The sequence below is a fragment of the Impatiens glandulifera genome, chromosome 1 (genome assembly GCF_907164915.1).
Source record: "Impatiens glandulifera chromosome 1, dImpGla2.1, whole genome shotgun sequence".
NCBI classification, from domain to species: Eukaryota; Viridiplantae; Streptophyta; class Magnoliopsida; order Ericales; family Balsaminaceae; genus Impatiens; species Impatiens glandulifera.
The window spans coordinates 39285120-39356689 of NC_061862.1; the positions used below are offsets into that span (position 1 = coordinate 39285120).

The following is a 71570-nucleotide window of genomic DNA, read 5'->3' on the forward strand; positions in this document are numbered from 1 at the left end:
TTATCAATTTATTTTGAAATCATTTGAGTTTTATAAATAAATTATTTCCAGGTTAAAAGTGGTTTTTTTTGTTGTTGTTATTTTAGTTATTTAAAAGACTAAATTGTATAATTAAATCAAATAATTCATATTAATTAAGATATTATCTGCATGATTTTGAAAAATAAACATTGTAAAAAACTTTATAATAAAGTTTAAAATCATAATTATAATTCAAAAATCAAAGTTTTGTAGGAGTTGGTGGTCTTATTTATGGATTACAATGCTATGGAGAATGCTATGGAGAATGCGTTTACTTGCTGCCCATCTTATTTTAGGAATTTATTTTTATTACCATTTTTGTCTCGTTTTCGGAAAATTTCGAAGCACATTTATATCATTTTATAAAATAAAAATAATAAAATTATATAAAATAATATTTTAATATTATAAATATGTAATATATTAAATATTTATAAATAAACTTAGAATTCTTATAAAATATAAATAATAAATAAATATATTTGTGAAGTTATATATTTAATTGTGTTTATAATGTTCGAAACTAAATTAAGGTGAGATCGTGACGAGGACATAAATATCATCAATATCTCATTCACGATTAACTACCGATCAAACCACCCATAACAGGACAATTTGGGTAAAAAACCGCTAAAAGATTTATAATTGTCCTCCTATTAATGTTAGTATAGGGATTCCATTTTAGAAAAATATAAATAATAACAAAAAAATTTAGTAAGATATTGATTTTTTTATAAAATATTTATTTAAATAAAAAAATATAAAAAAGTTAATTTATAAATAACACAAAATAAAATAAAAAAAATAGCTGAAAAAATCTAAATTTAAAATATATATAAAATAAAATAACAATCATATCATTATTTGTAAAGTGATTAAGTGATAATAATAATAATAATAATAATAATAATAATAATAATAATAATAATAATAATAATAATAATAATATAAATTAACAAATTATTATAGCAATATAGAAAAAAAATTCTACCAAATATTTTGTGCGACATTAAAAATTGTTATTATTAAAAAAATGTGTAAAAGATCATGTCAAATAATAACTAGTCATTTATATATTTATATATATATATATATATATATATATATATTAATGCTTAATTTTTAAAGTGTCCGGATTGCCGGGTCGAGAGATGTGGTTAATTTGGATATATGTGAGAGTAAATGGATACTTTGGTCGGATTGTGGGTTGACTTGCCCATAAACTTAAAACGGTTAAAAATAAAATTAAAAATGCTATAGGTATGATTCGAACTTGCAACCTAACAAAACAAGTATAACCTTTTAACCAACTAAGTTAATAACACTTTATATTTTAAATTCAACCCAAAATTTGATAAATGCGTGATATTTTAACACTATAAGTTCAACTTTTTAACTAACTAATCTATATATATATAATGATGCTTAATTTTTAAAGTGTCCGGATTGTCGGGTCGAGAACTGTGGTTAATTTGAATATATGTGAGAGTAAATGGATACTTGGGTTGGATTGTGGGTTGACTCGCTCATAAAATTTTTACCGTAATATTTTTTTCACGGTTTTTATATTATTACTCGTGCAAATGCACGGGATACATGTTAGTGAGATATAAGAGGGTATAACTCTATTATCTATATATATAATGATGCTTAATTTTTAAAATGTCCGGATTGTCGGATCGAGAGTTGTGGTTAATTTGGATACTTGGGTCGGATTGTGGGTTGACCCGGCAATAAACTTAAAACGGTTAAAAATAAAATTAGAAATGCTAGAGGTATGTCTCGAACTTGCAACCTAACAAAACAAGTACAACTCTTTAACCAACTAAACTACTAAAACTTTATATTTTAAATTCAACACCAAATTTGATGAACGGAGGACGTTTTAACATTAATATAAGTTCAACTTTTTAACTAACTAATATATATATATATAATGATGCTTAATTTTTAAAGTGTCCGGATTGCCGGGTCGAGAGCTGTGGTTAATTTGGATACTTGGGTCGGATTGTGGGTTAACTCGACCATAAATTTAAAACAGTTAAAAATAAAATTAAAAATGTTAGACGTATGTTTCGAACTTGCAACCTAACAAATCAAGTACAATCTTTTAACTAACTAGGCTAATAAGACTTTATATTTTAAATTCAACACCAAATTTGATTAACGCGAGACGTTTTAACATTAATATAAGTTCAAATTTTTAACTAACTAATCTATATATATATATATAATGATGTTGAGTAAATGGATACTTGGGTCGGATTGTGGGTTGGGTTGACCAACCCATAAATTTAAAACGGTTAAAAATAAAATTAAAAATATTATCCGTAATTGTTTTTCACGGTTTTTTATATTATTACTCGTGCAAATGCACAGGTTAAATGCTAGTTTACATAAATACAATATTTTTACTAAAAAAAATTAAAATAAATAACAACTCAGGATTCAACAACATTATTTTATTTGTTGTTAAGAAAAAGATGAATACATGTATCGAGAAAACATAATCAATCTAATCGAAATCGAAAGATATGAATAATAAACTATCCAACTTGTTTGATGAATGAGTGATTGGGATAAAACTCAGTTTTTATCTTAAAACTCAACCATCACATTATTAATCTAATCAATCTAATTATCTCTTAAAATATCAAAATTATTCCGTAATTTTTTTTAATATAAATTAATTATTAAATAAAAATCTAGAGAAATAAAAAATAATAAATAAATCTACTTTTACTCCGATGATAATTTTTTCAAAAAACCTCAAATAAAACAAAAAAAAAAAAAACATTTCTATAAACAAACTCTTAAACCTTCTCCAACCAACCTTAATGCATACTCAACCCAAACTACAATTAGAAACTCCAACTCATCATCATTTGCAAACATATTATGCATTCTTCCCCCATTTCTCTCTCATTAAACTATTCATAAACTCAAATCTCTCATTAAACTATTCATAAACTCAAATGTTTTATAAAACTTTAATTTGGTCCTTTAATTTTGAATGTAGGCCTTATTCGGTTATGATTTTTTTTTTAAAAAAAAAAAAGAATGAATAATGAGAGATGATTTTGAGAAAGTAATGATTATTTTTAATAAAAAAACTTAAATGTATTGATATATATGAATAAAATATAAAATAATAATTTAAATTAGAGAGTGTTATAGTATTTTGATTAATGAAATGAGTGATGTGATTGGTAAAAAATTATTGATCGAAAAATTGATTTGATAAAGATTAAAAAAAACAGTAGAAAACAATGCTTTAGTCAATTTTATATATTTAGTTTCTTATATAATTTATTTATATGTTTAATTTTTTACTTTTATCTTATATATTTTATTAATATGTTTTAAATATCATACAGTTAAGAATTATCAAAAACTAATTTTATTAAAATAAAACACAAAATAAAAAAAAACAATAATATGTTACAAACTACAAAATTGAAAAAAAAAATATTGAGATTTCTAAAACAATAATGTTTAATTTGTTTTTTTATGTATATAAATTATTGATTTATAATTAATTTATCATAATTTTATCTAAGAGGCGTGTGTTTGAAAAAATATTGGGGTCCATTTTGTAAAGTTATAAATATATATATATATATATATATATATATATATATATATATATATATATATATATATATATATATATATATATATATATATATATATATATATATATATATATATATATATATATATATATATAATATTGAAAAAGTTAAAAAGTTTGTGTAAAAAGAAATATTTTGATAATATTCTTTTGAATTACGGTTTGACGTGTCACTTACCCAGTATTTTGAGTTTGAGAATTAATTGGAGATGACATTAGAGTTTTATTTGAGATATAAAAATTTGAGACAACAAAATTAAATTCAACTAAACCAATTGTTATATCAAATAAAATTCAATTAGAAGAAATTTTAATATTATTGATGGAAAGAGAACCCTACAAAAAAATTCTTTGAAAATGACTTTTCATCTTACATGTTTTAAAAGATTGAAATTGAAAGTATATATAAAAAGATCACTTTATGTTTGAATAAAAAAAAACATATCATAAATCAAAAACTAATTAGTCCTAAATATAATCTTATACAAGATAAAGAAAAAAAACTTCAATTATTGTTATAACATCTTTCATTGCAATAGTAATTATGCCAAAAAATAAAGATAAAATATCAATGCAAATGAAATGGATGATTTATCTTTGTAATTTAAAGATATTTTTTAATGATGCAACACTTATTGATATTGTAGGTTTGGAATTTATTATTATTATTAATTTAAAAAGTAATAATAAAATGGTGTCAGCAATCATTCAATAGCCAGGTTATACTGAGGTAAATTTTATTATTATCCCTTGGTCTTGCACTTTCCAAGGGAGGCAACAACTACTGTATACGAGACAAATTCAACTAGAATAAATAAATCCTAGTAGTAGTAGTAGTATGAATTTAGAGCAACTCTACAAAACTCATTGTCCACCATAATGTGAAATTATATTGTTATATAACCGGAGGCACCCGATGTTCGACTCTCTATGGACCAACATTGAGAATTTTGACCATAAAATAAACCGACAATCTTCATTCTCGAGTCTATTTGGCTGACTGCAGAGCACTTCTGGCTCTTGTAAGAAAAGAAGCACCCATACCTAACTGGCGACTAAATAAAGAAGGTGTAGTAGTAGTAGAAGTAGAAGCAGTAGGTGTAGTAGTTGAACTATTATTGGTGGAAATTTCTGGGCTGGAAATGACCTCAACTGAAACTTGAGAAGAACTGCTTGAAGTTTCGGAAATCCCATACAGCTCCTGCAAGAAAAGTGGCCAGCGGCTTATTAGCTTACTTTAGAATATTCGATTATTTATGGAGGAAGTACGATTAATAACCTTAAGACCCGAGTCTGAGACTGCACTTTGGAGAGGTCGTCGGACCTGAAAAGTATTAGGATTTAAGAATAATATAATTGATCAAACTGAAAACCAATTGTTGAATACCCAATACTGAATTATGTCTTAGGGTAACAATGCTCATCATCAAGTATAGAACAGGAAACAGAAAAAACTTAAAAACAAGCCATGTCTGGTCTGAGGTTGAACCAAAAGGTTTCGACAATCTTTTTATTTCAATAACCCAAAGATGATACGAGAAAGAAAACAAAAACAGTCAATGAATGCAATAAAGACCTATTTACTTTTAATTATACTCTGAAGAAAAGTAAAACAAACCTTGCCAAATCCACTGGAGCTGGTTGGGGACAGTGATTCTGATGCTGGAAGGGGAGGCAATGATCCAACCTGAGAAACATAGATGGGAATTAAAAAAATTAAAAACAGACCTAATAATATAAATATAAAAGAAAAAAAGGGTAAAAATAGACAGAGCAGAACAAACCCTGGATGGGGGTGTTAATGGTGCCATTTCAAGAGCAGGTCTTGATAAATTTGATCCCTAGAACACAATAGAAGCATAAGGCAAGTTCAGATATAAGGAATGAATAAGAAGAAGAATATTATAATGCCAGATAAGTACAGGATAAGACTCCAAAATAAACTTTGGTCACAAAAAAAGAAGTAAAGACTCCAAAAATTTTCGGATACCTCAATGCGCTCTGCAGCTTTCACATTCTCCAAGTTCCGGGCATAAACAACCAACCTTCTAACTCCATCATTTGTAGAATCCTACAGAGAAGACAATCCATGGTAAAATACATTTGCAAACAAGAGTCGATATTAACACTCACTGGAAGTGAGTCAACAACATTACAATACCTGTTTCGCTTCTATTCTGTGAATCTTGGTCTCCTGAATACCCAAAGAACAATGAAGTGATGATATTTAAAACTAAGAACAACTGTTCTGAACATTGACCAAAGAGAACATGAAAATACAACTAACCAGGGTTCGGACTAGCCCGTGAACAGATTGAACATCATCACCAATCGACTTCATCTCTCCACTTAATTCTGAAACCTACACCATATAAATTATCCTGTTAATTATGAACAAGGAAAAATATAATCAAGTCCAATGGAAGTCAGTCATTTGCTTGCAAACCTCATTTTTGGTGGTAGACAAATGACCTGCACATTCATCTAAATTAATATCAACCCTGTCAATCCTTTCGGATAAATGTTGCTTTGTGGCCTGCATACATATATACAACTTGTATTTAGTTTTTTTTTTTTTGCTATCAAACTTTTGTTCAGATTTAGGAGAACATTTGAAAGCATTTAAATATTTTGGTGTAACTAATGAGCAGTGCATTTAGAAGTCATCACTCAAATTAAGTCCATCTATGTGCCTTCTTTGTCATTGCATCTGAATGCAAACTACCTAAGGATTCAATTAGGAAAAAGGTCGCATAAGAAAAATAGGATTGGGATGATTTCATGTGCACATCAAATAATGTACTATTAACATTGACTCATTTATTTTGTATCATTTTGCTATTCCAAGTAAAATCTTCACCGCCTAGATATTGCCAGAAGGAAGAATTCATTCTCCAGTTAGGAGATATTTACATCCTTTACCTTAATTAGTATGCTCAAGGATAACCAAGGTTTTATTCACTAACAGCATAGCAGAAAACTAAATCTCGTCAATAAAACCAAACACTTTATGCAAACTAAGTATTAGAAGTTAATTCCAGAATCCAAAACTCTCTTTCTTTCTCTTTCATGAAAGTATCATTCACATAGATGTGTTTGTCATCATGTTATTAGACAATCAAATAGTCTTCAATTATTGATTTCTAACCCACATTCACAGACATGCCATTATTATGACTGCAACACTTAGTAAGATGCCTAGGGATACATATCATTCACAGCCTGATTAGGGTCTCAGGAATGTAGGTGATAGCACAATCATATTTTACCCAAGTTTAGGTTTATTAAGCAGTTGGCAATATTTACAAGGACAAGAGGCACCAAATATGAGGTCAAAATTCCTACCATTATCTTCAAATATGAGTTTAGAATTATCGGAGGAAGGATAGACTATTAATAAGTTTAAAGCAATAACTTCAATACTAAAAACTGAAGAATTTATTACCAATTAAGGAGTCTTAGAATTATCGGGGCATTGATTTTACATGCGAGGAAGGATAGACTATTAATAAGTTAAAGCAATAACTTCAATACTAAAAACTGAACAATTTATTACCAAATAAGGAGGCTTAGAGAAAACCTTAGCTTTTGAAAAAATTAAGAAATTTCATTTTCTTATACCAATTGTCAATAAGGCCTAATAATGTGTTTATACAAGTGATTAGCATGTTGTATCGAAGGCTAGTCTAGCTCAGTGGTAGAGCGCAAGGCTTATGACCATAAGATCGTGAGTTCAAGCCTTCACGGTCATTTTCAAAAAAAGAAAATGCAATATTAAACTCTAAATTCAAGGATACAATTTGCAAAGCAATCATAAACACAAACTAAAAATCCCAAAAAATCTACCATTTAGCGGGTTAACTAGAACATGTAATTACAATTTTCGGGAGGTATCATGATCATACTAGGATGTGATCTGTTCATTTTCCATTCAATCTAGCACATAAAAAAACATAGAGAAGAGAAATTTTACCGAAATTGAGGTGTACACATTCTCAAGTTGTTTGGCTACAGTATTGCATGCATCAGACAAGCCACGCTTAGTTGCAAACATCATATCTGGAAGTTTCCATCCCTGAGGATAATGAAATTCATCTGAGCCACACATAGCAATTTAGCCATAAACAGAGAGATTATTGGGGATGTGAAAAATGAGGCATCAAAATGATCAACATATGAACAATCAAGTGTAGTGGAGAAAGATAAAAAGGCACACAATTGACTGCATGTGAGGGGGTAATAATAACCCTAATATCAGACTACCAATGCACCCCGTGCAGTATGAATGCAAGTCCACATTGTTACTATACCATGCAATTATGTTTAGCCCAACACCAAATGAACAATCAAGTGTAGTGGAGAAAGATAAAAAGGAGCACAATTGACTGCATGTGAGGGGGTAATAATAACCAAATGAGGCATCAAAATGATCAACATATGAACAATCAAGTGTAGTTGGAGAAAGATAAAAAGGCGCACAATTGACTGCATGTGAGGGGGTAATAATAACCCTAATCTCAGACTACCAATGCACCCCGTGCAGTATGAATGCAAGTCCACATTGTTACTATACCATGCAATTATGTTTAGCCCAACACCAAATGACATGTAATTTTCCTTATCAGTATCATGATCAGCAAGTCAGCTTCTTGCCTATTGTAAATTAAGCCATGAAAAAGGAATTGTCTGATATGTCTTTAAAAACATCCTATGGCGATAGCATTGAACTTTAGCACCTAAAACCATCACCCTGGAGCTGCTGACGATAGGGGTTACATTGCTTATTGGCCAGTGAAAAAATAGCTAATAGCACATTTGTTTCTGTCTATCTTGTATAGTTAGTTTTTGTTTAATTTCCATGTAAATCATTTTAGCCAAGGACAATGCCACATCACACACCTTCAGTCTAATGTAAGTTTCAAAGGACACTAGAATATGAACCTCCTAAATTATATGGACAAACAAACCTTTTCACTGATTAGGATCTTGGTCAGAGCTCTCCAAAAGAACAAGAAACATTTTTCTGAATATATTAGTGTTTATTGTGGGTTCTATATAGGTGATGCTTACCTTCCACCGGATATAACCATATCCAACAACAATAATAACGATGACAACCCCATATCTTCTGGGACCTGCACATGGAAATATGATTAGAACATTCTAAGATACTAGAAAACTTATATTGCATCAATGATACAAGTAATGAAACTCGGCGATCTCACGTATCTAAATTAGTGTAAGGATCCTCATAGGTGTTAGATGGAGTAGAAATTGATAAAAACAAGAAGACTTCTGTAGAATTACACAATCAAAATCATAAACAACCTGAACCACTTGAAGTGATAATTGTGACTGGTCTGCCTGATGCCAAAAGTTGCAGCTCCTGCCTCAGACTATTTACCTACGAAATCAAAATTTCCATCACCAGATCATCCCATGAATGTGTTACGAGAAACAGGCTCAATATTTGATGCTAGCAGTAATTAGCACTCATGAATTTATCGTTTAAATGTTAAATGAAAGGATACCCTTAAAGGTACCAATTCAAGAGCATAATGAATGAGGAAAAAAGAAGATCAAAGAGAAGACACAAGAAAAGAGAAGGGGTAACTATGAGGAAGCTAATATGTACAAAGGGGCAAGTAGGAAAATTGCTGGGCCAACATTAAATTTCTGAAGAATCCAAAGCAGAGTCAGGAAATATAATGACAAAAACAACAAACACATATTCAATGTTAACAGGTAAAGCAAAGTTAACATTTTTCTTTTCTTTTAAATATGTTGAAGCAAATTACCGTATATTAAATCACGGTGGAACTTTCAACTACCTACAACTGAAAAATAAATTCCATCCTCATAATCAAGATAAATATTGAGGCCCCTGCTAGTTCATATCGAAGAAGAAGCAAAAACCACACTATGGCTTTTGGTTACTTGGATCTTTATATGATTCCAAGAAGAAGCCAAGTTAATGAAACTGCAAAACATTTGACCAGTCATAAAGTACTACATATGTTCTACGATATCTATTTCAAATCTCGTGTTTAATTCTAAGTTTCCCATTTACTCATGATCTCATTATTCAATCCGCAAGTGCATGCTATAGTACCAATATCAATTTCCTTTTTTCAGCGAACAAGAGGAGTAGTTTGGAAGAGATTAGCAATCTGGCATGATTCCACTTGACCTGAACTTTTAGATCATTTGGGATTATCTGGGGTTGTTTATTTGTTTAAGGTTATTTAGTTTGTTTGTTTCAAGTTTATTTGGAGTTATTTGCTTTTAAAAGAGTTTTGAGATGATTTGGAGAACCCCAAAACAAAATTCCTCCCAAACAAGCTCTTAAATGTATGAATAATCATTGGAAAGTAACAAAATATCACAAATCCATTCTCATTAAATAATTTCACAATCATAATCGTCTGATTCCAACAACAGACCAAATAGTACAAATAAAAGGAAAAATAAGGTTGAAACCTGTGCCATTAAAGCATCATTCTTGGGCTTGCTTTTAGATGGTTTAGCATCCCCATTCGCAATTTGCTTAATAAGAATCTGTAGAAGATGATTTGTTATTTATGGAACATTCTCAGTGATATATTAATCAATTCATTAGATATCAAGGAGACAAAATATAGGGAAAAAACCATAAAACTAACTAAAAAATTAATACATAATTTGATCACAGCATAGCTAATACATACCTTGCAAGCCCCAGAGAGAAAATCAGAGACGAATGAGATATGACCTTCCTGTGCGAGGACCGTTGTAGCAATACCTGAAAAACAATTGCAGGTAAGTATTATTCCAAGGTCAGATAGCTTCTCTGTTCAAGCTCATAATACACTTGTTTACTGCATGAAACTGCAGATATGAAATTACATAATACGCAGTTATCAAATAATTACTTCCATAAGATCCCAAACACTATGTCTTAGGTACCCTACATATGAAAACACACATCAACTTCCTAGCAAATAGGTTTTGGACTTTCCCTATCCAATCCTGACCTTATGACCAAAGAAATCACTCAAAATCGCAAATAAATTGGATTAATGAAGTAATTGAGAGTTTTACTTCTTCGGAAACTCATTAATATACAGAAACAAAGAGATGTAAGCATACATTCACGTAATATGTGTATCTAACATACCTGCACCAACGATGATCGTGATTTTCCCTAAAGAAAGAGCCATGGAAGATTGGTAAGTGCAACTATTGGAGACGATTGAGCATCACGTTCCTTCGAAGAATCGATGTCGTCGCTGTAGAAGACCTTCTGATGCAGATGAATTCTTGACTATACAGAAACTGCTCTTGCGCAAACAGTAATCATAAAAATAATAATAATACTGTAACCCTATTTTTCTAACCTAAGCTAAATATATATTTTTTCTTTTTTTTCTCGGAAAAATTATTAGAGCTTTTTTTAAATTAAGTTGCAATATCTTTTTCACTTGTTATTTTAGTGAGTTACGGTTTATACGTAATAATTAGATTATTTAAAAATAATCCTATTTATAGAAAGTGGATTATTTTGGTCAAGTTATCAAATATATATTCTTATGATTTATATTTAAAAATATTATAAAAAATCAAAGATATTAATAATTAATAGTTTAATATTTTAACTGAATATTATGTTTATCTTTAAAATCATGTCCTAATTATTAGATATGATCTCATATGTAAAATAGAAAGAGATCAAAGTTTAATGAGAATATAAAAAATTTATTTGGCTCATATGAATTGTGTCACTAATGTTTTTAAAAGAAAATAATAATGACATCTTTTAACTTGGCCAATAAATAAAAAAAGTGATCAGACAAAAAAAAGTGCAACTTTATCTAAATTTTTATTAAAATCTAAAAATTTTAAAAAAATGCAAATATGTTACCTACAAAATTTTAACTAATTTAATCATATTTTTATTTCAGATATAATTAAAAATAAGTTTTATTATTTATTTTAATAATTTTTAAATGATTTTAATTAGAAGACAATTACATTTTAAAAATATTCAATCACTGACTTGACTAATAAATGCATCCTAATTGTAATACGAGATCAGGGTGCTCAAGATTCTATGATTTTAAATTTAATTAGACATCTTTTTTATATTATTTTTAAATATTTTGACAGCACGTAGACACTTTTAAAATTAATTATTTAAAAATAATTAATTTTATTTAAATTTTAATAATACGAAAATTTGTTATAACATTTTAAATCCGGTTTATATTAATAAACATAATTAATTTAAAAATATATATTTATTTAAAAATAAAATCGCCAAATAATTTTAGAAAAATTAGTAAAATGTACGTAAACGTATTTTATACCAGAGTTTTCATAAGGAGTTCGTTATTTAGTTACGCTCGGGAACGGGCTTGCGCGCTATGTCATTCGCGCCCATTGAAAACGGTTTTATTTTTTAAAAGTCTGGCTATCGAAAAAATTATTTATAACATTTGTTTTCTTTAATTAGTACTCTGGGGCCTAAACGGTGATAAGTTTAGATTATGTAAATAATGGTACAAAATTATTTAGAAGTGCGTACCTACGAAGCGATTGCAGTTATAAAAGATTGAGTACAAGACTTGAAGAAAATGTATGTTATAATTTAAAAAATAAAATCCAAACGGAGTCTTAGTCAAAATATCTGTTTGAGAAATATCCCGAAAATATTTTGAAATCATTTTCCGACCTCTCGAGATTATTTGAAAATAGATTGGGTTCCAAAATTGCAAAAATAATTTTGGGTTTTAAAAAGTGGACCAAACAGGCCTAAGGACCGGATAACCTAAGGGTCGGGTCAGTTTTTGTCGGCCTGGGACTGGAGAGACTCGATCTAGACTAAGAAAGCTCTCGATCAGGGTCCGGGATACTCGGTTAGAGGATCAGAGTCCCTAGGTCAAGGTGCCAAGGACTCCCGGTCCTTGGCTAAAATTACTAGTTTAGATGTAAAAGTTTATCGGTCTTGGACTAGCCTGGGCCTAGGTTTCTCAGTCGAGGTGTAGAAACCTCTCGGTCTGAGGCTAGCTTTGGGCTAAGATTCTCGGTCTTGGGTTGGGGAGGCTCGGTCCCAAGGTTGGATTTTTCGGTCCTAAGACCTAAGAGTCTCAGTCTTAAGTCAGATTTCTCGGTCTTAGGTTAAAACCCTCTGTCATATTTCTCGGTCCTAGCTCAAAAACTCCGATCATAGGACTCGATCCTAACTCAAGAACATCAATCATTGGTCTCGGTCCTTGGTCTTGGTCATGACCGAGAATTCTCAGTCTCCGGTCCTACAGGACTCGGTCCAAGAACATTGAATGTTTTTCATTTGTTTCAAAAATTGCAAGTTTGTAACTTTTGATACAGATCATGAAAACGTGATCTGTAAGTTGTTGCTAACTCAGCTGGATGTATGGATCATAATCCCTAATCCTAAAACCTACCAATCAAGCCTTAAGACGATCGATTTTCCAATGTAATTTATAGGGAAAAAATTGTGAACTTTTGAATTAGGTCATCTCATGGCCTAATTCTTGTTCCAACAGCTTTCAAATGATGTTTAAAATCGAACAAGACCAAAACAAGAATATCAAACAATCTATGTAACAAATTTTAAAACTAAAATTTAAACCTTTATTTTTAAAATTTTCAATTCGATCAAACATGATTGGGATGTATGTAATATGACTTAAACTTATCCTAACATGTTTACAAAACATGTTATGCAACTATTTGAATCAAAATCCAAACTCAAATGCTCAAGAACACGAAATTCAAAATTTCTAGATTTTCAAATCAAATTTGGTTTTTTTTTATTGGGGTTGAATTGATAAAATTTCTTTCGACAAAAAGCTTGGAGCCTTGGACATCATCCAATGATCGATTTCAACTATCAAAAGTACAAAATTGATCAAGAAATAAGTTCAACCGGATCGAACTTGAAAAAAAATCAATTTTGAATCACAACTTGAATTACAGATGGTCTGAAAGCATACTTTTGATTGGAGAACACTCCTATGATCTTAAGAAAACTTTCTAAAGCTCTAGATCGAAGCATAGATCACAAGAACAATTTCTTCAAATAAAAGTCATCGGAGCATCTTTGAAAATCTTCAAGTAGGCCATGATTCTCGAATTATGTTCGATGGATTGAAAAAAGAAGACCTAGGGAGTATTTATACCCAAGCTAAGTCGATTTCGAAGTCGAATTCATATTTAATTTCGCTTCTGAAGTTCATCTTCTTCAATTTTGTTTTGTCTTCGTAGGCCTAGTTCTATGATAGGTTTTGACTTCAATCCTTAGGGGAAATGATGGCGAGGGAGAGACGTGCACATGAGTGAATTTTGGAGGGATAAGGATGAAAAATGGCGAAGATATAGTTTCTGGAAGGATCGTCGGCGTCGAACACGATTCTCCGGCCTTCCCTCAGTCTCATCGAAAAAGGTGATCAAAACGACGTCGTTTCATTTAATATGAAACGCATTGTTGCGATCCTTTGGCAGTCCGTCAGGCATTCGAACGTCTAGGCTAATGGGGTTGGCATCCCGTTAGTTGATCATGTGTGGACTCGGGCGCGTGTTGCTTTGTTACAACCGACTACGCGACGTGTTCGTGGATGCTGGATGAAAATTTAGCGCTGATCTAATGGATAAAAACCATGTTGTAGCCAATTTTTTTTATTTCGGTCACATTAGATTATTAGTTTTTATTTTTAATAAAAATGTTATTTGAAATCGAATTTTTAACAGTTTCTTTTATTTTTCTTCACCAAATTAATACACAAAAATATTTTTAAAACATAATAACAATTATATTCATTTATTTTATTTTTCAGTATTTTAAGATATTTATATAATTATTTCAGGCTACAAATTAGGCATAATTTATGTTTAAAATAATAATTAAATTATTTCAATCATTTTTTTTAATTTGAGTAAAATAAATACAATATTTTAATCACAAATTATTTTTTGTTTTTTAATTAAGATTTCATTATCATAATAATTAATCCTAAATTACTTTTAACCTTTTTTTTATTATTATTTTGAATTACAAAATTTAAAATTATAAATATTATTATAAATTTGAAGTAGGTCAAATTTTGATGCTTATACTTAATATAACAGATTACATAGTCAATAATATTTTTTTAATTTAAAATTTAAGTAATAATGGAACTTAAAATATTTAATTTTTTAAATAATAACTAACTTATATAAATATTGTCCTATGACATTTTTTTATTATTAAAATTGCTCATATATCAAATCATATAATCATGTGTCAATTCTCTAATGCTACGTACATTCCAATGTAGGTCAACCAATAATTAACACATAAGACTATTTCTCAATTTTAGATATTTTAAAGTGATATGAATTATAATATTGACACAAATGTAAAATAAATTTAAAATATTATAATTGAAACAAGTATTTAATATAATATTGATGGGTCTTCCTTGATAAGTCCAATCCTTAAGTATTATTTATTAGAAATATGTTTCCTAATTAACTTTTCAATTTATAAAGGGGTTTTGGCTTTGTTTAGATAAGTTATTGTGGCAAGAAGTTTCATGGACTAATGATATTAAGCTAATTTTTTTATATCATTTTTTATTTTTATAGGTATGATTTCTTTTTTGTTAGCATCATTCTACGCAGTAAATGTTAAAAATATTTTTTTTAGTGAAAATTACTACATTTAACATTTTAAATATACTCTCTTTCATAGTGGATTAAGTAAATTATGTAGATGATAAAAATAAATTTTACTGACCACCCTAAAATTAAAATTTTGAGTAAAAAAAAGAGAGTAAATTATGTAACTCTACTAAAAGTAAGAATTGAATATTTGATATTTAAACATTAATTTTTATTTTAATAATTCTATACTCTTAATTTATCTTTTATCATGTTAAAATACTTGTATTGGAGTTTGATATCATAAGACAGATCCCTTGAACCCTTTATGTCTAATATGCCATAAAATCTTTCAAAATTGGAAGAACTCTTAAAATAGTTTTAAATTTTATATGAAACTTAACAAATATTCAAAGAGAAATTTAATTAAAAAGAAGATTAAATAAATTTATAAGGGTTTAATACTATACTGTATTTTAGGCATAGTAGTTAAATTATAATTTAATATTAAAATTCTGAATCTCTGTTCAAATCAAACATAGAGCTAAAATAATATTGTAAATCCATAATTAACCTCATGAGATAAAATATATAATTCTATTAAAAAAAAAGGTAACTGAAGATCTTGTTAAAAATAATTAGATTGATAAAAACTATATATGAATAACTTTTCATTTTAAGTAAGGCAGAATATATTAAGATGAAAATGAGTCAACTTATTTGTGAGTCGCTCGGTAAAAGTTTGACTTGAACTTGACTTTGGTCAAACTCGAGCCGACTCATTTAATATTCGAGTCGAGCTTGAGCTCATATAATATTTGTTCGATGGTTTATCGAATATTTTCAAACTTAAAATTTGTTATCAGCCCACATTATTATATTATATTATATTGTCCCAAAAATTCAAAATTAAAAACCTTAATTCTCTAGTTCGTGTCATCGTTTATAATATCATATATTCGTAGATATATTTCATAAATATAAATACTGATTATATTATAATATAATAATAATAATATATTATAACAATCGTATTATATATTTTTATCGAATCATTTTATTTTTTATAATTTCACAATTTATCTCACTTGTTCACAAATATTTTTTCATTTTTACGATTCATCTCACTTATTCATAAATACTTTTTCATTTTTCGTCATTTCATTCTTTCATATTATTTCATTCGAGAATTAGTAAACTCAAATTATTCAACTAATTTTTTCATTGAATATGTGTGTAAATTTGATATTTTCGTTTTGAAAATAAATTTTGGTTTGAATTCGAGCTCGAATTTGAAAATTTAATTTTAATCAAGTTTTTCGAGCCGAATTAAACTTGTAGGTAAATAGTCGAGTCGAGCTACACTCAAATTTATAAACTCGTTTAAGCTTAAGTCGAACCAAACTAATAAATATTTAATCGAGTTGTAATTCTCAAGTTCAAGTTGATATGAGCGATTCGACTAGGATATATTATCATTATTAGTTAGCTGTTTAATCAAATAAAAGCATAATAATAAATAATAAAAAACATTTTTCTAAAATATAAAATAAAAATTCTATTAATTATATTTTTCAACCCATTAATCATGTTGATTCGACTTTGATCACTACAAAGTGTAGTTTATTGAATCCCTGCGCATTTTAGTTTCTTTGTGCTTTAGCGGCCATTAGTGTAGATGAAGAACAATAGTATGCATTATCAACGGTGTTATTCAAGGTGATTGATCTAAGCTGTACAGTTAACATATACTAGACGGAAGGAAAACCGACATTGATGAAGGTATAATCATCTCTCATATCAGCTATCAATTCTCGTTCGTTGTCTGTGTTTTATATTATCATTTCTTTGTCTAATTCTGCCGCTAACTGTTGAATTTAATCACTTACAAATACAATACTCTCTTTGTGAAACTTCAAGCATGTTCCATTAGCTTTATCTTCCATGTTTTCTGATTTCGTTTCATTTAAACCGAAAAGAACTTGCACCTTTTTCATTGAAGAGAAAAAACTACAAGATCTTTGGTTCAGGTTAGATGTTCAAGATCAGATGATTTATTGGAAAGGGAAGGATTACAAGGAAATAATTGTAAGGGAGATTAACTGTACACAAGTTTAGATATGTCAATATGTCATCAGCTCTTGATAGATGACTCATCCCTTAAAACTAAGTATAGGAAGCAAGCCTTATGTTGTGATATGTTAAGTAGTCGGGATTTAAAAGGAGCAAACACATTTATTGAAATCGTAACTGATTGCACAATACCAAATAACTTAATCACTTCTTACAAAAGTATTGATATATTTCAAATGTTGGCACAACATACATACATTACGGTAAACAAGAGGAAGAGGCATGCCTCTTTTATTCTTAACTGGCTTTCAAGGTCCATAGGAACTGGACATCCACACTCGTTCTTCACAATCAACTGATTCTTCTGTCTTCTACAGCTCTAGAACCAAATCTGTAACACAATCAACAGTTTAACTAATTAATCAGAAAGAAGAAAAAGTTATTTGTCAATAAGGTGAACACTCTAACCATTTAAGGCTCAATGTTGGTGTACAAAATTATAATGTAAGAACTGAATAATGTGGATTAACCATGTCCTCAAATGTGAAATTATTATAATAAAAAATCTGATAAATGAAGGATTTGATTTTTTGGTAATATATATTTGAGTACTTACAGTCTGCATCTGTCTTGATCCAGCACTCCCTGTTTCCATTTGAATCACTTGCACACATTGTCACATGGGTTGAGTTGGAATGGTTCTTGAAACATTGGACGCACTCTTTCGATAGGGCTCTTGTAGGAAATATCGTAATGTCGTCATCTGGGAACATTCCATCTCTTTTTTTATAGTTTCTCTCGCAGATTATGCTCTTTATCTCATTTTTGACAGGCTTGTCAACTGTCGGAATTGCAGTGGAGCTTTCAGGATGTACTTTCTTGTTGAACATATGCATGATCTGCATGCAAAAAGTCTATAAATTAAAAAACTTAAATCTAAACATCCATAATCGAGTAGACAACTCAAATTCATTTATCTTTTCTGTCTCCCAAGAAAGGAGTTCAGTAGGTCTAAAAGGAAGGGTGTAATTCAAATCTTCAGTCATGGCAATAGAGATTCATTCTTTTGCTCTTAATAATTATACGTAATCATTTTTTCCAAAAAGTTTCAAATGAACTTCAACTTGTCAACAGCCTATAACATAGTCATCTTTTCAATATATTTTTTAAAATAATGAACTTGTTCTTAGTGAAGAAGAAAAAGAATGAACTCGTCAATAGTCAACAGTATTGAATGCAATTATTTTTGATAATTTATTTTGGGGTTACCTTTTGTAGTTTTGTCTCCTTAGCAGTGAGGTCAACGTTTCCTCCCGTTATGCCAGAGTTCCGAGAGGAAGCATGGGCTATTCCTTTCTTCAGCATCCTTTTCATGATATCTTTTGCAGATTTATCTGCTTCTTTATCGGTTTGTTTCTCTTCCCTCTCGCATTTTATCCCAGAGGTTTCCTCAGCAATCTTTGCCTTTTGAAATAGCTCCCCTAGTGATGTTCTATTTACCTTCTTAATTATTGTTGGTTCTGGCAACTCAAATGTGGACCCAAACAGGTAGCCTTGGAGTGGGCAGACTGCTGTTCCATTGGTCTCTGGACCGTCCATCAGTTTAGCATTGAGGGTGATGGTGCTACCATGACTGCTCCTCCCATTGCTGGCATGGCTGCTCCTCCCATTGCTGGCATGACTGCTCCTCCCATTGCTGGCGTGGCTGTTCCTTCCAGATGAGTCTGTGTAGCCATCTTCTGCCCCCAGTTCCTTTTCCAGCTCGTCATTGATTAACTTCAACTCATTCTCGGTTACTTCTGTTTCCTTTTGAGTTATGTTTTCAACAGAGATTGTGAATGTTGGTGTTGATGGATCAGTTGTGACTTGGTCTGACCCAAGGGTTCCAATGGTCAGAAAGCCATGAAAGATATCTGAAAATTGAGATGACGTTTCTTCTTCAAATTCATCTTCTTCAACTCTTGCAGCCTGCAGGCTGGCAAATGATCTCCGGAGGTAGTTATCTCTTTGGGACTTTCCGGAAGGCTTATTTCCGTAGTTTGATTTGGAGAAGAGATGTTGGTCGTCTAGTGAAGGTTGCCCTGAAAGACAAGAACAATAATTCTATGACAGAAAAATATGAAGTAATGTTTTATAGTTTATCAGAAGTGTCATATAAGCTAATATGTTTTTATTTCTCTTGAAAAAGTATAGAGAACAGTCCTGCTGTCATTTCTCTATGGGTACTAAATTTCGTTTCACAGGATTAAAAATACCACTTGTTTGTTCTGGCAAGTTAGTTCTTGCAGAAATTTGCATATTCATTTAGAATTTTCACAGTTGTGTTTATGAATATTATCATCTTTCATAAAACAGCTGCAGTTTCCTTCTTCTGTATGTAATGTTATTTCAAGTGCAAGATGTGATACGTCATACTCCCAGTTTCCTATGGAAAAATGAAAGAAGAAACATGTTCAACAATATGACTTACCAATAGAAAAGTCTTTGAGTGGTTCAATAGACCGGTTCTTACGATGCATCCAACCAAGTAACTGCAATCAAGATTACACCGTGTTACAACGGAATATTTGGAGCAACATTATAGTTATCCTGTGTTCGACAGGAGCTTACCTTCATTTTCTTGATCCTTCTGTGAAATGCTCAGACTTCGATCAGTTTGGTGATTGCTGAAGTGGGAAAGGTGTGCTTTTCATAAGGAGGTTTCAGTGTTGACTATTTCATGGATATGACATGAGCTACTCTGTGCACACATTTAAGGTCCAATTTGAAGCAGGTAGAGAAAAACAGCTAGAAAGTTACAGGATGTGGGCTGGGTGTTTGGTGTCTGGTTTCAATCATGCGAAAAAGTGGTGATTTTTCTCAGGGTCTGGTGAAGTTATTTGGCTATGCATATGAGTTTATGTCAACTAGTGAGGTATGTAATTATGTTATCTCCTAATAATTGTCCTAGTTTATATTATTGCTTTTTCATTTTTGCTACAAATCCGACCAGGCTTGTTCAATTCATAAGATTTTACTAATAGTTATGATATCAGAATGTTATTCACTTACATAATAAGATCATCTATATAAGTATAGAATACTATACCTCTAATATAAGGTAATAATATCATAATCAAATCAAATCAAATTATCCTCAGTCAATCTTATATAATATTTTTTAATATCATATTTGAAAATATCTTGTGTCTTTAATGCAGAAAAGAAGAGTTTACTTTTTGATTATTCATTCCCTCTTTCTTTATGGAAGATAATTATGAATGTATTACTCTTATATGGCCGAGAGTGCGTAGTAGTTCAAGAATGGATCATTGCGGAAGTTAAATGCAAGAGTTTACTCTCTAGCCTCCTAAAATGCTCATTTGCTGCAACATATTATGAGATTTGGGCTGAAAGAAATGCAAGAGTGTTTGGAAGGTCAAGAAAATAGAAAGAGATAATATGGTAAGTGTTAGTGACATGTTGCAATACGCATAATAGAAGCTGGATCAAATTTACAAATAATCAGATTAATTGAGTGCAAAAAATGAGTATGAATACCAACTCTTGATTCTTTGTCCTTACATAACTCTCAAGTGTTGCCCGTGAGACTCTTAGAGAGGATGATTTGGTGTTTAATTTATTATTCTTTTTATTTCATTTGATTGTTTCTCTTTTATTGAGATAGGTTAGGTGTTTACTTTTTATTGCAATACTTAGTTTGTTGTGTATCTTTACTTTTTGTTTCTTTGTTTTGTAATGACATTGTGTTTTATTTATTAAAATTAGGTTCTAGCCTTTCCCAATATATATATATATATATATATATAATGTTTCAACACCTTAAAAAAGGGCGAGAATCACAAGAGAGGAGAGACAGATCTTATCTGGGCTATAATCAACACTGATTTCAATGCCTACGACTTGTTATGATATTCTACACTTTTCTGCTTGTTGAGTTTTTGTTGTTGTCTTATTTCTTATGTAGTTTCATTATGCTGAACTTGTGACAACTCATATCATGACTTGGTTTGTAATGGTTTATCTGTGTTGGCCCACATAACATGCGATATTCACAGGACTGTAACTTAATGAAAAAGAGTCTCACTAAAAAAAACACTTTCTCCCAAATCCAAGTTAGTAACTTCTATGTCTACCTTGGATTTGCAATAGTCTTAGGTTTTAACATTAGTTACACATTCGTTTCATGTGTTTGTATCTGGTTTCTCGTTCTCTAGCTTCATCTCCCATTCTCCAGACTTCTTCTTCGACTCTGGTCTGTATAGGAAATATTAATTTTGGAATATGTAAATAGGTCTATTAAAGCATTCCACCAATTGTTACTCTGGTCATTCACAGAGGCAACAAAAGGAACTCTAATATCTTGTTAAAAATTAAAGAAGTTATATTATTGAGAATGTTATTCACTTACATAATATAGATCATCTAGTTATATTTATAGATGCAATGAAGTTTTTTCATTTCCAAATTTGAATTTGGATTTTGTTGTAAAATTTGTGATGCCCGTGATTTACTTGGCTGTAATCATTTATAATGTCCTTGTGATATTTTCCTTTTTTGTAGCTTTAATTAAGATTTCCACTAAAAATAATTTTTCTTTTGGTACAACATCACTAACATAAGGTATAATAATGAAATCTAATTATTCTCAATTATATGTTGATCAGGTTGTCTTCGTGGAGGTGTTTTCACCATACATAAACTGTTTTTAATTAATTTTCTATCAGATGGCCCACATCACTTACCTCCACATTTTAATGGAAAAATCAAACCCACATCTCCCAAAGGAAAAGAGTTTCAGATTCACGTAATGTTGTTTCCTTGGTAAATTTATATGCAAGTGCTCTTTGTCATTAAATCCTAATTCTGTAGAGAAGGTGGGTAACAACTAACATGAGCATCTCAATAAATCTTGCTTACGCGTCTTCATTTGTTCACCACTTGCAATATATTGGAGTTTGTTATTGCAGCTTATTTGTGAATAATCACTGTCAGCTCAGCATTGTTCTTGTAATCAAGCCTTTGGCCTATGGGATTTAACACTCTTCTGCACATGCACAATTTTTATCCTGATAGTCCGTTCCTATATAATAGTAGTATTTGAGCAACAATGCCAAATTCCGACAAATGTTTGGTCGGGCTCCAATAAAGCAAGAAAAAGATGATAAAATAATAGATCATTCTTCTTTCATGGCCTGTCTCCCGGAATAGAAGGATGGGGAGTTCATATTAGTCCACATTTTGTGGGCAATTTCAAGCCAAACATCTCGTTTGTTTGTTTGTTTGTTTTGTAATTTTTTATTTTATTTTTGCTTTAAGGCTCGAGTCAGATTCTGTGATAATTTAGCCCGATTTATATTGTTTTATTTACCTTATATTTCCTCAATTGGATTGTTCATGTCAATTTTCTGATCCAATTGCTCTCTGTTTGTTTTTCAGACATATATGAGACTTGGTATGCTGCTGTATGTATCTGATTTCCGCTCAGAAGCACAAGAAAACAGGTAAAACTGATAGTTTGAAAACTATTTTATCTAAGTTGATCTATAACGATTAAGATGGCAATGAAGTTGACAATTCATGATCATAACTTCTGTACCTTTTTATACTATTCAATTATTGATAACCTGCTGCAATTTCTACATCCACACAATTCTGAGGTGAATATTAGCTGATGTTGAGCGCACATGTTTGTTCAAAGGTGTTCAAAATCAGTGCCAGTTCTCTAGAATTAACTTTTGTTGTCCCTTACTAGCTGAATGCTTTGTTAGGTTCACTTTGGTAAACTGCAGTTTGATTTAATTCAGGATCCTTGTCTAGCTTTACGTCAATTGAAAGGTAGGTTTTCACAATAATAGAAATAGAATCCATTCACAACCATGTTATTGGTTTCTAATGTACTTTGATTTTCCCCTAACAAAAAAGAAGAAAATGTATCTACCCTAATAAGTGTATCAGTCAATATGAAAAGGTTTTGAGTCTTTTGACCGGTCTGGGTGTGATTTAATAAATGGACAAAAAATGAGAGGATAAAGAGAAGTTAGTAGTCTGCACATCATCACTTGTGCTGTCTGTTGAGTTGAGTAGGGAAGTTACTCGATGTTGAGCTTATGGATGGACTCTTCTACTTGTCTATAGTCTATCTCTTTGTTGGTTCATCTTGCCCATTCGCATGTTGATATTTTTACCCAAGACTATCGATTCTCTCCCTCGTGATCTAAAGGCTTTTTGCATGATTACATCTGCCATGTCGAAGTGTCAAGTTTTGCTTGGCATTTTTCTCATCTGCTCCAGTGATTTTTGAATTATTGGTTGAGAAAGCTAATGTGTAGGTAAATTCCAATTGGAATGACTGGCTAGCTGTCTGGCTACATTCTATATGGACTGAATCAATGTTTCTTCTTTTCATTAACTTGATGGGACATTTGTTGTGTTGTGCTTGATTTCGTACCTCATTTTCCTAATTTGTTTATTTCTTCTTGTTTTCCTCTATAGATAGTTCCCATAATTTCCACCTCTTATTTCTTCATTTTCTTTGCATAGCCTATAAGATAAGTGGTCTTTTAGCACAATATTTCACATCATTATCTCTAATTTCAATTAAGATACTTTCCTTGAAAATCAAAGATATAGCGTGGATAAAAAAGATATTGCATGAACAAAGTGCAACGTGGGTTGTTTGTCACTTTTAGGGTTTAACTTTGAAATTGTAAAATCCCATGTCAAAACTCACAAATAGCATAGATCAAGTTAATGGGCTATCCAATTCCATCCTCTTAGGTCCAAAAGATGGGACTATTATCTGCATGGACCTTGGATTTTGTTGTCTGATGATGTACAATTACATAACCTATAATCTTATGCAGTCATTACATGGACTAATATACAAATTATGACCATTCATTTTCTTGTTACAATCAGGAGTATGAGTCATCGAAAATCTTTCCAATATGAGTAAACTTATGTGTAAGCCCAGTTCTCACTATAAAACTTTAAAATACATCTTTTATCCTATTTACTTTCTAAGTAATCAAAAGGAGGACGAATCCAAGCCATCTCTCCAGCAACTAGCTAGTATCAGATTATTGAGGATGGATGGATTGATTAGTGGATAATTGAAAAAAGAAAAGAAAAGAAAAAAAAAGATCTTTGCTTGGTTTCAGTCAGCTTTCTTGTCGGAATCTAGTGACAGTGATGATGATGCTTGCCGCTCCTCAGCCTTCTTCAAAACAAGCTCATCATCATCATCTCTTTCCTTGAAATAGCTCTCGAATGCCCTTGGAAGAAATAGAGGGATCAAAAAACATAGCAGATTCACAGAAAAATACACCATGTTCGCCACCGCTAGACTCCTCCCAAACCAAAACCACGACACATCCTGCACCCACATCCTAATATTAATTTGTTATTATCAATTACTTACTAACTATGATCATTGTTTGTTATTATTGCTAATTACTCATACCCTTTGTTGAGCATTAGCAGGCAATGTCTTACTAATCCAAACATCATGCAACCAGTCAAGAATCACAAATATTCTCCTCACCGTATACAGCAACGGCACCATGGCTCTAACCGGCTGTGAGAACAATGACAAACCACTTACTATGTTCTCCGTCAGTATTTGGAATGCCAGCAAGAACAGATGAGGTGTGGCTGATCGAACGGCGTAGTCATCTCCCCTGGCGAATCCTCCCAAAACGTAAGCAAGTGGAAGGAACAACCCCACAGTCGTCCCCACAACAACGTATAGCTTGAACAGTGTGCTTCCATCGAAAATCTCCTGCCTTGAAGCTGCTGCAGATGAATTCCTCGACGGGAAAGCGTATCGAGATAATATGAGGAGGTAAAAGGATGCCATGGCCGGGAAGATCATGTCCAGAATGGGTACTAGACCAGTTATGGAGAACACCATTATGAAGGCTACTAGTTGAAGCTCAATAACCCGGACTGACCCCATGGCGGTTACTGCTTCTTGTTGGTCGGTCGGCCGGCCGGCTGTCTGGTTCGTTTTTTTCCGGTGGATCAAATTGGACCGGCGCCGGCGATTGAAAATGCAGATGGGTCCGATCTTTATCTTCAAAATCAATCATATACGAATGCTTTCTCTCACCTACCAAGGATATTCCACGTGTCCTAGACACGTGGAACGTGTGTGACACGTGGCACTACAATCCACACCTGGATTTTTGGGAAAGGTTTGAGTTTATCTTCACTCTTCAGGTACCTAATATTACGAAAATATAGTTAATGGTCAAAAGACGTAAATTATGACAGTTGAAGGGCGAAAATGAAGTTTATTCTTTTAAACGAGGAATATTCTTTTTTTTAATTTTTTCGTATGGACCTAAGCTCCTTGAACGGTCAAAACCCAAGATGTCCCCACGTGTGATCTGCCACCATCTATCCGTTAACCCTAATCTCTCTCTCTCTTTCTTTCTCTCTCTCTCTCTCTCTCTCTCTGGAACTCTCCGTAGGACAAGGGGAGGAGAAGAAACTCAACAAATTTTTCCCAAGAAAGATCAAATATCTATACAAGAAATGGGAAAGCTTATATGTGATTCAACTGCTTCTTCTCCGACAATTTCTTGGAGGGATCCAACCTCAGCTCCATCTATCGATACAATCGAATCCGATGTTTCATTGATAGATCACGCAATAACAGTTTCATGGGAGGATGTTTCCGGCCTCGAAGAACAACAAAGACGCCATTTGAAGAGACTTTACACCAAAGGTGTCCTCTGGAAGCATCCAGGTGGAGATTCTTCTTCGTCTCAGATCAGATCGGCAATTTTTAGGCTAACGCACGGAGGAGATGTAGAGGCGGACGGTAACTGTCTCTTCACGGCGTCTCAGAAATCGATGAGATCTTTGGAAAACGGAAGAGAACTCCGGCGTAGGACCGTGAGGAGGTTCTTGGAAGATCTTAAATCTGTTAGCGGGGATGAGAGAAAGGCGATAGATGCGGCTATAAAGCATCTGTATTCACCGGATCTGAAGTTTGGTTGGGGGATTCACGTTGTTCAGGAGGTTAAGTTGTTGGCCAAGAAGGAAGATCGTGAATCCTTGGATGCAGCCATTGACGAACTTGTTCAGCTGGGATTGCAGAGGTAAAGAAGTTCTTGATTGTTTTATAATATTCATTTATGTTGCATCTTGAGACATTTGCTGGATTTATCTGTTATTGAGAAATTCGAACAAATCATGATATTGTTTGTTTGATTATATGAAGAGAAATGGCTGCTGAGTCTATTTACAAAGAGAGATGTGATGCTGTTGATGATGGTCCTAGTTGGGCAAAGTACATGTCCATCTCAGGTTGTCCAGACGACGAATTCGACATCATCACTCTGCAATATACAGAGGAGGGTTTATTAACTGTAGACGAGAACCGAGCTGGTCATGCTGCTGCATTTGGGGATGATATAGCTATTGAGTGCCTTGCAACTGAATTCAAAAGAGAGATTTATGTGGTAATAAGAATGAATATCTTCTTCTTCTTCTTTTATGTCTATTAAAACAATAGATGGATAGAACGATGAGTGACAATTGTGTATGTACATACAGGTGCAAGCCCATGGATCAGATGCAATGGTTGATGAAGAAAATTGTGTCTTCTTTCTCCCACATCGTCCAAGGAGTGAAATTTCACAACACCCTTTTTTCCTCTTCATGAAAGGAACTGGTAAGTATTATAGCCCCTTTTTTTTGTTTTTCTGAAAATTGAACTAGGAGGGACTTACAGGTACAATGAACAAACCTTTTAAGTATTTGCAAGATCTGTCATGATTGTATGAAAAACTTTCCTTGATGAAATATTAATCCATGAAAATTACAAATGATATATTTTCAAATAAACTCTACAGGTTGGTGTGGTGCTGGAGCGGATCATTATGAACCTCTGGTAGCTCATCCTTCTTCCTCTCTAATCTGCCAAGAGAAAGCAGCAGCTCTTGTGCTATAAAAAGTGAGAGAATGAATATGAATGGAGTTTGTTATGATGATGTGGAGTATTAAATTTTTTCTTTCTATTTTACTTGAGCCTCCAAAGTTTGGGGAAGCCGATTATGCTTGGTTCTTGAGAGACCCGATAGAAGGATGGCTAGAGAATTAATGTCTTTTTTCTTTTCTTTTCCATAATACTTACTATTCGTTGCGACAGAGATGAGGATGGATGTTGTATTTGGGGTATTTGCCCTAAAAAGTTTTCGCGTCTAACTTCCGAATTTTGCAAATCATCCGGGATTAGTGCAGTTGTGTCATGTTAGGTGTGGTAGTAGTAGGGGATCGAGTTTGTTGTTATAGCAGTAGTAGTTATAGGTGTTGAGGGATATTGTTGAGGCTGCTTCATTATTTTTCTCTTTTTTTTATTTTCTGGGATATGTTCTTTGATTTAGTATGAATATGAATTAGGTTTGTTTTTCAACTTTCTTTGTTTCTGTGGGGATTAATATTACTACCAGATGATCTTTTTTCAGGTTGTTCCTAGTCTATATATTACCTTAATAAAGAAAGAGTATATATAATTTAAGTATAAAATTAATCTAAAATGAAGATAATATTAAAAGAAGTTAGAGTTTTATAATTGAGTATAAATTTTTATTTATTTGAATAAGTAATGTATGTTTATTAAAAGATTTAAATATAAATTATTTATTTTTTATAAAATTGTAAATTTAATCAAATTTTAAGAGTTTATTTAAATCAAAATAATTTTACAAATTAAATTAATAAGATTTAAGGAATTAATACTCTCTTTACAATCATCCACATCATTGTAATTTTAAATTTTTTAATTTATTTATTTTTAATATATATTTTCTCTTATAATATATATATTTTTCTCTCATCATTTCATTTTTTTAATAAACTATTTATTTCACATAAAATGTAAAGTTAATAAATTTATAAATACAATTTTAATTATAATATATTAAAATAATAAAAATTTATTATATATTTTACAAATATAAGTACATATATTTAAAAGAGGAGTGATAAAGAGAGAGAATTTGGGGAGTGATAAAGAGAGAGAATTTGGTGAGGGAATGACTTCGCATAATGTGAGAGGAAAGAGAGAAAAAAGAAAAATTATTTAATTTTTTCAGAAATGCCAAGTCATTCCCTCACCAAATTCTTTTACCTAATCATTTCTCTATTTAAAATATATAATAATATAAAAAATTATATTCAATCTTAATAAAAAATAATTTTAATTATATGAACTTTTAATATATATATATATATATATATATATATATATATATATATATATAATATCTCTTAATTTAAAATAGTGGAGGTGTAGAACATGCACTCTCTACAATTATCCATATCATTATATAATTTCTCTTTTCCTAATTTATTTATCATAATTATTTTTTTCTCTCCTTATATATGTATATATATTTATATTAATTTTTCTTTTTTAATTAACATTTTTTCTCATACAAATGTAAGAATTAATATTTTTATAAATACAATTTTTCATTATATTGTATTAAAATAATAAATATTTATTATATATTTAAAAAATATAAATACATATATTTAAATAATTAATAATATAAAAAGTTATATTCAACTGTAACTATAATGGTACAAAAATTAATAAATTTTAAATTTTTTTTTTTTTTTAATTATATTAACTATTAATCTATTGAATAAATAAGGATTAAATTTTATATTTAAAAATGTGTTATTTTATTTTTACCAAAAAATATTTAACTAAACTATTTATAATAGTTCAAATATTAAGAGCAGGGTTAAAATATTAATTAATAATTTTTATTAAAAATATCTTAAATTGAAATATATTATGATTATGAATATTTTGTTAACATTCTAAATAAAAAAAAAAATATGTGAAAAATTATTTTTAATTTATGTCATATTTATCTTTATATTTTATACAGTGCCGTTTTTATAGTTCTGCATATTTATTTTGTGCTTATGAAAGTCTAGTTAATGTATTTAAATGTTATAACATATAGGGGAGAATAAGAATGAATTCATCTCAATCCCAATATAATATAATAAAATAAAATAAAGATCTTACTTTTGATGATCTCTCTAAAATAGCTAGGTTTTGAGATGAAAAATTAAAGAAAACAAGAAGATAAAATAAAAAATAAAATAAAAAATGATGAGGTAGATGAATCATCTCTGTTTTATTGATTAATGAATAAAGTCAATAATAATCCATATTCTTTATTTATCTATCCATCTAAGTATTTTAACAATACTTATATATTAAGTTTAGATTAAAGTTATGTCTAAATTTTTTTTAATACATCTATTAATATAATTTATAAAATACAACTCTCTATATATATGGGCATTCCATATTTACATACTCAATCGACATGGACATTCCCATGTTTACATACATTATACACTTATTTTAACATTCCTTTCTCAAGGTGAACATCTTTGAAGTTCAACTTGGACAACAAGTTCTGAAATTGTTTTATCTCCAAAGCTTTTGTAAAAAAATCTGCAATTTGTAAGTGAGTATAAATGTGCTTAGGGACAATGAAACCTTCTTTGAACTTGCCCTTAACAATATGACAATCTATTTCTAGATGTTTTGTCCTCTCGTGAAAGACTGTATTTTTGGTTATATGTATTGTTGCTTGATTATCACACTATATAGTAATAGGCAACTGCACAAATTCTTTTAAATCAGGTAGAATATATGAAATCCAAAAAGTTCACATACCGAGGATGCAAGACTGCAATATTTTGCTTCAGCACTTGATTTCGAAACAGTTGTTTGTTTCTTTGTTTTCGAAGATATAATTGAATCTCCCAATTTAATACAGAAACCTGTTAAAGACCTACGACTGTTTGAGCAATTTGCCCAATCTGCATCTATATAACACTAGATGATTTTGTTAGTTTTGTAGAGATAAAAAAGACCAAGTGATAAATTACCTTTAAGGTACCGCAGAACTCTTAGAGCTGATTGTCAATGAAGTACATTTGGTTGATGCAGGTACTGACTAAACTGTTGAACAGAAAAAAGCAATATCTAATCTTGTGAAATTTAGATAAATAAGCCTACCAATAAGTCTTATGTATTTTTCAGGATCTTTTAAAAGATCATAACCAGTTTTTTCTAATTTCAGTCCTTTAGACATAGGAGTTTTTTCTGGCTTGGAACTAAGTAAACCTGTCTTAGTTAATATATCAATAATGTATTTATGTTGATTAACACAAATACCTGTTTTATTTCTACTAATTTCCAGGCCAAGAAAATATTTTGCTTCATCTAAGTCCTTAATAGAAAAACAGTCATCCAAAATTTTTTTAATTCTAGAAATTTCAACCAGATCATTTTCTAAAATGAGCATATCATCAACATATTCAACTAAAACAATGATTTTATCTTCTTTATGATAAACAAAAAGACAATTATCATGTGAAGACTATTTAAAACCAAAAGAAATTAGTTTGTTTGTAAATTTAGTATTCCATTATCTAAATAATTGTTTAAGACCATTCAAACTTTTTAAAAGTTTACACACTTTTCCATTTTCAGACTTAGAGTAACCTTCAGGTATTGTTATATAAATATTTTCATCAATTGTACCATGAATAAATGAATTATTGACATCTACTTGATGTAGATGTCAATTATTTGCAGCAGTAAGAGTTAAAATAAGTCTGATAGTAACAGTTTTAGCTACAGGAGAAAAACTATTTATATAATCTATTCCTTCCCTTTAATTATATCCCTTTGCAACAAGTCTTGCTTTTAATTTTTCAATTGTACTATCAAAATTAATTTTAGTTTTGAATATCCATCTACAACTTATGATTTTTTCTCCTTTTAGAAGATCAACCATTTTCCAGGTTTGATTATCTTCTAAGGTTTTTAATTCTTGTTCCATGACATTTTTCCAACCATCATTCATACAAGCTTCTTTGTATGAATGAGGTTCATTTATTTTTGTAATTTTTATTAAGAATGACTACTTATTTGAATCATTTAAGTGATTTTGGAAAGGAAAGATTTTTGGAACATAATGACTTTTATTAATGTTCATAATATAGTCCTTTGTCCATGCTGGTTTTCTTTTAATTCTATCTTTTTTTCTTAATGGTTTTTGAAAATTATCTAAAGTAATATCATCAAAATTTAATGATTCTTCTTCAGTTTGATCTAAGTTAAAATTGTCTTGTTGTTGTTCATTTTGTGTCAAGTTATCTTGTGAAAAAATTTCAGTTAAAATTTTAGTTTTTGTACTATTTTGATTAGGACAACATTCTTCAAAATCATCACAAAAGTTATTTTTAACTTCAACAGAAACATTACGTTGAATATCTTTCAATTGATATTTCTTTCTATCAAATGGTCATAAAATTTTACACCTCTAGATGTAAATTTTTTATTATTTTCAAGGTCATACAATTTATATGTCTTTTGACCAATTTGATATCCTAAGAAAATTGATTTTATTCCCTTAATATCAATCTTGGTTTTGTTTGATTTGTTATTTGAGCTATAACAAAGACATTCAAATGTCTTTAAGTCTTCTAAAACTGGTTTTATGTTTTTTTAAAATTTAAATGGATATTTCCAACCTAAATTTTGAGATGGCACTCTATTAATAAGATGCGTGGCCATAAGAATGGAAAATGTCCAAAATTTTATTGGTAAAAAGGATTGAAACATTAAAGACCTTGCAACTTGTAGCAAGTGTCTATGTATTCTTTCTACAACCCCATTTTGTTGTGGGGTGTAGACACAAGTCGTTTGATGCAAAATTCCTTTTGATTTGAAAAAAAATTTACACTTTGAATTAACAAATTCTGTACCATTATCTGTTCGGATTATTTTGATATTTGCATCATATTGAGTTTTAACCATTTCATAAAACTCAATAATCATATAAAAAATAAGTTCTTTAATTTCAATTAGAAATATCCAAGTGCATTTACTAAAATCATCAACTATAGTAAGCATAAACGGACAATTAATGAAAGATTATTCTCTATAAGGACCCCAAATATCAACATGAATCAATTCAAAATATTTTGAGCTATTGATTTTACTAATTGAAAAAGGCAGTCTATGCATTTTAGATTTGTTACACACTTCACAGTGTTTTGTTTTTGAAATGTAATTAGGATAAATTTGTTTCAATACACAATTAGAAGGATGTCGAAATTTAAAATATAAGAAATCATAATCAACAACATTTGTACAAATTGAACTGCCCGTCTTATTCAAAACAACATTGTTCTTACTACAAAAAGATGAATTTCTAGTATCCAAAACATATAGTGAATTCGAAATATAACCAATAGCTAAGATATCACCAGAACCATGGTCCTGCATTTTGCAATATGAAGAATAAAAAAATATTTTATTTTGTTTGGTTTTAACAAATTTAAAACAGAAATCAAATTATACTCAAATTCAGGAATTAGGAAAATATTTTCAAGAATATTTTTGTTTGTCAATTTTACTCTACCCATGAAATTAACATATACTTTTGTTTTGTTTGGAAGGTATATACAGGCTGGTTCAACCAATGCTTTAACCTCAAACATATTTTGTTTTTCAAAACACACATAATTACTAGCACCAGTATCAATAATCCATAATTGTTCTTTGAATTTTAAATCATTGTATTTGTTTGATTTTGAACAATTATGGATTTCACAAAAAATATTAGAACAAAACTGACCTACGACATTTTTGCTAGTTGATGTTTCAGAAGAAAAAGAGTTATTTTGCTTCATTTGTTTCAGTAGAGCACTCAGCATAGAGATAGCTTCTTGAGTATTTTCCCCCTGAAAGTTATACTATCATCATCGAAATAGTTGAGGAGAGTGGACGCCATGTTAATGTGGTTTTTCATCTTCTTTCCATCTTTCTTCCCTTTCCACAAGTTAGGGTACCCAATAATTTTGAAAAATACCTCTTGTAGATTTCCATTTCCTCGACAAAATTTGCAGTAGAGGTTTCCTTTTGAGCTTCCCCTTTAGTGTTTTTTTCTTTACCGATCTTTCCTCCTCCTGAATTGAATGCCATTGCAGAATGTTCTATAATCTCCTCTCCAACATGATTGATTTCCCTTTGCTTTTGGACCGATAGAATAGATGCATATGCTCTATCAAGATCTGGCTCTAATTCAGACATAAGAATCTGACTCTTATAAAGTCATAAAAATCATTTAAACCCGTTAAGAATTCATCGAACTTAACATAATCGATTCATTTTGGAATAATAAGGTTCAATTATTCTTGGTCCCTGTTTCATCGAACTAATCTCTTTCTGAATTTGGAAGGATGATTGCTCGTTCTTGACTTGATAACGTTTCTTGATTCCTTCTCATAGATCCATTGTAGTCTTAGTGTGTATAAAATTTTATTTCTCTTCAACAATCAATGAATTCAAAATCCAAGATCTAACGAGTGAATCCGCTTTAACCCAACGAATTTGAGCATCAATATTTTCTGGGTAAGGAATTGATCCCTTTATAAACCCTTGTTTGGACATAGCAGTGAGTGCGATATGCACACTTCGACTCCAACTGATATAGTTATTTCCATTGAATATAGTAGTAACAATGGACATACCAGGATTGTCGTGTGCATATACATATAGAGGATTGTCCTCTAGTTGTGTCATTCTTTCTCTGTCTTCAATCTGATACCCTTTGAATTCCTTTTTTGTCTCTAGTAGATTATTCACCTGGTTCTTGAACCTTGCTCTGATACCATATTAAGAAAACAGAATAGCTAGGTTTTGAAATGAAAAGCTAGAAAAACAAGAAGATAGAATTATCAGAAAAAAGTGATGACGCAGAGGAGGTCATCTCCCGTTTTATTGATTAACGAATAAAGTCAATAATAGTCCATATATTTTTTTATCTATCTATCTATCAATTTAAATATCTTAACAATACTTATATATTAAGTTTAGACTAAAGTTATGTCTAAACTTATTTTAATACATCTATTAATATAATTTATAAAATACAACTCCATATATGGGCATTCCCATATTTACATACTCAATCAACATGGAAATTCCCATGTTTACCTACATTATACACTTCTCTTAACAACTTTATATACTCTGTATTGCACCCTCACCTAGAATATGTACATTCCCAAATTGGACCCCATGCATGGCCATATATACTCAATATATATATATAGTCATGTTTCAAATTAAATTAATAAGAATATTCTTTGTGAGACCAAATTAAAAGGTGAATAAAATTGTTTTGAAGGCTTGTTCGAATTTTTTGAAAGTAATTTGATGAAATGTAGAAGAGACTTAGAAGAATCTCGGCTAAAAGAAAGGAATGAAAAATCTAAGGAAAAAAGAGGAAATAAAATATACACACTAATTTCTTAGAGAGTTAACCGGACAACAAAGTTATAAGAAAAGTAAGGTCACAAAGACATCGTCGCGTCGCGGAAAGGAACTCCAAAGAACAAATCTTCTGTTGAACCCGAAAAGTATTATTTATTCTGTTATTATACTTTACACGATTAAGAAGTTTGTTCCATATTGTTTCATGGGTTTAGAGATGCAATGTCATACCTTCTTCTTCTTCTCCCTTCTTCAATTGCTCCAGCGGTTTCCACATTTAGGGTTGCAGCAGACGTAGACCAATGCCATACCATCTTCTTCCCTAGCATTCGACTACACCCAAAATATGTTTGATTATTCATTTCCACATGATTTGCATACAAAGTGAAGCCAAAAACAACTACAATAAACACCATCATGACCATCAGGCATGAAGTTGGCTAAGATATCCTTTTTCTCACTGGCTAATAAATAGTAACTTAGAAATACTACTAAGTTAAAAAAAGCTCGTCTGATAGACATACCACCTGTGTATTACCTAGCGATCATATAAACAAAATGTGATTCAACACAGGTATTACTTCATAATATATAGATAGGAACTAAGGCTACCTATTATATGTACCCATTTGGAAACACCTTTAATTTTTTTTTTCAAAGTATTTCATTCATTCGGATATAGATCTAAATTGAGATAACGGGTTTTGAAACAAAACTTAGTTAGACATAAATTTAATGAAGTTTTCTCATCCAAACCCAGATCCAAAAAGTGTTTCCAAATGAGCCAATTAATATCTAAAGCAATTAAGAAAGCATTAATAGTAAATAGGAGAGAGCTATGTCAAAATTGGATATGGATACAAAAAACAACAAAATTTATACCCGGTAGAAAACAGCTTCTCCATGGCCAACAAAATTTATACCCGGTAGAAAACAGCTTCTCCATGGCCACATGATGTACAACGAACAGATTTTGTTCTTGGATCTGCATCTACATCATGCAAAATTTGATCAGTACGAGGTTCTCCAACTGAATGATGTGCTTCATTTCTGTATACACAATAGTTGTGAGCTATCTCCTGCATTATTATCAGATATGATGATTAGTAGTTAACATTACAACTACAACACTTCCAATTGAACATTTGATTCATTGAAATTGGATATAAACCCATTATTAAATGCATACTGAAAACAGTATACATTCTAGAACATTATAAAAAGAACCTGGTAATCGCAATTGCTGCAGGCCAAAAGAAGGACCCTTCGTTCCTTGTCTTTCCTTGGGGTAGAGTAAGTTGTTGCTGAAATGAATTTCGAACAAGAACAATACCGATTTCATTAAAACGAGTCTTGATTTAATTGTTGTGTGCATGCATATATATTAGAACAAAAAGATGAAAATACAGAGGAAATGAAGAGAGAGCTCACCATTCGTGGCAAAATTTCATGGTAGTGGAATGAAAAACGAAGCTCCTAGAGTTTTTCTTAAGGTTTTCTACATAATCTGGTATTTTCAGAAGAGTTATAACATGTAAACTCATTCCTCCATCTCTTAAATACCTTTTCAAAAGATATTGGTTATGATCTTGAACTGATCAAGAATGGTTAGAATCTTGAAAGAAAGAGGGTAAATTAGAAATTGTATTATTTATTTCAAATAATTAGATAGTTACATTTATAACATAATAAAACTAACTAACCATTATTATAATTAACACTTAATACAAGGGGGTGGGGTTTAGAGAAATCTAGATGGGAGAAACATGGAATTGCTTCATAATTATATTAATTAATGTTTATTATCTATTATTATTATTATTGTTTCTCCTTCCATTGATGTTTTTGTTGTTGTTGTTGCAGGATCCTTATGGGATTCAAAAGCTGAAACAAATGTCACAAAAAACTAACTTTATAAACAGGTATTCTTCAATTGCATTGATTGAGAACAACATGTTCCACATTTAGTGTTGCAACAGACGAAGAACAATGTTTGATAATTCTTTATTCTTCCCCAAAACAAGCACATTTATATCTTCAATCCCTCCAATGGTTGCCACATTTAGTGTTGCAGCAGACGAAGAACAACGCTTGATAATTCTTTATTCTTCCCCAAAACAAGCACACAGTTATATCTTCAATCCCTCCAACGGTTGCCACATTTAGTGTTGCAGCAGACGAAGAACAATGTCATACCTTCTTCTCCCCTAGCAGACGCCTGCATCCAAAATATATGTTTTATAATTCATTCCCATATATATGATTTGCATGCATGGAAATTGAAGCCAAAATAAATAAAACCCTCCATCACGATGACTATCAGCATGAAGATATCTTTTTTCTCACTAATAATAAATATTAACTTAGAAATACAAAAAGTGTTTCCAAATGAGTCAATATATATCTACTAAAGCAATACAGAAACAAAAGAAAATATTATACTTTGGAAGCAGCTGGTGAGAGCTATGTCAAAACTGATTGGATATGGATACGAAAAACAACAAATTAAAGTTCATACCTGGAAGAAAACAGCTTCTCCATGGCCACATGATGTACAACGAACAGATTTTGTTCTCGGTAAAGTTGGATCTGCAGTTACATCATGCAAAATTTGAGTACGTTCTTCAACTGCATGATGTACTTCATTTCTGTATACACAATTGTTGTCAGCTTTCTCCTGCATTATTATCATATATATATATATATATATATGATGATGATCAGTATAAGTTAACATTAATTACTTCCAATTGAGCATTTGATTCATTGATTGAAATGATTGGAATTGGATATAAAACCATTCAAATGCAATACTGCTAGAACATTATAAAAAGAGGAAGATGATGACCTGGTGATCGCAATTGCGGCAGGCAAAAAGAAGGATCCTTCGTTCCTTGTCTTCCTTGGGGTAGAGAATGTTGTTGCTGAAATGAATTTCAAACTTTAATTGTTATGTGCATAATACTAAAACAACAAAGATGAAAATAATAATACAGGAAATGAAGAGAGAGCTCACCACTCTCGGCAAAATTTCATGGTACTCATGGTAACGGATGAAAAACGAAGCTCCGAGAGTTTTTTTAGGGTTTTATACAGAGGAAGATTATCGTGATGAATATTTGAAGAAGACAACCTAATAGAATAGAATGAGTTAGGCCCGGGTACTATACAGCTGATGCTCGGTTAGTTCGAGTTTTAAATCGGGCGTGGGATGTGAGTGAAAATAACTCAATTAATTTTAAAATAATTATATTTGTTGATTAAGTATATATTTATTTTTTTCTTTTATATTTAATAATAATTTTATTTTTTCTCATTATTTTTTTTAATTTAATAAAAAAAATTAATTTTTATTATTTAAAAACACTTAATAATTTTTTTTAAATTTTTTTTATTATAAATATATATTTTTTTAAAATTATTGTACATGCCATTATAAATATATTTTAATTATTTTTCTCAATAATTTATACTCTTTTATTTATTAAAAAAATTAAAATTTATTTTTAATAATAAAAATTACTCAAATTAAAATAAATAATAATTAAGTATATTAATTAAAATTTATATAATTATTATTTTTCTCATCTATTATATATATATTAAGTTAATAAAGAAAAATTATTAATTATTTTATTCAACCGATAACTCAATTAACTATTAAAACTCAAAACTCAATTACAGCTTGTAGTAAATAAAATTAAATCTAATTACTAATTATAGAATCAAATTAATAAAATAATAAAATAAATTTAATAATGATAATAAAATATGTTTACTTAAATAAATAATGAGTCATTCTCTTCATTTTATTGAATTACGATGAAATGACAACTGTTTTTAATCTGTTATTAATATTTTATTAAAAATTGATAATAAAATTGTGAGTTACATCTTAGGGTACCAAAAATATGAAAAAATATAATTATATTTAAAAATAACATGCTTATAATCCGACAATTTTAATCATATATATATATATAGGGAGCTGCTTTTCCCACCCCCTCTCATATTCCCACTCCCCTCCCTCACTCCTTAATCAACTCTAAAATGACTTATTTAACCCTGCCATCTTTATATCAACTCTAAAATGACTTATTTAACCCTGCCATCTTTATATATTTACATTTCTTATTTTATTTATTTTAGGGCGACGGTGAAGCTACTTATTATTAAAAATATTATGTTTGACTAATTATTAATATATAATATTATTAAGACTTATTATTAAAAATATTATGTTTGAATAATTATTAATATATAATATTATTAAATAAAATATTATGATTATATTAATTATTAATTATTATTTAATAGATAATTTTATTTATAAAAATATTAATAATTATTAATATTATGTTTGACTAATTATTAATATATAATATTATTAATTAAAATTAGAAATAATTATTAATATATAATATTATTAATTAAAATTAAAAATATTATGTTTGACTAATTATTAATATATAATATTATTAATTAAAATATTATAATTAGACTAATTATTAATTATTATTTGATAAATAATTTTTGTAAGTATTTTAATATATATATATAATTAATATAATAAAATATTAATTATTTATATTTTATTAAATTATTATATATTTCAATATTTAATATATTTTAAATAATTATAATATAATAATAATAATATTTTGTATTTTTAATTAAATAAATAAAGTTAAAAAAATATTAAAAATTAATTAATTAATTATATTTAATAAAAACACTCAATAATAAAATAAAATAAAATAAATAAAATAAATAAAATAAGAAATGTGTAAATATATAAAGGTGGTAGAGATAAGTAAGTCATTTTGAAATTAATTAATGAATTAAGCGGGGGTGGAAATATGGGAAGAGGTGAAAAAAGCAATTTGCTATATATATATATATATTTGTTTCAATGAAACTGAATTTGGGCATGGTGAGGGAAAGTAATTCGATTTAAACCAATCAAACCAAAACAGTCAAATTGAATTAGTTACAATTTCATTTTTACTAAATTAATTTCAACGATTTGATTGACGACGCAACTGAAACCATTAAGCCATTAAACCAACCAAATATTTAAAAAATAATATTTAAATAAGATGAACAAAATTCGAATATTAAACCGACAATCATGAGTAATTATTAAAAATATTAGTTCATACCACACATTTAAATTAATAATAATAAAAGAATATCATGAATTTAAATACTTGTTACTAGATTATAAAAAAATATTAACTATTATTAATAATAAATAAATTTAATTTCATAATTGTTGACTTATTTTTAATATGATATTTTAAAAAAAAAGTCTTAGGCTAATTAAATTGTGTTTTGAAAATTATGGTTATTCATTAATTATGTTACTCAATCTTATTCATAATATTTGTATTTGTTCGTGTACATAGAAATAAGTATAGGTTGTTATTGATATATATTTATTATATTCAAACTGATCTTTTAACCGTTCAAACATAATCGATCAAAACGACAGTTTAAAATTTAATAAACGATGTCAACAGTTTGGATTTGGATTTCGATCAATAAACCGACCGAACCGAACTACTTACCCCCTTAGTTCAGATTAGAGTCAACATGATATTAGTACGGAACGACACAATATTATATTATCTCACTCGGGACACGACACAAATACGAGACGACACGATCACGACACAATTACAAACTAACACGATCACAACACGATCACGAGTCTGCACAAAACGAACACAACACGAGCATATACACGATTAGAGCTAATCATAATCCTACTTTCATGGATCTCTGCTCGTCTTCCTTCCACTTACTATTTCTAGCGATTAATTATAGTCCTGGTAAGCCCTATTTCCATGCTCGTCTTAAGAAACACCATTGTCTTTGTCTTTGCGCTTCTCTTCAAAATATGCCAAAATCCAACTATTAACAATGCTAAAGTGGATCTCTACAATGAAATCGAATTGAATCAGAAAAATCCACCAATGAATACATAATCAAATTTGTTGGTGAGAGCTTAAAAGACCGTTACTAATGAGTAATGACGCTATAAACCGTTACTATTTGTTACTAAAACTGCCTTATATAAAAAATATCAATAACATTAATAACATTATATAGTAATATTAATATGAGCTGAGATGCAGTACGTGTAATGTTTTTTAATATATATATATATAAAAGTTTAAACAAGAATGGACTTTAATGGTTAATTGTATAAGGGAGGTATTGTAAACAAAATTTTTATTTTTCTAAGTAAAAGAAAAATATGATAATTTCTTGTCAAGTCATTCAATGAAACTGTAGATAAGTCTTTTATTTCTGTATCTGTAACTTCTATTTATTCGTCATTAGGCAGTTCAATATTTTCGGATATTTTTAATGTATAAACAATTGCTTTGCATTTGTGTGTAGAGTTAAATTTTTTCGGACAATGATAACATTCTCCTCTTATCCTTTTTTCTGCTGCAACTTTAGGATCTATTCTTTTGAAATTGAATATGTTAGAATTATTGTTGAATGGTCTTTTGGCCGGAGTTTGGAGCAATGAAGGACCGTTGTTGTACAAATGTATTTGTTTAGCATAAGACGTATATGTTGCTTCTTGAACTCGGACCATTGCCATAAAATCATTTATATTTGTAGGATTGAGTAGTCTAACCAGATTAGCAATTTCTGGTCTAAGTCCTCCAAAGTAGCAATCCATCGTATAATCATTGAGCATTCAAGAAAACTTGTAGGAAATTTTTGTACATTTGTCATTATGTACTTCTATAGTTCCTGATTGTTTAAGGTTCATTAAATCACTCATTGGGGCATCAAAGATTTTTAAATCGAACTTCTTTGTAACTTCCCCTTTAAGCATATCCCATGTTACTATCATATTAAGGTCTAACATTGATCTGTAGTTTGTATACCACATTTTTGCTTTGTCGATGAAATGCAATCGAGCAATTCTTGCCTTAATATTTGGAAGAGTGTCATCGATCGCAAAAATTCTTCTGCTGAATATATCCAGCTGTTAGATAAATTAGATAGTTAATTAATAAGTAATTAACTATCTAAAGAAATTAACCAAATTCACCGTTTGTGCAGGAAAAACAGGAAGTGGTCATACTTTCAATTTGGCCAATCAACCGATATCATAGAAGCGACACAAACCAGAACTCCCTAATTAATCTATTTTCTCAGCAATAGTATCAGTAGAAGATCGGTTCGGCTCAACTTCAGGATCGGTGAAACCTCTTACTCAGAGATCGATTGTTACTTTTCGGTAGTAAGACCGGTCAACCGATGTTGAAACAGCAAACCGGTACGAAGTCGGGTCGGCTCAAATTATTGGCTCAATCCTAAGCGATCGTACAAAATTAACGGGAAGTGCAACAGATCAAATCAAAGATATGGAATTGCTGAAAATTTCCATTTTGATGCAATAGGTCCACTTTGGGAATATGCAGAAGGAGATCTTCAAATATGACTGTGCCATTTCCTTTTTGATACAAGTCTGTTGATAGACTGCAGAAAGCAGAAGACTGCCAAGTGATCAAATACCTATTTTGGTATAAGTCCAAAAGCAGCCCCCAAGGATTAGGTAACTGTCAAAACCACCCAGCTGATAAACTCAATAGAAGACAAACTGGTCGGCTGCATTGTTTCTTGGGAAGCATCAACCGCATTTAATGTCATGCAACTCCTTTTCACCAACCAATAAAGTTCAAAGATTACCATGCAAATATCCGTTGAAAGAGAAACATAACCGTTGTCATATTTCTACTATTTAAGGAGAAGTTGAAGAACAGAAGCAAGCAGTTACCAGAAAGTGACCAAGTGATACATTGTCTTTAACATCATCCATTAACACAAGCAGAAGCCTACTGTTCTTACATTATAACTTGTCCAAAAGTGTTAAAGTGTATTAAAATTATATTCATTCTTTGTAAGAGTTGTAAGTCAATAACGAGTAGTAAATAAGGCTCGGTTATTTGACATATTGTAAAGTGTGATTGAATATTCTTAGTGAATATCCTTCTGAAGATTTGAGAAGATTGAGTGACGTAGGAGTTTTATCTCTGAACATCCATAAATCGTGTGTTGTGTTCTTTCTCTATTCCATTTATCATTGTCATCCAATCCGTTTGTGTGTTGCTTCAAGTTGAAATAAACTACTTCCGCACTTAAACTCAGTTCAAGAGTTTGTGATAACTTGTGTAGTGTTGAGACCAATATTAATCTTTAACTAGATTAGTATCAACCGTTGAGTGTGTGTGTAAGCATTCTCCTTTAGCCGGACCCCGGTCTCCTATCGGCGATCCCGATCCCAACACCAGTCATCCACATATTTTCCATTGAATTTAGGAAAATCTATTCTTGTTAGACTTTTATGAATATGATATGGTCTTGGCTGTCTGAAATTGTGTTGATCATGATAATTGTTATATTTTTGAAATATAAAATTATCTTCTTCACAATTATGATCCTTCTTGCATTTATATTATCCGGTTGAACACTGTTTGTATTAGGAGTTTGAATGTTACTTGTATGAACTCCTCTTGTATTTGAATTAATGTTTAATGATGGATTGTTATGATGCCCCCGATGTTCTCATGGAATGCCCCGATTGCTATCAGTATTATTGTTGTTAATTTGTTGTATCAATGTTTCGATCATCGTCTCGAATCCCTTTTGTAAATTGTTGAATTGTAGATCTATTCGAGCATTAAGGTCATCGAAACTCTTTTTCTGAATACTTAATTGCTCATTGATTTGTAGAACAGAATCTTCTAATCTTTGGATTATAGAATTGTGTTCCTCCAAACATTCGTTGATGTGATCCGGGTTTTTCTTGGAATCTTGATTCTCCATTTTCGATCTTGTTCCAACCATGACGCAAATAACCAGTTCTTGTTTATTTTTTCTTGTAGTGAAAGTGGGAAAAAATGATTTTCCAACGGTCAGAAGATTGTTGGCTCTGATATCAGTGTAGTGTGCTGCTTCGTTGATGTAAAGATGGTGAAATAGAATAAAGGAGGATATGAGAAGAAGACTGAATAAGGAAGAGATGAAATCAAGAAGTAAGAAAGAAGTAAGTTTTTCATTAAATCAAAACGTAATCTTGTTTTAAACTTTAATCCTCTTATATATAAGAGTAAGGGTATTTAGGTAATTATTAAATGTTTCGGTAATTAATATAAAAAAAAATAATTATAAATGTTATGTTATAATTTCAGTCGTTGTATTATCTTCGTCTTCATCTTAACCACATATTCTTTTGTTGAAGCTCTTTAGACGTTTAAGTTTAGATATTTAGGTTGGATATGCCGTAACAGACATGTCCCTCTTCTCAAGATCTTCAGCAACTTTATAGGCTTTGTTTCAAAATCAGCTTCTCTAAAAGGTAAATTAACAAAATCTCCAGATGAATCACCCACCAAACATTGTTTGGAATTCTGCAAAATATACTCTGATAATGCAGAAACTATCATGTTATATAGGAATGTCAGTTTGCTTTTTCCCGAGGGGAGTTTGGCCTATATCTACAAATTGATTCTAGGACACAGGATCATCGTCACTAATTGTTTATCTTCTTTGTAATAATAATAATACAATATAAAATAAAGCCTTCCACCAGTGGCTGCTCCGGCCACGGTAGAGTAGCGAAAATTCTTCAAAATCCTTAACTTTGAAATCTTATACCATAATAAAATCTTGAAGAAGAGGTGTAAATTGAAATTGTATTATTGAACGTTGTTATTATTTCAAACAATTACATACCTCCTTTATACAAGAGTTTTATTACTATAGAACTAACTAATTAACAGTTTTATAACTGTTATTATTATTTTTTACACGCAATACAGGCGAAGAAGAAATGGAACGTTGCTCCAATAGTAGATCTGAATTTGTCTGATGCGTTGTCTTGCATCTTGCGTCGCTTACCGACATCCTACCTTAACGACCATAGGATGAGGATGAAGACGGGGCATCGACGATCCGGACGGACCGGTGGAAAGTCTTCTTCAAGCAGCCTTCGATCTCACGCGAGAGGGTCGCCGGAAATCGCCATGGCCAGAGACGGCTAGGGTTCTTTTTTTCTATATTTTGTTATGTTTTATTTCCCTAACTTCGGTTGAAGTTGCAAAGAGGCCCATTGGCCTTTATCTTTTTTAAATATGCCTATATACTTTAATTTCGTATCAGTTATTTAATTCGAAATTGAAGTAATTCTTAATCTCTTCTTTCTGTTTTAATTGAACCCTCCAACAAATAAAATGATTTCTAAAGTCAGTTTGCTTCTCAAGTTTAACAAACAAATTTAAAACGATAATCGAAACTTTTAAACCACTTTTAAATTTTCTCAAATTTTTCCAAAAATTCAAAAATACTATTTTCTTCAAAAATAATATATTTTTTAGAACTTTTAGGGCCCTTTCAAAATCCTAAACTTTGAAAAGCTATAAACTTAAATTTTATGAGTCCAAAAATCATAAAATTAAAAATATAACTTCTTAAAAATGTTTTCAATGCCGTTTAGGAAAACATTTATATTTGTAGTGACATATTCAAAGTTATATAACTCCGAAAATTTCAAACTCGATCCCTGTGAGGTTCTAAAAATATTTTCTCGTCTCCTACCGCGAGAGCACGTGAGGAAGGTAAAACATGAGGTCGATAATTTTCGAATCGCACGAACAGCCTTTAAAGACGGGTAATTTTCTCTTTAGGAAAAATAATGGAAAAGACTGAAAAAAACAAGTACAGGCTTGGATTCAGCCACACTAACGTGAATAGAACGTCCAATGAGGTCCTACAAGAACAAATTCACCGTTCAACTTAAATGATTAGGACTCATGATGAGTAATGAAGTTTTTTTAGATAAATTATGACCATCTTTGTTATCTGTTATTGATGGGTAATAAAAATTGTTTTAATCTATCAAAAATTGAAATGGAATAAAATGTAACAGTGGCAAGTTTTTGAAACTTACATCTCCATTCAATGAATCGGTTGCATTGTTGACCTCTTGGGCAGAACCATAGGTCACAAACCCTAAACCTCTTGACCTCCCACTTTCTCTATCATAAACAACCTTAGCCTCTAAGACATTTCCTTGCTCGCTAAACAAGCTTTCAAGAGCAGATTCATCAACCCCATGAAAGATTTCCAACATATAGCCTATTGCAGCTATTATTACTTTCTCCATAACCACTCCTTGGAGATCTGAAGGAGGATTCCCCTTCCCTCAAGTTATTACAGAACATCAATCTAATTCCCTAATTAGCCAATTTCAATTTCTTATCAATAAAACAATAAAAGCAGTCTTTGAAATCTTACATATATAGCCATTAAACTGTCTAGTTGCTGCCTCAACCTCCTGAGGAGTAGACATTGTTACAAACCCAAATCCCCTGCTTCTTCATACATGAGTATATTTGAGACATCTCGTAGAGAAATTTGGTATTATTCCCATTGAAAAAAAAGACCTTATACATTTAAAAAATAAAACTCTAAAATTATTGTATGCATGCTAATAATATAAGGTGATCTCATATCAACTTGAAACTGAATCTTCGTAATCCAAATTTTCTTTTATAATAAATTGAATTTTGTTACAAAATTTTCACCAAACAAGAGAAAAAAGAAAAATTATAATCAAAGATTTTGTTTGTTATTCTCAATCCTTACCCTAATATTTTCATGAATTAACCAATGCGTTCACGACACAAAGGACAAGAAATCTTCTTCTTCATCCATTCCATAATGCAACTATGATGAAATAAATGTTTACAATGTAATGTCCTATTAATTTTATCTCCTATATTGTAATCTTCAAGACAAATCGCACAAGTTTGTCCTTCCTCTTTCTCCGACACCGTCAATTGATTCTCATCCATAATGATGCTTATATCATACTTTAGCATAGAAAAAGTCGAAAAACTCTGCCCAAAATTCACCCTAATCAATCTATCTTTAATTTCGTCAACCACATGCAATATTGCATTCAACTGCATGTTCAATTCTCGAAGCCTTTCTTGAACATATTCACCGATCTCGCTTTTATGAAGGTTTTTGAAAAAGAGATCAGTTGGCGGACCAACTTCCATATCTTTGGTGATCATCTTCATCACATTATTGCCTTGTAGTCTTCTTTGACTCAATTTTTCTAGATCTATGTTTATCAAGGAAATAAATACTATATATGTGGGTTCGGTAGTTGAGTTAACATCATCAAACTCCACGAGAACTTGAATGTGGTGATAAGTATAAGATGGCGTACCAGGTATATGATCTTGGTTCATGATGAATTCACAATTGAATAACAAACCAAAGTGATTTCTTCTTTGAGAGAATAATGAATTTGTTCTCAAAAGAGGGGATTTTCCCTAATATATATATGTACATTTTAATATTAGGGTTTTCCATAATATATTAGGGCCTTTCTTTTCTTTTATTTTTTAAATTTTGTGTTAAAGATATTTGAGGGTGAATTAGTATGAATACAATTATATGCGACTTAAAAGGAATATAAAGACTTTTATTTTTATGGATATTCAGAATCATAATATAATAATCCATTCAATAAATCCCCAAATAAATATAACTAAATATTAGTATTTTTTTTAGTTATGGGCTAAATCTCTTTTATTTCCTAATTAATTGGGTTTAAATTTAATTTAACAAGTCAACTAATTCGAATCCTATTAAAAAAATGGGTGATATATAATGATGCTTAATTTTTAACGGGTCAAAGATGTGGTTAATTTGGATATATACGTGAGAGTAAATAGATACTTGGGTTGGGTTGACCCGCCCAAAAACTTAAAACGGTTAAAAATAAAATTTAAAATGTTTATGATCTGCCCATAAACATTTTTACCTTAATATTTTTTCACGATTTTTTATATTATTACTCGTGCATTATTCATGTTAGTTTTGTTAATAATCCTTAATCGATCGAAAATATTAATAATAATCATATATATATATATATTATTCCATATATATAATATTTTTCTTTATTATTAATAGGATGTAGTTTTTTTTTTAAATAAATTATTTGGAGGTTGAAGACCACTTGGATGACTTTTTTTTTTTTTTAACATATGAGGGTGATTTTTTTAATGTCAATAATTATATTCTTTAATCGAATCGGTTTTAAATAGTATTTTCAATCGATGGTGGATCGTTTGCTATTTATATTCTTCGATTATGTTGATAATTTTTTCTTTTCTTTATCCGTCCCCTTCTTAACAACAAAGAAAATAAAATAATCAAATCTTGAATTATTTCTCATTTTTTCAATAAAATGTTACTAAACTTGAACTTTAAGGTGGAAGAACTTTTACAAATATTCTCTCAAAATTTATATTAATTTCTCATTATTTTGGTTATATAAGTAGATAATTCATTTTATTTATTGTTTAATTTATTTCATTAACTTTATATTAAAAATATTCAAATTTAAGAAAAAAAAAAGTTTTGTAGTGACTGCATGTTTACGATAAACTCTAAAAAGATCCATACCCTTTAAGCTTGCTATTAATTATATATTTAAAATTTTTTAAACTAATAAAATTTATATTTTTAAAACCCTTAAAAATAATCAAAGATAAATTTTCTTATTTCATTACATTTATAATATTTTTTTTTTGGAAAACATTTATAATACTTTATTTCCATACATAGATGAACTATATAAACTTCCAAATTTATGATTGATTTATTTATATTTATAAATATAATAAACTTTTAATTTCCTTCTTTTCTCAATTTTCCAATGTTCAATACATTAATTTATTTATGAGTTAGTTATTTGAGATTGAATACTAACTGGCAGCCCATTTATTATAAATAGTAAGGTTTTAATTAAATATATTATAATTTTAAACATAAAATATTATAGTTTAGTGGTTCTATGTAAAAATTTAGAATTTTAATTTGGTTATGGGTTCAAACTTCACCAAAAATTATTTTTTATTAAATTTTTTAACTCGACCTAGGGCAACAAAAATATATCAAGCTTTTTTCTAACGGGGACGACTGGGGCAGCCCAAAACTCGGGGCCGGCTCTGATAGTAACTAACAAAAAAAAAACATATTACAAGAGCTAGATATTCCCAACATCTTTGAGAGGTCTTGAGTTTGAGTTTATCGCGTCTGGTTAAATAGTTAAGTGTGTTTGCAGGCTATGTACTTAACCCTTTTGTGTCCACATTTAAAAAAAAAAATCTACTAGAGTTGTCTAGTGTAAATATTTGATTTAAGAGATTGAAAGATCACATGTTCAATTCTCACTAAAAACGTTTTGAATAGAAGCGGAAAATTAATACAATGAAGTCATGTAATGCTAGTTTCTCGATTTGATTTAATTTATTTTAAATTTCGAAGAGATATTTATATTTATTTGTTAAAAATTTGAAAACCGTACATCTTTTAGGGCGGATGTTTTAAACGTATACACCGGCCGTACATCTAAGGATAATTTTAATTGTCGCTTAAAATATTTGGTACAGATTCTTTTGACACTATTTTATTGGTTCGCTCTACTTACTTTATTTCAACCTTTATCATTCAATTGTTTATTTTTATTGATCGATCGTTGTATAATTTATATTGTATTTTTTTAATTATTTATATAATTTGATTTTTAGATCCTTCATTGTTTATTTTGATTTTGTGAAGGTTATTTTTAATTATTTATTAATTAATTTCTCATACTAACTATTTAAATTTGGTAAGAATTAATTTCTTATTATATATATATATTTTATTGGTTTATATATATAAAAAAATCATGACAATTTGTTTCATAGTTTATTTTGTTTTTTCATTAGTTGGTGTGGTGAAGAAAGTCTCAAATAGATAGGTAACCAATTAATATTTGGATGTTATAATATTTTACAAAATAACATGACGCAACATAGAAAAACACACAAACATATCCTAAAATATGCAAACTATCAAAATCAAGACTATCTAAGTCCCATGAAAAAAAAAGTAGTTACACCTCTTCCTCTTAGGCAAATAAACACTTCCAATAAAATTCTAGATCTCATCATAGTTAAGTTGTGGAGTGAGATTTAAATAATAATTATATTTATATTAAATTAATAAACATAATAATTAATTTTAATTTTTTTTTGTTAATCGTTATTTAAATTATTATTATTTTGAATGTTGAAAAACTAATGATTCAACCGTGTAACTTTCCGTTCAATTTAAAATTTTAAAAATAAGAATAGAAGGTAACCTTTTTTTTTAATCATTATCTAAATTATAATAAAGATTTATAAAATTTGACACCATGGTTGTTTTTTTCTCTTCCATGGGACTTTTCTTATAACTATGGTAGGCTAGGTGAAGCAAACTAAGCAGTTCTTTGGACCCTACAAAAATATATTCAAAACAAAACATACTACCAAGATTTGATTTAAGACCTAATAAAAAATTGTTAAAATATTTAACACTAAATTATTTATTTTGATTATAATACAAAATTATTAATATTTTCAAAGTAAATAATTAAATAAGAAATAAGAATGATTTTGCATTTAGTTTAGGTCAAACTTCGAGACCAACCCACCACATGTAATTTACTCAAACTATTTTTCATTATTATTTAAAGATTCATATTTTTTAATCAGAAAGATCAATAATTTTTAGACAAATTACTAAATAAACTTATCTCCAACTATGATACGAAAACTAAAAATAAAGAACTATTTTTAAAAGAATCGCTTGACATATTTTTAAAATACATGAATAAAACTCAAAGAATAATTTTTTCTTAGTCCTAAAACCATTTATAGACACTCTCGTCAAGTCTTGGAATGCTACCACATTCAAGTATAACCCAATTCTACCTAAGGTAGCAAAATGCATTTAGAGACTCACATTTTATATCATATTTATAATTAAAATTTGCATTTGTTTTAATAAAATAATATAAATAAATCAATTAATTTGTCTGTGTGTTTGTTTTGCAAATAAGAAAAAAAATATAATAATAACACATCAAATAGGGCCCATATGCAATTAAGCACTCAAACCCCAACTAGATCCTTAGGGCGTTCCGTATGTGTTCTGTTAACAATCATCATCGTCCCAGTTGACGGTCGTTGCTTCATGCATTAACCGATCTTGTGAGACGCGGAAGCATCTGGCAGTTACTACAACGGAAGTTGCGTCCGTTGGATGATGACTAGGCGCTCATCTAAGGATGTGTGTTCTGCTGCAAGTGCAACAACCATTTGAAAATGATTTTTCATTTTACTTATTTTGTCTATTTTTTTTATATACATTTTAAATAATTAATTTAAAATAAAATTTATTTTAAATTTTTTATTTGAGTCTTTAAAATTAATTTGAAATTATTTAATTTGTCTTGACCTTATTTTGACTATAATTATTTAAAATTCATAAATTGAAGTACTATTAATGAAAATTTTACTAATGAAAAATAATTTTAAATTTAATAATTGTTTTTATTTTATTTTATAACTAATTATAATGATTTATCAAACTAATATCTTTAACATTTTTTGAATGGTATAATAACCCTTTGATAATATTATAAAAAAAAAATATATATTATAAAAAATCAATTAATTAAATTTAATTAATTAATATGAGAGAAAAAAAACAATATAAGAGAGAGGGAAAGATGACTGAGATATAATATTTATTTAAAATGAAAGAAGAAAAATATAAAACTGTTATTAACTCTAACTATTAATAAATAAACTTTTAAATAGTATCTATGTTTAAATCAGGTTTAAATGAGTTAGTTAATTCAAGTATATATTTTAAAATAATATTTATTTAAAAAATATTAGTTTGATTTTAACTTTTGTTTCAAGTTGGATCTATTCGTTTGAATATAATTTTACACGACTTTAACTACTCATTTCACATTCAATTGATGGTAATATTTTATTTTTTAGTTTAATTTTAAATTTGTTAAAAATTAAATTATTAAAATATATAAAGATAAATACATTATTTATTTGAATTATAATACACTAATGTAAAAAATATTTAAAATTGCACATTCTTCATTAAAGAGGTAAAAAGTTGTTCTTTAAATAAACATATTAAATACCTAATTAATTTCATCTATTTTAATTATATTTTATATTAAAGGTGAAAGGATCATTTCCACATAATTATCAACACATTTAATTTGTGAAAAAGAAAGAAAAAAAAAAACAATGGAGTTATTTCTACGTAACAAATTTCTTGACCTAATAGATTATTTGAGTATGAGTTATTTGATTTAAATTATTTAAAAAATTCAAACTAATTAAATAATATTTAATTTTTTGTCCCATTAATTAATTAAAATATTAAAATATTTTTTATTTTAATTTATTATTTTATTATTATATATTAATATTTTTTTAACCTTTTTACTAAAAAAAAATAATAATTTAAAATTATCGTCATTCATTACTTTTCAAATAAATTAGATTATTTGAAAAACTCGAGTTTGAGGGGGTAAAATTAATAAAAAATAATGGTGGAGGGTGTTTGTTAACTTAGAAGATAATTTGAGGGATTAAAAATGGCGGCCACCGGTAGATGTCCATCGGGCAAAAATTAGCTAGGAACAGAAGAACCAGGCAGCACAGCACAGCAGTAGCCTTTCGGAGATCTCAAGGGCTGAGACAAAGAGAGATACCAATGTTTAATCGACCTTCGAGATCTCCGAAGTGAGGTTGACCCTTTTCTCTCTCCATCAAAGCAAAATTTGTTTCTGCTTTCTCTCCCTATTTCTCCTTATTCCTTCAGATTCATTTCATTTCATTTGAATTACTCTCCACCAGCAATCCAATCCAATCCAATCTGTCTGTGATGTCGGCTATCTCTTCACCCAACTATGGTACCCATTGTAGTAGCACCTTTCAAGTGGCGGGTCGGATTCGATACGCCCCAAGGATGATTCTTTCTTTGCAATCTACTCGGAGACCTTCTGGAATGCTTCAAGTTCAAAATGGTTAGCTTTCTTCATCTGGGTTTTTTTTTTGTTTTTGAGATTTTGGAAATTTGGGGTTTAATTCTTTATCTGCTTATTGATTGATTGATCAGTGGCAACAAGAGGGACAACAAACCCAAGCAAAAACCAGACACCACCTATAAACCTATCGAATGATGGACTTGTCTCTGTTTCACCTCCAGTAATTTCCAATGAGGATGGTGATGATTCTACAAGAGTTATAACAAAGTCATCAACTGTCACGATCACTGTCGTTGGAGCATCTGGTGATCTTGCTAAAAAGAAGATATTTCCTGCACTTTTTGCACTTTACTATGAGGGTTTCCTTCCTGAGGTGGAGATTAATTCTTTGATTTCCCTTTTTGACTTTGTCTGCACCATGAAAATGATGGATTTCCTTTGTGGTTGCAGCACTTCACTATTTTCGGTTATGCTAGAAGTAAGATGACTGATGCTGAACTTAGGAACATGGTCAGCAAGACTCTCACATGCCGGATTGATAACAGGTAAATTGCTAATTTGAGGAATTTGTGTTTAAATTTTTAAAAATTTGTTACATTTTAGAATCTATCTGTGCCTATAGGGAAAACTGTAATGAGAAGATGGAGCAATTCCTAGGAAGATGTTTTTACCATTCTGGTAACTATGATTCTCAGGAAAATTTTGCAGAACTTGACAAGAAATTGTGTCAGCACGAGGTAACTTGTGTTGTTCATTATGTTCTTGACCTGTGCACGATCTGTTTGCTTACTTTAGTTTTTTTAATGACTCTGTAGGATGGGAGGGTTTCGAATAGGCTATTTTACTTATCAATTCCACCAAATATATTCATAGATGCGGTTAGATGTGCAAGTGTGTCTGCTTCATCTTCAAATGGTTGGAATAGGGTGATTGTGGAGAAGCCCTTTGGTAGAGATTCAGAATCCTCTGCAACCTTGACCCATTCTCTGAAGAAATATCTGAAAGAGGAACAAATTTTCAGGATAGATCATTATTTGGGGAAGGAGCAAGTTGAGAATTTATCCGTTCTTCGTTTTTCCAATCTTATTTTTGAACCCTTGTGGACAAGACAGTATATAAGAAACGTGCAGCTGATATTTTCGGAAGATTTTGGCACTGAAGGGCGTGGAGGGTAAATTTATCGTCCTCATTATCAATAAGTCATCATTGAGGGATATAATGCCAAAACCATATTGATCTTACTAGTTTTCTTCATAATATTATTATAATTGCAGATATTTTGATAATTATGGGATAATGAGGGATATAATGCAAAATCATCTCCTTCAGATTCTCGCTCTTTTTGCCATGGAAACACCTGTTAGTTTAGATGCTGAAGATATTAGGAATGAAAAGGTATTTTTCTTTTTTCTTCCATGGAAACACCTTCTACACTCAGATTTTATTTTTGCAAAAAGAAAAATCCTTGTATTAATTATGAAAACATTTACTATGCATCATAAATTTTGTCTACATTACTAACTACATGTGTAGTTGATAACATCTGATGGGGACTCAATCCCCATTCTTTGGACTAAATTAGCACATTTGATACTACACCCATATATATTGATTGATTGTTTATTGGTTTTAGGTGAAAGTTCTGCGATCAATGAGACCGTTGAAACTTGAGGATGTTGTTATAGGACAATATAAGAGTCATACTAAAGGAGGTGTGAGTTACCCCGGTTACATTGACGATGCAACCGTACCTAAAGGTAGCCTTACACCTACATTTGCTGCTGCTGCAATCTTCATTGATAATGCAAGATGGGATGGTGTGCCTTTTCTGATGAAAGCTGGGAAAGCATTGCATAATAGGAGGTAGTAACTTTCTTGATTAAAAAAGTTAGCGAAGATTATCCATGTGTCCTTATATAGTTGAGATTGTTTGTTGTGTTTTAACTACAGGGCTGAGATCAGAATACAATTCAGGCATGTGCCGGGAAATCTTTATAACAGAAATCTAGGGGCAGACCTAGATCAAACGACAAATGAATTGGTGATTCGTGTGCAGCCAGATGAAGCTATCTACCTGAAGATCAATAATAAGGTTCCGGGTTTGGGAATGAGATTGGACCGAAGCAATCTGAATCTTCTATATGCCACAAGGTATGTTGATTGATTGATAAACCTAAGGTTGTGAATTATACAAGAATTGACTTGAAAAATCATATAGTTAAGAGATTTTTATTTTTCTCTTTACATGCTTACAAGCATGTACTCATTTTCACATTTTTAAATTTAATCAAACTATACACAGCCTTAATGCTTATCTTAATTCCTTTGGAATTCAAATTCTAAATTTAATTTTACATTTGAAATGTTTAAACAAACTACATAATTGAAATTGGTACCCCTAATTCCAATGCCAATGTCAATTCATAATCTATAACTGAACACAACCTAAGCTCTCTCTGTAATTTTAGGAGGATAGAAATGGTGGTTTTGTTTTTTGTAAGGTAGGAGGGTGCTAAGGTAATTTGATTAACTATGGATAACAGGTATTCTAAAGAGATTCCGGATGCATATGAGAGGCTGTTACTTGATGCAATAGAGGGGGAGAGAAGATTGTTTATAAGAAGCGACGAACTAGATGCTGCTTGGTCATTGTTTACACCTGTCCTAAAGGAACTTGAAGAGAAGAAAATTATTCCCGAGTACTACCCTTATGGAAGTCGAGGACCTGTAGGAGCTCATTATCTTGCCGCTAAACACAATGTCAGGTGGGGTGACCTCGATGGCGACCAATAGGAAGACTATGATATGATAGGACAAGACAAGACAGTGGAATAAAACAGAACCATAGATGTTCTTTTTTTTCTTCTTTTTGTGGGGGAAAGACTAGTGATTATTGTTATTTACTTGTAATGGCTCTCTATCTTAGAAGAGTAAAAATTGTAGTAAAAATTGAATGTTGTTACTTGTGTTTGTGTGTTGTAGAAGAAGGATGTTCATTTTATTATTATTTGTTTATGCAAAGGATGTCAAATATGCAATGATGTTACTACCCCCAATTTTACCTTTTCAACTCACTAATAAATTTTCTATGTTCTTTCCCTGGTAAGAATTGGAATTACAATTTCAATACAAATGAAATAAATGTATTACAAAAATTTTTATATGTTCATTTTGTTTGAATGAATATTTAGTTCATCAAACTTATCTATATATATCTATATATATATATATATATACTTTTAGTATAGATAAAATGTTTAGAGTAGTAAGAAAAATGAAATGAGAGAATATTATACACAAAAAATTTAAGTATTGGATTAGTTTAAAATATTTAAAAATTAAATGAAAATACTAAATAATAAATTTGATATAATAAGATCGAGAATTATATAAAAAAACTAATTTTTTTTAACCGTCTGGTTTTAAAAAGTTAAAACATTAAAATAATTAATCTTAGATTGATTAATAAGATGTATTATCAAATATCAAAATAATTAAATAAAATATGGCCTTCGTTAAATAAGTATATCTTTTGAATTACCCTTAAATTGGTTAATAAACTATATCAAACATTAAAAACTTTGATTTCTTACCCTTCCAGTTTTAGAATTTAAATAAAATAGAAAAAAAAAAGTTTCATTAGCAATAAACGTACATTTTAGAAAATATTTTTGTTTATTAAATAAATAGATATACTGAAAACGTTAAAAGCAAATAGAGAACAATAATGTTAAATGACAACATCTGCTTTTTCACTCATTTGAGAGAAGTGCAAATTAAATTATTCCTCAAGTCATTCTCTTCTCTATAAGAAAGCTAAACATAACAATAATAATAGCCGGGGATCAGCAACTACTTGTTTGTGTCCAAAATCAAAAGGAAGTTCAGAAATCTTCAAAACCTTAAGAAAATCCAAAGGCTTTCGAAGATGCTACTACTTATCATACACATAACAACAACTCACCACCTCAAACTACTATCGGAAACTCACCACACTCACTGATAACCACCCTCTTCAATGGTCTATCACCTCTATCCGTCTGTGATGACTCAACCAGCTTAACAATGTCCATTCCCTCCAGAACTTGCCCAAATACCACATGCCTCTGATCCAGCCATGGTGTCTGTCAAGCACATAATTAACATCACAAACTCAGCAAAGGATAAAAAAAGAAAGAAAAAAAATACTAACTAATTTGACAATACCTTGACAGTGCAAATGAAGAACTGACTTCCATTAGTATTTGGTCCAGCATTAGCCATGCTAAGAACTCCAGGTCCAGTATGAGCCACTGCAGATATTTGAATGGGGACCATAATGTTGTATGCAAAGGAACATATTTGAGCCTTTTAGAAAAGGGAGAATTAACTACTTACATTTGAAATTTTCATCCTTGAATGTACGGCCATATATACTTTTACCACCAGTTCCCTGCAATGGAACACATCAAAGGGTCACTTGTACATTCTGGAAGGACAAACAAAACAACCTTCTAGCAAAATATACAAGGAATAGCTTATGAGAACATGCAAATGAAATAACTGCATAAATTTTAAAGAGTATCTAGTTAGAAAAGTATTAGAAAATGAAGGAAACAATCGATCTTATAAGTAGAGATTAATTTGAGGTAAAGTGTCTAGGAAAACCAATAGTCTCTCCATAGGTGAAATATCAAACCAACACACAGTAGCAGTTGACACTGATATCATTCTGAATCATTGGCTTGAAGAAGACAGAGGTACAATCCCATTTTCTAATTAAGTTCAACCGACCAATTTATAAAACAAGTTGAAGTTTGTAAAGGATATATATGCAGCGTGTCAATATGCCGAAGGAAAAGCACAAGACTTAATCTAGAGGACACTAGATATACGTATGAAACAACATTTGAATGCCTGTATCATCATATAGAGGCTGAAGAGAACTGGATATCCAAACACCATGAGGAAAGAAGAAATCCAGGCCACAAGCATTATAGGATTATCTTAATTCCTAGCCCGTGAAACACATGAAAATATGAAATGATGAAAAATAATTTGTTAGTTATGGTTACTAGAACTGGATTGCACACCATAACAAGATCATATCAGTATGGAAGTTGCATTTGGTTGAGTTAATCAAGATAGAAAAATATTTGCTGGAAAATGTTAACTAGAAATCAAAAACATTTATTTTTCTCAAACTTGCTTTCTAGGGTGTAGCATATTTACTGCATATAGATGAATGAAGAACCAAAACCTAACTCATTTGATATTCTAAAGAGGTGAGATAAGAATTAGAAAGTTCTTATTTGTATAAATGAAGCAGGCATAACTACAAAGGGTACTTACATTTCCTTTATCAAAGTCACCACCCTGAATCATGAAATCCTTAATCACACGGTGAAATGAAGAACCTTTGTAACCAAATCCTTTCTCTCCTAGTCAAAGAAAAAGGAGATGAAGCATAAAATCAGTCGACCAAACAATAAAAACCAAAACCAGACATATCAAACATATGTTACAAAACCTGTGCAAAGGGCACGAAAGTTCTCTGCTGTTTGGGGTACATCATCTCCATACAACCCAATCACAATCCTTCCTACAAGTTTCCCCACTGGATTGCCAATGCTAATATCAAAATACACTTTCTGTGTAATCTTTGACTGCAGCTCTGTATCCTGTGAGCAAATGAGTATGCACATGTCAATATAATAACACACAAATTTCTATCTAGAAAAAAAACTATGTTCTCCACACAAATTTGTTGAAAGTTGTGGAGAAGAAGCAAACAAAGGTTATTTGGACAAAACACTTGTAAAGAAGAGATGTAAGTCAAGTCACAAAGAACAATATGTTCCATAGGAAAGCAGGATAACCCCAAATCAATTTCTTAACTTTTACAACTTAAAAAGATCTCTCATTTTAATCTCAAATACATCAACATCATCAAAACTAATTTGAAGACAAGATGGAGTAATTGAATTGGAATTTATGTTTTCTAACATAGATAGTATCGAATACCTCAGCAGCAGAAGCCCGAACTAAGCTGGTTCTCCTCCGGGGAAACATAGTAGGTGACTGAGTGAGCGGAAGGAGACGTGAAGGGTTCCTCGTGAAGAAGCTTGAACATAATGATGCTTTGGAGATCGAAGTTGACAGTTGATATTTCGCAGGAGGAGATACGGAACCAATCATAGAGGGACCCGAAAGGCTTCGAGGAGCTGCAAGCGAGGCGATGTTGGACTGCAAACGGGAAAATAGAAAGGTTAATGAAACGGGTAGGAGTAAACGAAAGAAAAGTAGAGATTACGTACCAGTGCAGCAGCAGATGAAACCGCCATTGAAAGAGAGCTCTGGTAGAAATGAAAGGATAACAAGCCGCAAATGTGTGTATTTTGTATTACAGGTTCAGGCGGAGATAATTTAGGTCTATTCTATAGATAGAGAGTAGAGACAACTGACAGTCCTGACGGAGAGGACGAGCTGGAATAATTACTGAAAAGCCATCCATATTTTTTAAAATACCAAATTTGCCCCTTGAATAAATAACACAATTTTTTGTTTCTCGATAGATGTTTATTTCTAATAATCGTACTAAATTATTCTGTTTCGTTTTTTTCCACGTAGACGGGATATTTGTATCTCTATTCCACTCGTTCGAATCTCATCAAATACTGTCATAAACATTATAAACAAAATTAAATATATAAAATTACTTAATATATATATTTATTATATATATTTTAAAAAGATTTAAAATTATTTTTTATAATAATATAAATTTGCAATATATTATCATATATATTATATTAAAAAATTAGAATTTTTTTTTAAAGAATATGGTATAAATGTTCCCATAGAAATTCCTCAAAACTAAATGTGACAAAAAGGTAGTAAAAAAAAAGCCAAAATAAAACGGGACAAGAATTATAAATGTTTCAACGCCTCATTCTTAATCTTTATCCTCATTCTACTAAATTATTTGATTTTAGTAAAACTTGAATATTTGATTTTCATCTTTAACTTAAAAGCAATTTTATAATTTATTTGGAACTATTATTTTATCACGTCATTCTAAACCAATAATAAAAAAATTTAAAATAAAAAGTGAAAATAACTTTATTTTTATTTAGTATAAAATATATAATTGAATTAGTTAAAACTTTTTTAGGTGAAAAATGAATATAATTTTTTAATTAATTTTTAATTAAACTATTTTAATCAACTTTTTCTAACAAATATGATTTGTTTTAATTATAAATAAAATGAAAATTTTATTGTAACAAATAAGGCAAAAATAAACCATGATAACAATGAGAAAAATAACATGAAATCTTTTGAAGGTATGACCAATATTCTTTTATTGGGAAATTGGATGAAATGACCATAATAATTGTCTTAATCGCGCAAATGACCAACGCCTAATAAAAATTGTGCAAATGATCACTTTTTATTTTTCAGACAAAAAAACTCATGTCGCGTTACGCGACGGAACTCCAATTCGTTGAGTGTGCAGTCGCGAGACGCGTCCGTGTCGTCGCGTGGCTCGACCGTCATCGCGACAAATTAAAGTTCTGTCGCGTCACGCGACGACGGAATATTTTCATTATAACACATGAGAAATTATCTTTTTCGCAAATTTTATTGGGCACCGATCATTTCCCAAATAAACTTTATTATGGTCTTTTCATCAAAATTTTTCTTTTAATAATCTTTCAAATAAGTCGGATAAAATATAAATTATTTTAAATATAATCTTAAGATGTTAACATAAAGTAAATTTATTATATATATATATATATATATTATTCAAACATTTGATTACAATTGTTTTTTAAATTAATTTTATATTTAATTATATATATATATAATAATATATAACTAATATTCTTTTCAAATAAACTCTTCTAATTTTAAGTAAGCTCTCAATTATACATAAATTCTCAATTAATTTTGACTCCACAAAATATCCCTTTTCAAAATATTTGTATTTGTGAAGCAAAATACAAACAACCTACTGTCCAAATAGAATAGATAAAGTATAAAGGCAGAACATGTAAACACTAGGCATTGAAGCTTCGAATTATTAAACCTTCAGACATTAAAAGTACATTAAAACATAATAATATGAAGATTTGTAACCAAAGATGTCAAATTCATACATAGATAAATAAAATGATGAACTCAAAGAAACCATTGATTTCAGGATACCATTAAGATTTGTAACATGAACAGTAATTCTTAGAGGACTAACTATGATCACTATTGAGTACTAAGAAACATGAAAACAAAACTCTCCTTTTTCAAGAATCATAAACATTCCAGGTTCACAATTCTCATGCAATATACATAATTGTGCAACTATCAGGAACAAATCTCTGTATTGAGTTCAACATCATCAGAAACACTAAATAGAGAAAATCAATCCAATGCAGAATTATGCGAAATGCATTGGCCATCTCAAACCAATAATTTTTTTATGTTGTTTTTGCCTTGCTAGGTTAATAAAACTAGACACTCTTGTTGTCTTTCATTCCCACATGTCCAGAGCCAGGTTCGGAAGTTTCAGTAGGAGGCGATTCAATACATACTTTCAAGACAGCCTCATTCTGTGTGAATAAATACATGAAAAACAAGGATCAGAAGACCGTTACTTTCAACAGGTTCACAATATACCATTAAGGAAATCACATATATATCTTCATCCTCAAATCTGTATATGCTTTTTTTTTTTTCAAAAAGAAGAAAAAGGCAAACTTGCAAGCAAAGAGTGATTGGCTAATAATTGCTACGAGTCGAACCCATAGTTAAAATTTGAAAGTATAACTACTAATTCACCATCATCTAGCATGTTCTTATTTAGAAGTCCAAATTGGGTTGCGAACGAATGTCTAATTCTTCAAGGCTTAGTAATCTACAGTCTCAGTAATTCACCATCAGTAATATTCTACAGTCACAGTAAATTAAAGCATCTGATCAAAAGATGTGAACTCTATATGAGTTGGCCCAATATGTTGAAAGGATGCGAAAATAAAAGGTTTCGGGATTTAAGTGTGGTTTAGCTGCTGCCTGGGATGTTTTTGGGTGATTCATATACATCTCTCGAAAATCTTATGAAATCAAGTAAATAAGGAATATATAAATTGGGAAAAAAGTGTGAACAAAATGTGACCTCACCTGCCAAACACGGAGAAGACGCTTCTTGGCGTTGGCTTTACGACAGGTGGTAAGCTTTATTGTCTTCCAAAGTAAACCTCCTTTATCGTTCTTCTTCACAATCTCCATTACTCTTGTTCCACAAAATGCACCGAATCCTGCCATAACTGTAGTGCCGGCCCTGAATTTGGGACTGCCCCTAATTTCCCCCCCAAGAAACAGTCATACAAAGTACATTATTTACACTTAAACTAATTTCTAGATCCTATTTCTAAACGACCAGTCTAACTTTTAGCATTATCTAAGCATTTCTTCTGATTGGACTCAAGTCTAAGAGCTAACGATGAGGTTTTGTTCCTATGTCGGATCGGTCTCATATAATCCATTACTGAGCAAGGGATCTTTCTATTCAAGATAGATGTGGCAGCATCAGATGATGAGCCCATGCGTTTCTTTTAAACTCGTATTCATTCGCTCCTCAACATGATTATCAAATTCAAATACAAATTTCAAGAGCTTATAATTTCATTCTCAATCATAAACATGATTTCTAGGTTATCCTAATGATAATTTAAGATAAGAATTAACTTAACTAGAAATTGTCAAGACTTTAAAGATTGAAAATCAAACAAAGGTGAAATTTCAGACCTTGTGTCGTTGCCTGCTTCAGTAACAGCCGCTGCAACAATGGAGACTGTGGAGCTCAAACCAGCAGAAGGACAACTGAAGAAGAAGAAGACTAGGGTAAAATTTCCTGATGGGATGAAGAAGAGGCGCCTAGACCTAATAAACTATTTTGTGTATATTTGTTTTTTTTTTACTAAAACAGTAATTTACATATTAAACTATTTATCATATTAAAGTCTTTTAGATCTTTTAAAATAATTATATTATTTAATTAACCATAGAACTTTGTAAATATTAAAATATAAATGTTCTGCATTTATATAAAAAAATATTATTCAAGTAAAAACTAACAAATTATAATTATAATGAGACAAATTAAGAAAAGTTTAATGATTACTTTAGGCTCGAATTTAATTTAAATTATTTTTAATGTGTATTTTTTTAAAATTAAATATTTTATCAATATTTATTTATTAATAATACGTTTAGTGTGTGAGAAAAGATTTGAGAAAATTTGAAAATATAGATTTTACATTTATTTTTACGTAAAGTAATATATAATTTTATGTACTGTCTATTAATTTAAATATATTTATATTTTCAATTGACTTTTTTTTTTAGATATATGCGTTCAAAATTTTTTAAATACATTTTAAAATATATGCTTTAAAAATGGTTAAATACGGTTTTAATCCGTTAAAAATTGTTTATTGTTTGAGAATAATTAAAAATGTTTTTTATTTTTATAAATGTGATAAATTAATTAAGAAAATGAAAATATTATATTAAAACAAGAATATAAATTTATTCATTTATAAAAAAAGTTATAGTTTTGAGTCTTATATGATATAATATAAAGAGTTCAGTTAAATAAAAAATATTACTTTAAAAATAAATTTTGATTTTTAATGTAATATATTGTATGATTAAATTTATAAAGACATTTGTTTGACATATATCATTTCATTGTCTATGCATTTTGACATATATTCATATTATTACAGTCACACATCGAAAATTTATATAGTGATTTGTTTGTAAAATTAGGAAAAAAAAACTTATGAGCAGTATCTTATTTTTATTGACAATAAAATTATATAACTTAAAAAATAAAATAACATTTATTTATAGCAACAATAATTATTTTTGAAAATATTATATGACAATCCCTGGATGCAATGAAAATACTAATTTTTTTTATTGAGTTTTTCATTTCAACATTTTAATTATTATGATAATGTATAATTTAGAGTTACATGTATATATAACTTTTACGGAGTGATTTAATGATTTAATTTGTATTAAAAAAATATTATTTTAATTAGACGTAAATTAATTTATTAATAGTTAAGATTTTAAAATAATATATATATATATATATATTCCATTTTTAATCATTCTTTCTCAGGGTGATTAATATTACATAATTAAATTCTCAAATTAATCTATTTTTTAAAAAAATTTTAAACTAATATAATTCAATGTTTAAATTCAGTTTTCCAAATTAAATATATATAATATAAATAATTAAATTTATAATGTATTTAATAATAAGTTAATTATAATTATTAAATATTAAAAAATATTAAATATTAAATTTAAATATTAAATTAAGTTAGTTTGAGAAAAAAATGAAAATTAATTTGTAAATTTAAATTAAAAATCAATGCAAGGTTAAAAATCACGTTTTCATTCAACACCAATACAAAGAAAAGTGCAAATGATAAGGGAGCTAGATAATTAAAAAAAGTTACAATTGAAACTCAATTAACTTGGGTAATAAATAATATACAATCTAATCCTTTACTATATAACTCTTTATAAGTCTTATGTATGATGAATAATTAAACTTACCTTGTAACCCTGAGAAATTTTAAACAATTTATAAGGTGTCAAAAGTTTCAACATGGAAAAGTAGATTTTAGTTTCCCCTTCAATATGCAATCAATTCTCAGAGTAAATGAATTAGTAAGTTTATAATTTTTCATCTTTGGGCATGTGAACCTACTCCATAATTTTTAAGTGTTTGTTTGATCTATGTAACAACCAAGTTTCTTCACAAAGTCATTTTGTTTCATATATTTGTTCAAATTCCTCATTTTTTGTGTTGCTTTGAATTCTTTTTTTCATAAGCAACTACTTATTGTACAATTAAGTTGGTTTATGCTAGTATGCTTTTTATATCTTTTGAATTTCTCCACCTATTAATTTGTTTTAGCAAAAAATCATGTTTATTGATGAATAAAGTTTTTTTTATGTGAGTTTTAGGTGGATTATTTTGCCATCCCTTACATTTAATTTTTATTTTATTTTTTACAAATTGAATTAATGAGTTTATATATATAAAGGGGAAATTTGACGAAATGACCCTAATAATTGCTCTATTTGCATCTGTGGTCACCCGATAATTTTTATTGATCTGGTGACCACTTTATTTTTTTTGAACAAAAATACCCTTTTCGCGTAACGCGAAGGAAATTCGCGTTTCGCGAAGTGGATTAGGGTTTTGTATAATTATTCAAAATTTTCCATTTCCTTTATCTCTATTCTCTCTCTACTCCTTGTTCTCTCTGCGACGGCGACGACGTCGGCGGCGAAACACATCATACAGATCGATGATACAAAAATCCTAAATCAATTTATTATGTGTTCATCATACAGATTTATGTTCTTATTTCCATTATCTTCATTTCAAACCTTAAAACAAACCCAAAACCCTAAATCAATGGGACAAATGATAAATATAGGATCGTCGTTGTAAGATTTTGTTAAATTTAGAACTTTCCTAAAATTTTATCGTTTTAAGAACTATACTTACATTATTTTGTTATATTTAAAACTTTCTACTAACGGTGTTAAAAGTCTGGTTAAATATTTATCATATTATTTTCATTTAATATATATATATATATATATATATATATATATATATATATATATATATATATATATTTATTGAAAAATGATAGAGAGCGCGACTTGAGACAGCTACTGGGAGAGCGATGACGTGGGTGACATGTGGAATATTCTCTCTCATATTATTAATTATTTTCTCTCTCCTATTATTAATTATTTTCTCTCTCTTCTTATTAATCTTATTAATCGTGAAAATAAAAATATTAGATAAACATTTATTTATAATTATTTATAAGTAATAAAACTAAAAAAATATTAATAAGTAAATAAAAAAAAATAATAAAAAAAAGAAAAAAGAAACCATAAAAAATATTTGATAAATAAAGGAATTGAAAAGTTATAAAAATAAAATAAAAATAAAAGAGATAAATTCATAATTCAACTAATCACTAATATTAATTAGGGTTTATAATTTATAATTTAGTATTTAATATTTAGGATTTAGGTTTTAGAGTTTAGGGTTTATGATTTAGGGTTTAAGGTTTAGAGTTTAAGGTTTAGGGTTTAATAAGAGAGATAAATTATTTAACAAAAGAATAGAGAAATTAATTAATAAGAGGAGAGAAAATATTCTACAAAAAAGTGTTTTAATTATTATTATATTTTTATTTATTTATTAATTCCACTTGTCAACTCACTAGGCATCGCTCTGCCAGTCGCTGTCTCAGAGTCGCTCTCTATCATTCCTCATATTTATTTATTGATTCCGAACTCTATCATTGATTCTCTCTTTCTCTCTTTACTTCATTTTTGTCACCATTTTCGGTGCCACTTCACCTCCTCCCTTCCGCTACTTATCTGAAATATATTCAAACAATGAGGATATAATAGGAAGATCAAAGCCAACTGGAACCAAATTCAATAGTGTTAACTCCCAAGTGGCAAAATGGTTGAGTCTAAAAAACCCAGTTAATGCTAACAGATCAACGATCGATCAGGGTCTCATTCAATCGCCCCTGATGGAGGAGGAAATGAGTTAGAACCCAGATTTCACGTCTACTTTGGCGGTGGAGTGCGTTTCGGGTTTGTTCACTGTAATAACAACTCCTTGTATTGATTTTGCACATTCACTCCTTCTTCCACAACATTAGGTGGTAACGAGGAAGGCGAAGCGATGAAGATGAAGCAATTTGTGCTGAACAAGGCTAGGAACTCCCCAAAGGAAATGCTCGCGGTGGTGGAGAGGACAGGGCTAGATGTGATCTCGTGTTCAGAGCTGAAATTGAGGCCGCTGTGGAATTTATTGACGGGTAATATATATTGTGAAAGAAAATGTTTGCGTTTCCGAGATGCTCTTCATCCTATGACTCATGACATAGGTCAAGGCGGTTGTTATGCTCTCGAGGACAGCGTGATACTTACAAGGTACATCGGGGAAGCTATGATGATGAAGAAGAAAGATGATGATAAATTGCTTGAGAAATACGGGAAAGAGAGGAGATGAATAATATTTTGGCTGATTAGCGCGGCGTACATGATGGTGTGATCCAAGAGAGCAGCGGGAAGGTGACGAGTTTTATGAGGGAACCAGTTTACTCATTTTTGCCATGATTCTGAATCTAAAACATACAGATGAGTAAACTGACTTTGATTCCCTATTATACTGTCAATGTTTGATTATATTTTAGTGTGATGACAACGATGAAGTGAAGGGAGAAAGAGAGAATAGGAGATCGAAATCAATATATATATATATATATATATATATATATATATATATATATATATATATATATATATATATATATATATATATATATATATATATATATATATATATATATATATATATATATATATATTAAATTAAAAATAATATGATAATAATTTAAGGAATTTTTAACACAGTTAGTAAAAAGTCTTAAATATAACAAAATATTGTAAGTATAGTTCTTACAACGATAAAATTGTAGGAGAGTCCTAAATTTAACAAAATCTATCAACAAGAATCCTATATTTATCATTTATCCCCTAAATCAATTTATGTTCTTATATCCATTATCTTTATTTCAAACCTTAAATTGATTTATGTTCTTATTTCCATTATCTTCATTTCAAACCCTAAATCGATTTAACATGTTCTTATTGTTCATATTGGTTCATATTTTGTTCACCTAATTGTTCATATTGGTTTTACTATTCGTTCTTCATATTGTTGATGATGATATTTGCAGATGATCTTGTCGATGATCATATGGGTTCCGTTTTAAGGAAGATTCACTTTTCACTTCGCGTTTCGCTAAGGACTCCGCGTTTCTCCAAATACTTCGCGTCTCGCTAAGTACTTCGTGTTTCGCTAAGAACTTCACGTTTTGTTAATGATCAATATTTTTTGTTATTTATAGTTAATCATGACTTCATATGACAAAGTATCTACATCATTCATGGTTTTGAAGAGAATCTGTCTTAACAAAATAAACCTTAATAGATTTTACCTTAATTGAAACATTTAGATTTTTCAGAAAAGACCTTTGAAGAAGCCATCATTGAGCTCCAATTAAGAGAAGATGGTTTGAAATCGATTTTGTTAGTCATTAAGCTAACGAAATCAATTTCAAACCATCTTCTCTTACTTGGATCTCAATGATTGCTTCTTCAAAGGCCTTTTCTGAAGAATCTAAATATTTCCATGTAAAATTAATAAGATTTATTTTTCTAACACAGATTCTCTTCAAAACCATGACTTTGTTGTTGATACTTTATCAAACGAGATAGATTACCTATAATATAAATAAAACATTTTGTACTTTGCGTTTCGCTAAGGACTTCGCGTCTCGCTAAAGACTTCACGTCTCGCTAAGTGCTTCGCGTCTCGCTAAGGACTTCGCGTCTCGCTAAGGAAGTCGAAGAGGCACGTGTTTCTGCACGCGCTATACCTTATTTAAAAAATTCTTTTCTGCATGCGATGAACATTTCATTTATTCTCTTCTTCGCGAAGGCCTCGTCTCTCTCTAGCCTCTGTTAACTTAACTGCTCCCTGCCAAGGCCGATCCTTCTTGTTCGTCTTCTCACCCGTCATTAATCAGGTTTGTTCAGTTTTTGGTTTAAACCGTCTTATGTTAAGGTTTTTGGTTTTTACTCGTCTTATGTTTCTGGTTTTTGGTTTAAACCTTCTTATCCTTCTTATTGTTAAGGTTTTTGGTCTTATGTTATGTTTTTATGTTCATGGTTTCTCAATGAGCATATGGGTTTAGGGTTTCGTTAAGGACTTCGCGTTTCGCTAAGGACTTCACATTTCGCTAAGTACTTCGTGTTTCGCTAAGTACTTAGGGTTTCTCGATGGTATTTGTATTCATTCTTACATTTTTATTGTTGTTCCTTTTGTAGTTAGAATAAACCACAGTTACTGAGTTTCCTAGTATGATTTCTTGGAAAAGCGCCCTCTACCTCAAGAAGATTGCTAACAAGTTCGATATAATGGATCTTTTGGAGAAGGTTTATAATATCCAATTCAGATATTTATTTACAGCCCTAGTCTTGCAGTTCTTAGGAACTATTGTACATCATATGTTTCTTAGGAGAGTAAGCTCAAACTCTAAGAAGATAACTTTCATGGTCAATGGGCAGGAACTTGTATTTGGTATGAAGGAGTATGAATTGGTTACAGGCCTAAACTTTGACAGATTTTCTGAGGTGAACGAAGAAGAATGTTGAGGTTGTCCACCTCTCTCGGTGTAATATTTTAAAGGGAAAACGAGTGTACGAATGAACGAGTTGGAGACTGCTTTTATGAAATGCATTGATAAGGAAGATGCATAGAAGATGGGGCTGGTATGCCTGATTTACCAGTACCTATTTGCATTTTACCCAAGGAGGGTGGTATTTCCAAAAATCCTCCACATGGTGGAAGACGAGGAAAGTTTCCTCCGATTTCCATGGGGGAAGGTCACCTTTAGAGCCACCCTCAAGGGTTTGAACAAGAACATGAAACGTCTCAATTCCTTATATTTTAACAACAAGAAAACGATTAATGATCCTTATGCTCTTTTTTCTTATAACATTTATGGGTTTGCACTAACATTTCAAGTGTGGACATACAATGTCATCAAAAGCTTTGTCCCTAAATTTTCCAAAAGGAATGAGCTAAATGAGCCTATACGCCCAAGGTTGTTAGTCTATCATTCCAACATGAAGAACACCTTGATCGAGATAAAGTCTGCCCTTGAGACCACGGATCTGACTGAAATGGAAGAGTCCTCCCTAGAGAAGAGGTTATACAATGGTGTGGACTTTGAACAAATAGATGAGTCAACTGATGATTTTTTTGAGGGATTTACAGAAGAGAATATATGAAAAATGAAGTTGACGAAGATGAAGATGAAGAACCTACTCCTAAACCTGCCACTAGGAAGAGAAAGGCTAAAGCTACTCTCAAAAAAGTATTCAACCTGAAGAGGAAGCCTTCTTATGAATCAAGTCCTCCCAATGCCAACATTCCTAGTCCTCCCACCGCGATGTCAAGTCCTGCATTACCTCCAACACCTTCTGTTGGATGTAAATGTGATGAGCTGAAGGAGGAGCTAAAAGAGCTGAAAATAGAGCTGAAGGAGGACCTCAAAGAGCTGAAAATAGAGCTGAAGGAGGACCTCAAAGAGCTGAAAACAGAGCTCATCAAAGAGCTGAAAATCACAATCAAAGAAACTCAAGAAACTCACCATGCTTATATGAAAAAGTTGGTTATTAGTATGTCCGAACAATTATTAGCCAAATCCAACCAAAAGATGGCCATTTTAATAACCAAATTAGATAATATAGAGGAGGAGGAGGAGAAGAAGAAGAGCAAGGTGGACAAGAAGAAGGAGAAGATTGAGGTTTGATATTGTACTTAACGTTTCGATAAGGACTTCACGTATCGCTAAGTACTTCGCGTAACGCTAAGGCCTTCGTGTAACATGAAGGCCTTCACGATACGCGAAGTACTTAGCGATACACGAATTCAAATGTTATTCATTTCTAACCACAATGTTGTTCTATTTTGCAGGAGATTATGGGGATGAAGACGAATGAAAGTGAGGGGATGATGGTGAAGGATGAGAAGAAGGATATGAAAGTCGATGAGGTCAAGAAGAGTGTGAAGGATGAGAAGAAGGATATGATGGTCGATGAAGTGGAGAAGAGTGTGGAGTGTGTGGAGATGGAGTTGAATGATGTGAAGGTGGATAGTGTAGAGGATGAGGAGTGTGTGGATGTGAAGGTGAAGGATGAGAAGAGTGTGGAGGCTGTGGAGGAGAAGAGTGGGGAGGTTGAGAAGGAGAGTGTGTATATGAAGCTCGCCGATATGATGCAACAAGTAATTGAGAATAAGAATAAGAAGAAGAATGAGGCGAAGGTTGAAGATGACGATGATGATTTCAAATTATACAACACTCCTCCTAAAGCAACAATTGTGCAAAATAGGAGAGTGAGAAAGTCGATAAAAGATGACTCTTACACCAATCCTTCTTTGTCAAAACTGGCAAAGACAAATGATCCATTAATAGTCAATCCCTTTCAAAAATTTGAAGATGAGCTGCTAGTTGAAGTAAATAATTGGTTGAAAGATCCAAAAACCAAGGATGAGAAAAATCATGTATATACTTGCGAAGTAGGGAAGGAGGTGTTTCTTAGAGTTCTAACAAGGTTCACATGGATTCAAGATACTGTAAGTTGTGCAATTCATAATTCATTAATGTTATTCTAACAATGTTGTTTGATATATACTAAATGTTTTCCCATTGTACAGGAAATCGACGCATTCTGCCACTTTTTGCGAAAAATGATTGCAACATATCCCAAGACATATAAAAATTCTAAAGTAATAATAGGGGATTGCTTATTCGGTGATAAGATAAGGCGAGAGTACAACACTTTTAAAAAAGATCCTGAAAATTATCCACTCGCAGAATTTGAAGATTACTTCTTGGGTGTAGAACATAGATATATTCCTGATTGGCCATCACTCGACGATATATACGTGCCTCTGAACATTATCAATAAGCATTGGGTACTATGCGTAGCTCGTCTACAAAAGAATCACATTGACGTTTATGACTGCGATTTTATCTTTTTAAGAATTTGGATCCATACTTGAGACCGTTGTGTGAGATGATTCCACATTTATTTGCAAATGGAGTCTCTGATGCTCAGCTAGAAAGGTTTCCTAACTTCAACTTCCAGCCCATGACATTCAAAAGGATTCCACACCCCAAAGACAAAAATGCAGCAGCTAAGGTAGGGGAAGTCCCTAGAGCAAC

General features: G+C 30.2%; 9 protein-coding genes and 1 pseudogene across 10 annotated transcripts; 3 read left to right on the forward strand and 7 right to left on the reverse strand.

The window, feature by feature from the left end:
- Positions 1-4367: 4367 nt before the first annotated feature.
- LOC124920753 lies at positions 4368-10997 on the reverse strand. The gene is made up of 14 exons (XM_047461304.1): positions 10812-10997; positions 10363-10436; positions 10136-10213; positions 8984-9059; positions 8726-8790; positions 7629-7730; positions 6102-6191; positions 5943-6017; positions 5817-5849; positions 5646-5726; positions 5440-5496; positions 5274-5342; positions 4935-4979; positions 4368-4856 (listed from the first exon to the last, which is right to left on the reverse strand). Exons 1-14 carry the CDS (start codon positions 10852-10854, stop codon positions 4644-4646), a joined length of 1101 nt encoding a protein of 366 aa, XP_047317260.1. The 5' UTR covers positions 10855-10997; the 3' UTR covers positions 4368-4643.
- Positions 10998-17499: 6502 nt separating this feature from the next.
- On the reverse strand, positions 17500-20240 carry LOC124922736 (protein LAZY 1-like). The gene is made up of 5 exons (XM_047463448.1): positions 19982-20240; positions 19842-19902; positions 18641-19452; positions 17988-18270; positions 17500-17762 (listed from the first exon to the last, which is right to left on the reverse strand). Exons 1-5 carry the CDS (start codon positions 19985-19987, stop codon positions 17743-17745), a joined length of 1182 nt encoding a protein of 393 aa, XP_047319404.1. The 5' UTR covers positions 19988-20240; the 3' UTR covers positions 17500-17742.
- A 4048-nt stretch (positions 20241-24288) lies between these two features.
- Positions 24289-25413, reverse strand: LOC124922320. The gene is made up of 2 exons (XM_047463052.1): positions 24837-25413; positions 24289-24749 (listed from the first exon to the last, which is right to left on the reverse strand). Exons 1-2 carry the CDS (start codon positions 25329-25331, stop codon positions 24531-24533), a joined length of 714 nt encoding a protein of 237 aa, XP_047319008.1. The 5' UTR covers positions 25332-25413; the 3' UTR covers positions 24289-24530.
- Positions 25414-25750: 337 nt separating this feature from the next.
- On the forward strand, positions 25751-27797 carry LOC124922319. The gene is made up of 4 exons (XM_047463051.1): positions 25751-26481; positions 26604-26844; positions 26939-27056; positions 27238-27797. Exons 1-4 carry the CDS (start codon positions 25913-25915, stop codon positions 27333-27335), a joined length of 1026 nt encoding a protein of 341 aa, XP_047319007.1. The 5' UTR covers positions 25751-25912; the 3' UTR covers positions 27336-27797.
- Positions 27798-34961: 7164 nt separating this feature from the next.
- Positions 34962-37769, reverse strand: LOC124925286 (annotated as a pseudogene).
- Positions 37770-45420: 7651 nt separating this feature from the next.
- Positions 45421-46804, reverse strand: LOC124925297 (31 kDa ribonucleoprotein, chloroplastic-like). Its single transcript, XM_047465268.1, is given in 5 exon segments — positions 45421-45507; positions 45688-45847; positions 45849-45973; positions 46009-46114; positions 46614-46804. Coding segments are annotated over 5 exon segments (669 nt in total).
- Positions 46805-52301: 5497 nt separating this feature from the next.
- LOC124922325 (glucose-6-phosphate 1-dehydrogenase, chloroplastic-like) lies at positions 52302-55695 on the forward strand. Its single transcript, XM_047463058.1, has 9 exons — positions 52302-52695; positions 52788-53029; positions 53107-53201; positions 53279-53393; positions 53472-53827; positions 53931-54051; positions 54290-54519; positions 54607-54807; positions 55200-55695. Exons 1-9 carry the CDS (start codon positions 52554-52556, stop codon positions 55447-55449), a joined length of 1752 nt encoding a protein of 583 aa, XP_047319014.1. The 5' UTR covers positions 52302-52553; the 3' UTR covers positions 55450-55695.
- A 686-nt stretch (positions 55696-56381) lies between these two features.
- Positions 56382-59108, reverse strand: LOC124922326 (photosynthetic NDH subunit of lumenal location 5, chloroplastic). The gene is made up of 7 exons (XM_047463059.1): positions 58953-59108; positions 58660-58881; positions 58166-58316; positions 57988-58076; positions 57034-57088; positions 56863-56948; positions 56382-56780 (listed from the first exon to the last, which is right to left on the reverse strand). The coding sequence occupies exons 1-7, from the start codon at positions 58977-58979 to the stop codon at positions 56625-56627; spliced, it is 786 nt and encodes a 261-aa protein (XP_047319015.1). The 5' UTR covers positions 58980-59108; the 3' UTR covers positions 56382-56624.
- A 1812-nt stretch (positions 59109-60920) lies between these two features.
- Positions 60921-62581, reverse strand: LOC124921563. Of its 2 annotated transcripts, none has more exons than XM_047462239.1 (3): positions 62443-62581; positions 61816-61987; positions 60921-61247 (listed from the first exon to the last, which is right to left on the reverse strand). In XM_047462239.1, the coding sequence occupies exons 2-3, from the start codon at positions 61957-61959 to the stop codon at positions 61149-61151; spliced, it is 243 nt and encodes an 80-aa protein (XP_047318195.1). In that variant the 5' UTR covers positions 61960-61987; positions 62443-62581; the 3' UTR covers positions 60921-61148. The 2 variants fall into 2 exon arrangements, with proteins under 2 accessions (XP_047318195.1, XP_047318194.1); XM_047462238.1 differs by having other exon boundaries at positions 61816-61993.
- On the forward strand, positions 62482-66781 carry LOC124925307 (monooxygenase 2-like). The gene is made up of 3 exons (XM_047465279.1): positions 62482-62538; positions 66260-66371; positions 66429-66781. The coding sequence occupies exons 1-3, from the start codon at positions 62482-62484 to the stop codon at positions 66779-66781; spliced, it is 522 nt and encodes a 173-aa protein (XP_047321235.1).
- Positions 66782-71570: the final 4789 nt, after the last annotated feature.

Bases quoted from the DNA above. Each gene is read 5' to 3' on its own strand.
- LOC124921563 (XM_047462239.1), bottom strand. From the start codon at position 61,959: ATGGCAGGATTCGGTGCATTTTGTGGAACAAGAGTAATGGAGATTGTG. The intron at 61,248-61,815 runs GTGAGGTCACAT...TTATTCACACAG, and splicing joins GTCTTCTCCGTGTTTGGCAG to AATGAGGCTGTCTTGAAAGT.
- LOC124925307 (XM_047465279.1), top strand. From the start codon at position 62,482: ATGGAGACTGTGGAGCTCAAACCAGCAGAAGGACAACTGAAGAAGAAG. The intron at 62,539-66,259 runs GTAAAATTTCCT...TAATGCTAACAG, and splicing joins TGAAGAAGAAGAAGACTAGG to ATCAACGATCGATCAGGGTC. The intron at 66,372-66,428 runs GTAATAACAACT...CCACAACATTAG, and splicing joins GCGTTTCGGGTTTGTTCACT to GTGGTAACGAGGAAGGCGAA.
- LOC124922325 (XM_047463058.1), top strand. From the start codon at position 52,554: ATGTCGGCTATCTCTTCACCCAACTATGGTACCCATTGTAGTAGCACC. The intron at 53,202-53,278 runs GTAAATTGCTAA...CTGTGCCTATAG, and splicing joins ACATGCCGGATTGATAACAG to GGAAAACTGTAATGAGAAGA. The intron at 54,808-55,199 runs GTATGTTGATTG...TATGGATAACAG, and splicing joins AATCTTCTATATGCCACAAG to GTATTCTAAAGAGATTCCGG.
- LOC124922319 (XM_047463051.1), top strand. From the start codon at position 25,913: ATGGGAAAGCTTATATGTGATTCAACTGCTTCTTCTCCGACAATTTCT. The intron at 26,482-26,603 runs GTAAAGAAGTTC...GATTATATGAAG, and splicing joins GTTCAGCTGGGATTGCAGAG to AGAAATGGCTGCTGAGTCTA. The intron at 26,845-26,938 runs GTAATAAGAATG...ATGTACATACAG, and splicing joins TCAAAAGAGAGATTTATGTG to GTGCAAGCCCATGGATCAGA.
- LOC124920753 (XM_047461304.1), bottom strand. From the start codon at position 10,854: ATGGCTCTTTCTTTAGGGAAAATCACGATCATCGTTGGTGCAG. The intron at 8,791-8,983 runs GTTGTTTATGAT...TTCCATGTGCAG, and splicing joins TATCACTTCAAGTGGTTCAG to GTCCCAGAAGATATGGGGTT. The intron at 6,192-7,628 runs GTAAAATTTCTC...ATATGTATGCAG, and splicing joins ATGTGTACACCTCAATTTCG to GCCACAAAGCAACATTTATC.
- LOC124922326 (XM_047463059.1), bottom strand. From the start codon at position 58,979: ATGGCGGTTTCATCTGCTGCTGCACTG. The intron at 58,317-58,659 runs GTATTCGATACT...ATTTGCTCACAG, and splicing joins TTCGGGCTTCTGCTGCTGAG to GATACAGAGCTGCAGTCAAA. The intron at 56,781-56,862 runs GTATTGTCAAAT...TGTGCTTGACAG, and splicing joins TCTTCATTTGCACTGTCAAG to ACACCATGGCTGGATCAGAG.
- LOC124922320 (XM_047463052.1), bottom strand. From the start codon at position 25,331: ATGGGGTCAGTCCGGGTTATTGAGCTTCAACTAGTAGCCTTCATAATG. The intron at 24,750-24,836 runs GTATGAGTAATT...ATGTGGGTGCAG, and splicing joins CTGCTAATGCTCAACAAAGG to GATGTGTCGTGGTTTTGGTT.
- LOC124922736 (XM_047463448.1), bottom strand. The intron at 19,453-19,841 runs GTAAGTCATATT...CTTGTCTTTCAG, and splicing joins ACTCAAAGACTTTTCTATTG to GGCAACCTTCACTAGACGAC. The intron at 17,763-17,987 runs GTAAGTACTCAA...ATTGTGTTACAG, and splicing joins GATCAAGACAGATGCAGACT to ATTTGGTTCTAGAGCTGTAG.